Below are 70,936 nucleotides of genomic sequence, written 5' to 3'. Positions count from 1 at the left end.
CACACATAAATACATACATACATACATACATACATACATACATACATACATACATACATACATACATACATACATACATACATACATACATACATACATACATACATACATACATACATACATACATACATACATACATACATACATACATACATACATACATACATACATACATACATACATACATACATACATACATACATACATACATACATACATACATACATACATACATACATACATACATACATACATACATACATACATACATACATACATACATACATACATACATACATACATACATACATACATACATACATACATACATACATACATACATACATACATACATACATACATACATACATACATACATACATACATACATACATACATACATACATACATACATACATACATACATACATACATACATACATACATACATACATACATACATACATACATACATACATACATACATACATACATACATACATACATACATACATACATACATACATACATACATACATACATACATACATACATACATACATACATACATACATACATACATACATACATACATACATACATACATACATACATACATACATACATACATACATACATACATACATACATACATACATACATACATACATACATACATACATACATACATACATACATACATACATACATACATACATACATACATACATACATACATACATACATACATACATACATACATACATACATACATACATACATACATACATACATACATACATACATACATACATACATACATACATACATACATACATACATACATACATACATACATACATACATACATACATACATACATACATACATACATACATACATACATACATACATACATACATACATACATACATACATACATACATACATACATACATACATACATACATACATACATACATACATACATACATACATACATACATACATACATACATACATACATACATACATACATACATACATACATACATACATACATACATACATACATACATACATACATACATACATACATACATACATACATACATACATACATACATACATACATACATACATACATACATACATACATACATACATACATACATACATACATACATACATACATACATACATACATACATACATACATACATACATACATACATACATACATACATACATACATACATACATACATACATACATACATACATACATACATACATACATACATACATACATACATACATACATACATACATACATACATACATACATACATACATACATACATACATACATACATACATACATACATACATACATACATACATACATACATACATACATACATACATACATACATACATACATACATACATACATACATACATACATACATACATACATACATACATACATACATACATACATACATACATACATACATACATACATACATACATACATACATACATACATACATACATACATACATACATACATACATACATACATACATACATACATACATACATACATACATACATACATACATACATACATACATACATACATACATACATACATACATACATACATACATACATACATACATACATACATACATACATACATACATACATACATACATACATACATACATACATACATACATACATACATACATACATACATACATACATACATACATACATACATACATACATACATACATACATACATACATACATACATACATACATACATACATACATACATACATACATACATACATACATACATACATACATACATACATACATACATACATACATACATACATACATACATACATACATACATACATACATACATACATACATACATACATACATACATACATACATACATACATACATACATACATACATACATACATACATACATACATACATACATACATACATACATACATACATACATACATACATACATACATACATACATACATACATACATACATACATACATACATACATACATACATACATACATACATACATACATACATACATACATACATACATACATACATACATACATACATACATACATACATACATACATACATACATACATACATACATACATACATACATACATACATACATACATACATACATACATACATACATACATACATACATACATACATACATACATACATACATACATACATACATACATACATACATACATACATACATACATACATACATACATACATACATACATACATACATACATACATACATACATACATACATACATACATACATACATACATACATACATACATACATACATACATACATACATACATACATACATACATACATACATACATACATACATACATACATACATACATACATACATACATACATACATACATACATACATACATACATACATACATACATACATACATACATACATACATACATACATACATACATACATACATACATACATACATACATACATACATACATACATACATACATACATACATACATACATACATACATACATACATACATACATACATACATACATACATACATACATACATACATACATACATACATACATACATACATACACACATACATACATACATACATACATACATACATACATACATACATACATACATACATACATACATACATACATACATACATACATACATACATACATACATACATACATACATACATACATACATACATACATACATACATACATACATACATACATACATACATACATACATACATACATACATACATACATACATACATACATACATACATACATACATACATACATACATACATACATACATACATACATACATACATACATACATACATACATACATACATACATACATACATACATACATACATACATACATACATGCATACATATATACCTTCATACATACATACATGCATATATAGTACATACATATATAATACATACATATATACAAACGTTTTTCTTGGCCAATTAAAAAAATGGTTGGAAGCAACAAAATTGATATTAGCCAAAATGAGCAAAAAGGCAAAAAAAACTAAAAAACAAGTAATCAACTTTTGTTTAAAATGTGCAAACGATTCTCTGTACATGGAAAAACATATTGATATGGACATTTATCAATTACGATGAAATTTAACTATTTCTATTTATAAAATTGAAAGCAAATCGATTAAAATTGGTTTGCAATGGGCTTTAATGCTTTTTAAACAATGGCAAATTAATTGATTTTTTTAAATTTGATTTTAATTTTTTATCAGACATGACTTTTATAGACACTGGCAGAGAAACTCAAATTCACCAGATTTTCGGACAAGGAATTTCAGTGCGGGGATCTTCATAAACTTCAAATGGTTTTAACTTTTTTTTATTATGATGAGCTGAACGAAAACCTAGAACTTAAGCAAATTCGATAGTATTAGATATTTAGTGAATCCTTAAAATGTGAACATGAAAACTGCAAAAAATAATAAAAAATGCATTAAAAGAAACTTATTAAGCATTAAGAAACTTCAAGATTAATTTCACTGGAGTAAATTTAGATTTTCCAGGCCTAAATAAAAACTGCTCTAAGTTATCACCTGCTTGCTGGCTTTACTCGCTCAAAGTTTGACTTAACGGCAAAAGTTATTCACCTGTTTTTCTCGTAATCATATTTTTTTGGAAATTTTTTCAATGTCGTTCGAATCATAGGACACTCCATTTTTTGTTGGTGGTATCTGATTGTGTATCTGAAAAAATCATAAGACTAGAAGACAAAGTTCATCCCAACTTTTAGAGGTCGGAAGAAAAACTTTATGTGATCTAGCAATAGAAGCAACTAGCCGCAATTAAGAAACTAAAAAAGAGATTTTAATTGATTAATGGATGAGGGGATTAAACTACCTATAATTGTACCTCCCCCCAAAGTTTCTAATAAGTTAGGAAAATTGCTGAAAGGAACAAAATTCAGTTATTGAGTAACATGAAAAGCAACAAAAGTATCAAAGTTGTGCAGAAAATAAATAAATTGAATAACAAGTAACCATTTTTTTTATCTAGGATGTAGAAGAGACTTTTTATGCGTTGCAATTAAAAAAGGAAAAAAATCAATTATAATTGAGTTTCACTGTTAGTGTCCACAAAAGTGAAAAAAAAAATCGATTATAATGAATTAAAAATGGATTTCGTCGCTGCAAAAAATAGTAATGTTTTAATCCATTTTGAATTGATGGTTATCGATTTTTGTTTTCATTTTTGTGGAATCTGACAAAAAAACTCAATTAGAATCGGTTTTTACTCATGAGACTCCATTTCGGGTAGCTGTCTTCATTCGCCTGGTTTTTCTATTATGAAGGAAAACTAATTAATTACCTTAAGTGTTTCCCACCGAGCAGAGAAGCTTTTATTTAACACTTTTAAGGTTTCAGGATTTTTCTGGAAACAATTTAAAACGCTATCAGGGAAAAGCATAAAGGTATTTATTGTAAAATGGTTTAAAATGATTGAGTGAGTTTTTGCGCTAATTGTTCGAGAGATAAAAATTTGGGTAATTTATGCGGCGCTAATGAAATGCAACACAAGGGATGCTTTGAATTGATCGGTGATAATGAAGCAAAAAACGCGTGTTGATGAGAGCATACCAAATTGACTTAATGAAGAGAGTTGGCTGTCAAACCGTCACGTGAAAACAAATGAAATGACGCAATTAAAATTATTTTAATGGAAAATCGTAAAGGGAAAATCTAGTTTAGATTTACAAAAAAAGAATGAGCGCAAATGAATGAAGAAAGCTAGGCGAGGCTCCTCTTAACAAACAGAAATTGTTTAAAAAAGAGGAAAAAAACAAGAAAACCAATGGTTGAATGGCTATTCAATTAAAAGGCCTCTGCTTTTTTCTGTTTTTATGCGCAATCAGTTGAAAATTGAAAGAAATCTTGGAGCTGTTTTGCGCTAATTAAAAAATCTATCCTTTTATTGCATTTAAAAAGAAAAGGTAAAATTATTAAACGAAAACGGCGGTATCAATCACTAACCAAGTACATGATCTACTCAATCATTGTATCATACCAATTAAATGTCATATTTTTCTCCAACCATTTAAATGTCATATATATTCAGTTATTGGTGGATTTTATACATGAAGATAAGTATCAGAAGATTTAAAAAGCGCAGAATGTTCCGATCGCTGCCTTTGTTCTTTTTCAATGCTTGCTTGGGTCAAAGTATGTATTTGCCGATATGTTTTTTTTTAAATTTTGATGAAAAATGTGTCGAAATTTTTAATTTCCTAATGATCGAATTCAATCGTTTTGTTTCATCTGGATATGATAACTCAAAATCGTGTTTGTTCCACAGCCGTTGTTAAAAGCAGTGGGAAACTATTTTTCCGATTGTATCTACTCAACAATCTCGCCCCCCCCCCCCCCTATGGTATCTACTTAAAATTCTCCGCCTCAATGAATAAATACAGTATGTTAGTTCTAGAACTTTGTATTTTGACTTTGTAATTTTACTGCACTCTGATTGGGCGAAAAATTAACTAACTTACTCTACTAAACAATTCTCCCCCTCCCTTCTGAAAAGGGGGGAGATTGTTAAGGATAATCCTTCCAATTTCAGCTGCTCAAAATCAAAGTCCTGCCAAGTCAACCAAGAAGCGGTTTAGCTTCAGCGTTTTGCACAATTTAGTAGTTGGAAAAAGCAATCTGCAAAATCTTGGTTTCCTGGGTTGAGGTCACTCCGCTAAATTAAAAAATGGGAAAATCTGAAACATATTTGGGACAAATATAAACTCTGTTTTATTTGAGAGTTGCATGTGTATGAGCTTTTTAAACTCACGGTTAAAATTATGAGACGATCTTGTGGAAATAAAAATCTTCATGAATACATAAGCGAACAGTAGATAACATATACTATCAAAACAGGCAAAACAAGAAAAAAACTTCACAGCCGAAATTAGCTTACTACAAGAGCAAAAAAGAAAACAAAAAAAAGGATTCGTATTTTGTAAAATAAGTTCTTACAGTTAGATACAAAATATTCTTCTTGAAGCGTTAACTACCAATGAATCTTTGAACTCAATTTTTCATAAAATAGGAGACATATATAATTGTGACAACAAACATTTTTTAAGTATGTTATGGTAATTTTCAACCTCTTTTTCTAGTATTTTTGCTAATTTTATTTTGATTATTAGACATCACCAAAACAAACAGATTTTTCTTCTAAATTTAGTTTTTTTTGTGATATTTGAAGCAGTTTTGCGGTCCTTTTGTCTTTATGATCTTCGTTTAAAAAGTAGACGAATAGACTTTGCATGGAGATGCCACCCGACAGGCTGATGCCTTTTTGGTATTCTCTGAAGCCGAACTTTATTGTAAACGTACATTTTCATAAAATGTGTGCTTATAAATTTTGGCTTGAAAATAAAATTAATACTATAATTCTTTTTTCAGATTGTCGTAGTACCCCATCTTCAAAACTTTTAGGCAGCTCCTTTGTTTAAAAAGTAAATCATAACGATCTTCACATGATTCGTTTTCTTCTCTACTTTGGTCGGAGCACTGGCTTTCATGACTTTGTGGGAACAATTGGAGACTATCCATCTCAGGGCGCACATTGCGTTTCTAGCAATGACAACTCCATTCTTGTCATAGACCACCTCGAGCACCACCAGCAGCTGAGATTCTCTAGAGTGCATTTCCCTAGAGTTGCCCCACCAATTGAACGTGATATGATTTTTGGCTTTTGCTAAAGGTATCGCCTCCAGAGTGTGTGCGTCTGTGGATTAGTTTACGGGTTACTTCTAGAGCAATTCCTTTCACGGCTGATTAAGCATCTGGTCTCTCTCTAGTCGTTTCAACTCCAATCGCAAGCATGTGGCGTTAACTCTTCTCTTGAACACTCTTCGCGTAGCTACCCGCACTGACAAAATGGTTTCCGGTCGATTTAAATCGATTTTAAATCAATCCAAATCGATTAACCATGTAATTTTACGCACTTAGATGGATTTTAAATCAATTTAAATCGATCTTTTTGAAAATTTTAAATCGATTTAAGTGTCTAAAAAATCGATTTAAATCGATTTCGATGGATTTTCCAACTCACTAAAATCCATCCGAATCTCACTTAAATCCATCAGAATCTCACTTAAATCCATTTTAAATCGATTTAAATCGATGTTTTTGAAAATTTTAAATCAATTTAAATGTCTAAAAAATCGATTTAAATTGATTTCGATGGATTTTACGACTCACTAAAATCGATTTTTTTTGCTAACAAGGCAAACAATTATTGAAATACTTTATTCTTGATTTTTTAAATAAAAACACACGTGCCAGATGTTTCAGAATTCAAGAAATAAATAAAAAAAAGTTAATATAAATCAGATTTTGAGCTCAAAAATATGCAATAAAACTATTAAAAAACTATCAAGTAAATCAGATACTGGGCTAAAACCAATGTTTTAAATAGAGAAAAAAATTCGCTAAAAATCAACCTTTGACCTCAAAATTATGCAACGAAAATCTAGAAAATCATCATTGCAAATCAGATTTTGTGCATTAACATATGTAACAAATCAAGAAAATTGTCAAAATAAACCAAATTTTGAGCTCAAAAATATGCAATGAAAAGTTTTGGACAAAAATTTTTTTGACAAACAAAGAAAAATGTCAATATAAATCAGATTTTGAGTTCAAAAACTGTTCTATTCTCAAGATTGTATTGCTCAACACGGCGACATTATTCTGTGCTCAGCCTTTAAATAGTTGAACAAAAAGCAAGAAAATAGTCAATTTGATTACACAGAAACAAAACAAACATTTTAGTAATGGCGTCTTTGCCACTTTTTATAAGTACTTTGAGTGGGGAGCACACGCTCCTAAAAGACGTTTTGGGGAATGTGGTGTCAGTGCGTCCCAAAAATTCCCAAAAATTGTGGCTCAAAAATTTTGGCTCAAAACTTTGTCAAAATAGAAATCGATTTCATTTTAGGTCAGATTTAAGATCCATTCAAATCGATTTAAAATCGACTGGAATTTTTCAAAAAATCTAATTTTCACGAAAAAAATATTAACCCAAAAACTAGGCAGAATCTACCAGAGACAATTATATCAAAATCAAGCTATGTTAGTGACCTATGGATAGCAACTAACAATTTGAAAGAATTCATCAAAAAAGAGGCGAAATCGGCAGAGACCTGGGACGTATCACGATTATACATAAAAGCCAACTTTTCACTAAAAAATTGGTAACACAAACACTAGGAAGAATTAACCAATGGCCATTATATCACAATCAAGCTATGATTTTGGGCTACAGATAGCAACAAACATTTTTGAATAGTTCTTCGAGACACAGGAGAAATAAGAAAAGCCGTGGGATGAAACACGATTTAAAAAAAACAATTTTTCACTACAAAAATTATTTACCCAAAAACTAGGACGACATAACCAGTGGCCATTATATCAAAATCAAGCTATGATATTGGGCTACAGATATCAACAAACATTTGTGAATAGTTCTTCGAGACAGAGGAGAAATAAGAAAAGCCGTGGGACGAAACACGATTTTTCAAAAAAACCAAATTTTTCACTAAAAAATTAATTACCCAAAAACTAGGAGGAATTAATCGACGGCTGATAAATCAAAACAAAGCCACAACAAATATCAACCAATGCCAATGCCAAACCAAATATGGGGGGTAGGCATTTTACAAGCATTTTAGTCAATTTTGATATTTGTAACGACACGTAACAAAAATTTTCATTCTTTTTTCTGTCATTCGAAAATTTGAAGAAAAGAAAGAAAGGAAAAAAATCGATTTAAATCGATTTAAAACCGATTTGGATCTTCTTCATTTTAGTTCAGATTTAAGATCCATTCAAATCAATTTAAAATCGACTGGAATCGATTTTTTTAGCGTTGAAATTAAATCGATTTAAATCGATTTAAAATCGATCCAAATGATCTGAATTTTTTGTTTTGATTAACTTGCTTTTTTACAACTGAAATCGATTTCAATCTAATCTGCTTACTTTTATCATTTTAAAATCGATCGAAATCCATTTTTGTCAGTGCGGGTAGTATCTTCAATTATCTTTTCAGTTCGTTCTGAGAGTCTAAGGCATCTCGCTGGCTTCAAGAGCTGATCATCGTCAAGCTAAACTTTTATTAACCCGCCGGGTCCAATGCGGTGCTTTGAACAAACGTTTCTGATGTGAATCTTTGTCCCAGTTGCCTTACCGCTAATGTCCTATGGTAAATCCAATCTCAACACGGTTTTGTCCAGATCATAGTTATTTAGTCACGTCACTATTTGCTCGGGCACTGCCTCGAACTCCCCCTCCACCAATTCCATTGTTTAGTTTGTGGTATCAGACCCCATTTTGTGACGTTTTTTCTCATCAGAGAGAACAGCAGTTTCTGGTGTCATCGAGAGCTCCGTTGTTATATGACGCGGAGGGCTTTCGAGGTGCAACATAGACAGCAAAAAATTTACTGTGGGAAACGTTTCTTCTTTTAATATTGAGTCTGTCTCATCTTCTCGTTGTTTATATATCTTAACCTAGTTTTGTGTCTTGTTATTTCTGTTTAACTTTTAAATAGGTTTTTTCTATATTCGCTGTATCTGAATTAGATCTCATGTTGTCTTCACAGTTTTGATGCCCGGATTCGTAAAGGTCTGCGACCATTGTTTCTATCGCTCTCTTTAGCACAATTCGGGTCAAGATGGGTGTGCTCATTTTGGGGCCCGTCAAGCAAGCTCTACCCTGGAAGTCCTCCAGCTCTCCATCTTCGCAATTGTCTGATCAGAACGAGAATCGCGCCAATCCTCCATGACTTGACTGATGGTCTATGAATATAGTCTTTAAGCAAAAAGCTGGCGTTGATTAAACTTGTCAAAAGTCTGCAAGACAATAGGTGAAATGTATTATTGCCCCGTATATCCGTTCTCAAAATGTCAGGAGAAAATAACTGAATTTTACATAAGATAGTACTGTGACTCTGAAACTGAACAAGTCAAGGCTAGCAACACCAGAACCAGAAATGACGAGAGTATGGTTATGTCATTGTATAGAAAATCAAGTTCGAAATGTGAAATGTGACTTGTTATACGACCGGAAAGCAGAAAAAAATTGACTATTTCAAAGTTGATGGCAGTTGCAATCAGTGTAAAGTTTTTACTTCTGTCACAAAACCCGTCCTTTTTGGGCTTAAGATATTGAAAGGGCAAAGAGTTAATAAGAAACGAATGAGTTGAAATATTTTTAAAAAAGAAAAATGAAAAAGATAAAAAAGTAAAAATATAATAAATTTTAAATGTTACAGCTTTAAGGATGTGTGCATTGTGAGAGTTGGGAGCAATCAAAAAGAAAATCTCCCAAAAATCAAGAATCATGTCCATACAATTTTTCTTTACAGAAGACATTTATTTGATTTCTTATTAAAAAACCAAATTTAATGTGTTTTTGGTTGTGTCCAATGTGGCATGATCGTTCAGAGCAATTTGAAATCCATATTTGTCAAATTTCTACTAAATATAATGAAAATTATGCCAATTAAACTAATATATTGAAAATTTCACAGCAAAAGCTGATTACTAGTTTTCATCAATAGAATGACACATTCATCACTTTAAGGATGTGTGGATCGTGAGAGTTGGGAACAATCAAAAACAAATTTTCATATCAAGAATCATGACCTTAAATTTTTTCTTTACAGAAAACATCTATTTTCTAATACTTCACATAAAAAACCAAATTGAATGTGTTTTTGGTTAGATCAAATGTGGCATGATCGTTCAGGGCAATTTGAAATCCAGATTTGTCAAATTTCTACCAAATATAATGAAAAATTATTCCAAATAATTTAAAATATTTCACAGCAGAAGCTGATTACTAGTTTTCATTTATAGAATGCCGCAATCATCACTCCTATCTTTAAACACTATCAAGCCGTGTCAATTTTATCACAACGACTGCAATGATGACTTCATAGCGAAATTCAAGAATTTTTGTTCTCGCATAAATGCTGAATTTTTGACAAAAAAACTTGGTGATTGAGAACTCGAACAATGCAAATAAGCTTTCAGCTAATGTAAAATGTTTCACACCAGCAGCACGACGTATTGTAGTTAAATAAATTTAACCTAAAATCAAAATAAATTGGTTTCGAATCGTGCAAGGAAAAGTTTTTCGTTGCTTGTTCACAGTTGTCATCCTGTGTTTTTACCTTCAAACATCTCATATTCTTCGAAATATTATGCAAATGGTGTCGAAATTCTAATATCATAGGAGTCAGTAATGCGCGATGAAAGCCCCAGTTAACAGCGTGTGAATTTTTAGAATGCCATTCCAAGTGTGTAACCGTCCTCAACGCCGAGGGATCGCCATTTGGATCTTGTGCCTCTGATGCAAATGTTGGTTGCTCTTAGTATAGCGAATGAAATTCTACATCTCACCCAGCACATGACATGACTATATGGGCGGTCCCATTTTGATGCCAGACCATCTGCTAGTCGTTTGAGGAAAAACGTGAACTCCGGTGCCAAAACACCATCTATTGAAGTGACAAGTGGAGTGAAAGACATGTGCTTTTCTTCACAAGCTGGTCCATACTTATTTTTCTTCTCAATCTCTGCAGTTTTCAGTACATTCATGGGATTGCGGTTTTGGTAAGACGGAGCGTCAGTGTCTGTAACACGAATGTCGAACGACGCAGCCGACTGTCTATCCCAAACCTCACGAGCTGAAAGATCTGCAATTAGTGCCGGGGTTCCATTTTCTATATCTGGTTCTTTTACGACAGGTTCTCTTTTCACATCTTTCCACAAAATTGAAGCAAGATCGCCCACTGCGTCTCTTATTTCGTTGTGTCGTAGTGTTACCAGTCCGCCCTTCTTGCAAGAAAGTGCATGCTGTAAGTCAAAATCTTGTTGACATCCATCGCATCTCGAGAAAGAACGTTTGAGTGGTTTTCTGTACCTGACACATAGAGCGTCTCTGAACTCTGTGGCTGACAAATCAAAATTATCTTTCAACAAGGGCAGCGAAGTTAGCCACAAGGAACAGTTGTTGTCGATTATTCTCCGGATCGCTCGTTTCTGATCTGCTGGTAAAATTACAAGCAATTCATCAAGTTTATCTTTGTCCACAGCATTTTGTTTCTCCTCGTGATTTTTTCTTGCTTCTCTCATCTTTGTTTTGTGTAGAGTTTGGTCGAAATTATCTTGGTTAAGGATCGAACTCACGAGACAGTCGGTTGCTTCACGTGAAGTGGAAAATGCTAGTTTGGAACCTTCTATTGGATTTCGTACACCTAGTCCCCCTCTTTTGACAGGAAGTGAATACAAAACACGATCTGAGTATGTGACACTTGAAGTTCCTAGTAAGCTTGGCAAAAAGTTTTCCTCCAACATCTTCTCGAGAGGAGCAAACAACTGCGACGTATCTTTGACTACTCTCTGGACAAAATTCCATTCGCATTGCAGTGATCTTGTTAATCCAACTAAAGCAGCTTGAGGTTCTTTTTCTGCCACTTTGGACAACTCCCTAAGACAATCCAACCATTCTTGGACCTTTTTTGTAGTGAAACGAATTTTGCCTTCATCAGAGCCAATAAATCCGCCCAAATATCTTCTACCTTCAACTATTCTGATGCCGAACCTGTCAAACAATTGATGAGCTTTTTCAACAAAGTTCGGGTGAACAACCAAATAACTTTTGCTTGGCTCGGGGTAATAGCCATACTTCGGACCTTTTTCAGTCAAAGATGACAACCATTCAACCAGGTTTTCTAGTGCGCCAAGAGCTCCAGAATCATCTGCATACCATGTTTGTAAATACTTATCTCGGTCTTTGAGTGATTCAATCAATGGCATCAATGAAACCCCATAGAATAACATCGCTAGTGGATCACCCTGTGTAGTGCCTTCACTACTGAAAAGAAGTTCTGTCGTTCCTGCAACAAGTAGCGGCACATACCCTCTATATGTGTTGAATAGAAATCGTGAGCACCTTGGCCAAAGTATTCTAGCATTCCATAGAGCCGTTTCCCTGTTCAATGCATTGAATGCATTTGAGGCATCCATCAATAGAAGACCATGTCCGTCCTCTTTGGTGCTATTAAACAACTCCTCCACTGCGTGTACAGCTCCTTCTATTCCTGCTTTCACACCACAAGCTAGTTGTTGAGATCCACAGGTTTCTTCGAGATCTTTTTTGGTCGCTTCGGCCATACATTTACACATTACTCTTCGCAAACACTCACCTATGCCAATTGGTCTAACTCCGGGGCACTTGTCCAAAGCGATCAGACGACCTGACATCAATGCTCGTATTTGGTTCCATGGAATAATTTCGTTAGCTATCTTTGTGATCAGCGCTGCCACTTCGTCTCTCAAAGCCGAACTGTGTCCTCCAAATCGAAGAAATGCGTCTTTCCAGTGTTTCGAATCTGTTCCTGAAGGTCCGGCTCCACCGTGCATTGACCTCGCAAATTTTTCTATATAAGAAGAAGTGATGGTTACTGTTTCTAACTCAGGCAAGCTATCTACTTGTATTCTTGCTCCTTCTTTTGACTGTTTTGCTACGGGATGCTTCTCTTTCAGAATGTCAATGACTAATTTTCTTGTTTTTGTTGTGGGATCATTAACTTCGTCATTTGGATGGAGCAGACCTCCGCCAGATCTGCTTGTCAGCCAACGCATGGCAGACCGAACTTTCCCTTCCATCATCATTCGTGCAAAAACCACTGCGGTGTGCTCGTCTTCAGATCTGTTTTTTATCATAGGTTTCCTCGGTTGTTTTTGTGAACATCGTTTGGATTCTTGTAGTAGAATATTGAACTTACTATTTTCCCAGTCTTCAAGTCGTCTTCCTACCAAAGCTCTCACATCACGTGTGGTTTTTATCATTGGGTCCCGCTGTAAGATTAATCGGCTGAATACAAGAAGTCGTTCTGAACATTCGTTTTGGTTCAATCGGCAGATTTCTTTCGTTAAAAGATCAACGTATTTACGGCCAATGTTTCCCCCCGGGACTAAATACAGTTTGCCTTGGAGGTTCACACTCTCATTCCATCTGTTCCCCCATTCAGTTTCTTGAACTTCCTTAGATATGTCGAGAGACCCTCCAAAGGCGTCAAACAAACAGTTTGTGACGTTTTCTGTAATGGGTACGACAGGATAATGGTCTTGCTCACTGAGGGTCATAACACGAAGCTGTTGAGTCGCCCCAGTATGTTGTTCTTCATTTTCTATTTTGTCTACGGTTTCGTTGTATGAATCCTCTTGTTCATCGTCACTAACTCTCTGCGACGCTGAAACGGTGTCCTCTTTTGGATTTTCTTCCGAGTGATCACGAAAACCAAAATAAGACGGTGGTCTTATCGTTCTGTCGCTTCTCCTCATCATTTCGTGTCGGGGTTGGCAAACTCCTCAATAGTTGCAATAGTTGCAATAGTTGCAATAGTTGCGATAGTTGCTATTGTTGCAATAGTTGCAATAGTTGCAATAGTTGCAATTGTTGCAATAGTTGCAATTGTTGCAATAGTTGCAATTGTTGCAATAGTTGCAATAGTTGCAATAGATGTCAATGTTGTTGCGGTTCTTGTTGTTTTTTTTCTTTTCTTTTCTTGCTTAACAAGACACGTGCTAAATTTTCGCTTTTTATAACTTTTTTTCTTATTGTAGTTAAATAAGTTAAACCGACAGTTACCTTATTTGTAAAAAAAGGAAACAAAAACAAAAGAACACCAAAACAAGTTCTTGAAAATGCTGTACTTTCGAAGTCGACAATTTTGGATTCAAAGCTATCAACCCTTAATCGAGACATACTTTAAATGGAAAAAAATATCAATTAAGAGAAAAATATTTGTGATGGAATCCATACTAAAGTACCGATTACAGGTTTAGGTTGTAAATTATAGTGAAACTCTATACGATGCTGTGACTTTTATAACTTTTGATTGTAAATTAACATCTTTTTCAAGTCTTCATTTATTTTTAGTAATTTTTAGTAAATCTAATCAAAGTTACATTTTGTAGCAACATCCTTTCGGGTATTTAAAACTTCAAAAACAAACTCAAAATCTGCCCAATTGCAGTATAATTCCATTTTTTCAAAAACAGAAAGTTCTAAACAAGCAGTTTCCAACCAAAAGTGGTCCTGTGCAAGCATAATGGCGTATCGAGGTTTCAAGATTGATTCTCGAACGTTGTCAACTTTTTTTAAAGAATGCTTTGAAAATTTTACAACTCCATCCAAAAATCGGCTCGCTGAAAAAGCGAACTTTGTCTAAAAAAAACAAAAGAATGCTCGTATATCAGGGCAAAGCCCTGAATGCTCCGTCTGTCCCTCAATTGCTTTAAATTAACTTTCAAAGGAAATTTTTATACTTTTGATTTTTTAATCGCCAATTTTAGTGCTAATTTAGTGCTATTGTTCTTAGCATGTTTAAACTTTCATCTTTACTTCTGCCGTCAACATGAGGTGATTTCTAGCTGTTATTCTCAATTTTAGTTCACTGATAGTTAATTTGTGTATTTAAACAAAACGAGTCCAAACTTTATAGTTACAAGCTCTTTTTGTTGTGCGTAGAACACTGGTTTCCCGAACACTGGACGAGTTCTTGAAGAAGCTATGCTTTTGAAGTCCACGATTGTGGGTTCAAAACCACCAACCTATACTCTGGACATACATTAAACTAAAAAGAGTATTTATTAAGAGAAAATGTTTTTGTGATGGAATTCATGCTAAAGTATTGAAGTTACAAGTTTAGGCTGTAAGTTCTAGTAAAATTCTATACGATGCTGTGATGTTTTAAATTTTTTTTTGTAAGTTGAGATCTTTTCTCAAATCTAATTTATTCGGAGTCTCAATTTACTTGTTCTCCAATTGGGTTTCAAATTATATTCTACGTAACTTTTTTCATTGACATTTACCAGTCAGATAACGGGCGTCCGAAAATTTGTTTATAAAAATTTGAAGTTTTCAAAAAAAAGCTGCAAAAACATTTTTTTACCTTTTCCTTGCCATGAAAGACCGTTGATCCTCAACTACTCTTTTTAATAACTTAACACACTGCAAATTCTACGCCCTATCCAAATAGATAACAAAGAGGCCGGAATGTCTGTTCCTGTCCTGATACATGGTTGCAACGTATTAAGATAGGGAGTAGAGAATCCGTTTTCCTAGTGAATCCCTCTGCAATTACCAATGCAACATATACAAATAAAAAAAACGTATTGAAGTAATTAAGAATTAAACAAGCAGTTTCCAATCAGACAATGTGCTTTAAGTGCAAGCATAGCTGCGCATCAAGATTTCCGGGTCGCTTTTCGCACGTTGTTTTTTTTTTTTCATTTTGAAACTGGTTTGAAAGCCTTACAACTCCATCCGAAAATCGGTTTGCTGAAAAATCAAACATCGTCTGTATAAAAAACAAGACAACTTGTGCATCAGGGCAAAGCCTCGAATGCTCCGACTACCCTCATTTGTTATCAATCTTTACATTTTTCAACTTGAGATAATTTCTAGATCCGCTGTCATTTCCATTTCTAATTCACTGAAAACAAATTTATGTAAGTTAGACATTACAAGTCCAGACTGTTTCTAGATAGGCACACTTTTTTGATGTGTCCAGAACACTGTTGACGCCACGATCAAAGGAAACACAAGATCAAAAAATTTTCATAGAGAGCGTCCTTGTTATGAAATTCACTTACAATTCACAATATACAACTTTCAGTCTCGTAAGGAAGTGTTTGAAAAGATTGGACTACAATTAGCTATATTTTGTTTGTTAAATCAGGGGTGCTCGTCGGGTGGTGTATTGGACCGTCTTTTTTTCACAAAAAGATCTTCAATTGGAAAAAATTTCCGACATCTGTTTTTCTTTACAATTGTTTCGGTGGAAGGTTGCGACCGTCCCTCATTTGGGTGCAAAAAAAATTCTGAAAAGAAATTCTGATAATTATATTTTCTATTGCTTAGTGCTATTTAGGGCTAATTTAGTGCTATTGTTCTTAGCATATTTAAACTATCATTTTTACTTTTTAACTTCAATATGAGGTAATTACTAGCCCTGCTGTCATTATTGTTCCGACTTTCGATACGAAAGTAACGGAATATTTGTGCTCGGGGTGCGTTTTTTTCTTCAGACAAATTTCGACTTTTTAACTAGCCATTTTTGACGGAATTTATTTATATCATTCGAAAAGTATTGTTGTCCTGAGCTCAAATTTGAAAAGATATTTCACCTGTGATCATTTTTCGTAAAGTTACGGGGGTTTAAAGATTGCAATTTTGGCCAATTTGGGACAATTATCGCGCGATATTTCGCGCTATTAACGCGTAAGCGGAGAGTTAATCCGTCTTAGAAATCGTTCCTTATTGGTTAAAAGAAGCTTATTTGCCATAATTGGTTTGTTACAAGGAGCGAAATATATCCTTTTGTACTTTATATGGCGTGTGGGGGATGATTTTCATAAAAAATTTCAAATTTTAGAAAAAAAAATCCATTTTTTTATTTCATTGATTTTTTAATGTTATTACTGCTCCATAAACCTTAAAAGGCAGTCGGATCATTCAGGGCTTCGCCCTGTTACGAGCAGTCTTGTCAGTTTTAATTCACTGACATCTAATTTTATTTAATTTAAACAATACGAGTCCAAACTATTTATAGATAGAAGCCTTTTTTGCACAAAATTTCATAGAGAGCGTACTTGTAGTGAAATTCACTTAAACGTCACAATATACATAGTTTGGTCTCGTAAAGAAGTGTTTGAAACAATTGGAATACAATTAGCTATATCCAATTTGTTAAATTTTGTTGGTATGAGCTATTCACAAGGTCCTCATTTGGTAGTTTTTCTACATCCGTTTTTGTTTAGAATTGTTTCAAGGGAGCCGCTGATGCCTATGCGAATTAATACTTTTGAGCGGAAAGCGTGAAATGAAAAAAAAAACAGGCAAAGGATATCGCGCTTTAATTATCCTAAATTGGCAAATTTAGCAAATTCCAAACCCCTATAATTTAATTTAAAATTATCACAGGTGAGTTGTTTTCAATAATTGAGCTCCAGATATCAATATAACTCACGTGATAAAATAAAGCTCATCAAAACTGCTGAGTTAGAAAGACAAAAATTGACTTAATACAAAAACAGCCCAAGCATAAATACTTCGTTTTGTTTTCGAAAGTCGGAACAACCGCTCTTTTTACATAAAACTCTTTTGACACGGTATAAAGGAACACTTTTACACTTGGCTCAGATACCTTCATTTTGATTGAAACTCCAGGCCAAACTGATTTATTCGTTACTATTTTCTACAGTAGGAACAATAATTTGAGCCAATAAATAATCATAATAAATTGTTTCCAAACAATATCTAGTTACAGAGTTAATTATAAAAATTTAGAAATACAAGTTACAAATAAAAAAGTTTCAAAAATATTTACAGAAATTACAAATATATTATACAAACTTTACAGAAAATTTACTTAATCATAAAATATTATTTACTTGTCTTCTTTAGCAGCGTAAATAGTAGCAATTGTATCGGGGTTAAAAGGTGTCAATCAGAAATCAGATTGCCAAATTTTTACGCCAGTTCGAAAGGTAAGGTAATCCTCCTCGCATAAATTTAACCCAACTTGTTATTTAGAGAGCTCTTTTACACTCCTGCTGATAACCTAGATCCACCAAGAGTTAGTGGGACGGGGGTGGGAGATTGTAAAGCTTTTCTTCCGGAATTCGACCTTCTGACAACTCAAAGGGTCTCTTTTGGCATCAATTATCAGGTGACCGGCCAAAGCACTGTGAATAGACAAACAATTATTTTACAAGTTATAGTATGGAAATAGTGAAGGATTTGGCATTTCTATTAGTTAAATTCCGGGAGTTCTGTCCTGGCTCATTTGGTACTAAGCCCATGTTACCTCATCGGGGTTCTGATAGAGGTCATCTCCACCGGCGTCTTCGAGTAAGGTTCGCAAACCATCAGACATCTGCTCCCTTTCCAACCCATAGTTCTGGGCAGTTCGATAGGCCTTCTGCATTTTCTGTTTGACTTCGCTCGACCCAATGTTTATTAGATGTTTGGCCAACACATCTACACTTTCGTCTTCTAAACCATATCTAACTCCAGCAGTATTTTCGAGTTCGAGCTTAGAAAGAACTTTCTGTTTGATGTTTTGAGGTTCCAAATCGTTCTCCAACTTGTTTGCTTCGTGTTTAAAAGTAATATCGATGTCTTTAATAATTTGAGACAAATGTTTTTCTTTGCAGTTGGCTGATTTTCCGTCAAATTTGTGCTTCAGTTCTTCGTAATTCCGCTGCAATCTAATTTTGTGATAGTTAATCATGTCCAAAGGTAAGGAGCGTGTTAATTTCAAAGCAGCAGCCTGAATATCGAGACATATGAAATCTTCCAAATACATATTGCAAACTTCTTTATGGAGAAATTTGATCCAATTTGTATTAAGGAGTCTCAAAAACTCTTTTATTTGTTCCACCCTGAGGCTGCTTTCGGTTGACACGTTTCGTAAAACAGATTTTGGGAGAATGTCGAAAAATATTCTCTCGTCCTCAAAACTCAATGCAATTTTTGAGGTCGAGGTGTCGTCGCACGTTTCCAAAAACTGATATTGAATGTCTCTTTCGTTTTGGAATTTGAAACAACCAATATCTTCCTTATCAGTGGGCACTTTAAACTTGTAAGTTATTGGCGGCTTCAAGGTTATTTCATCTTTGACTAACCGTATGGGTGTTTGTGCTTGTGCTTCTGGAACTAAAATATTGCATATCATGCCTGAGAGCACATTTTGAGTTTATACAAGAAATACTGGTTCGAAAAACTGTTTGTTAATACTAAATATTTGTGGTTTATGGTTTCTTTTGTTAAGCTATTTTGTCAGTTAAGGGAACTTTTGGGGACTTCTGTTTATTTTTTCTTCCAAATCCGCTTACGCAAAGTTTTTTCTTTTCCGACTCATGCAACTTTACGAAAAATAATCACAGTTGAAATATCTTTTATAAATTTGGTATCAGTACAACAATACTTTTCTGATGATATAAAAAATTTTTGTCGAAAATGTCTAATTAAAAAGTCGACACTTGTCTGGAGAAAAAACCGCTCCGAGCACAAATGTTCCTTCATTTTCTGCGAAAGTCCGTAATTACAATTACAAAATCAATCATTGAGAAAAAAACTGACTGACTATGTGAAGATCTCGAACGTACGTTCCAATTGAAGCGTCAGTCGGCCCTTTGTGGGATATGTACACTTGCTGCTGATTGATTCAAAGTGCCAGTTCTCTTTCCATCTGAAACTGTCTTGTTCCGCCCAGCTTCTGAAATTCCTGACATCTAGCCTTAGTAAGTATGTACTGCCAATGACTGGATCTTTTTCCTGCTTCATAAGGAGGAAAATTTTCTGACTATTGAAGAGATGTCTCTGGTCGAAAGAGTTCAGGGGTCTCAAAAACTGCACTATCTATACAAACAAGACTTGTCACTTCAAGAACCCCCTCAGCAAACATGAACTAGAGAGTGAATAGCACGTCTACAGCTCTGGTTATTTTTTGCTTAATTTCTTTCATGGTTTTTTCAGGCTCACTTTTATTACTTGTTGCGCTCATTTGTATTACTTAAAGACATTCACAGCTTAAGTCATGTATAGTAAGAGTGTTCTCGATGTTTTAAGAGACTAAAGAATGGAAAAAACTTCATCGTGGGTATTCATAAGTTTAGTCACATTAAGAGACAGTTGTATCTCAAATAAATCGGAAACAACATACACTTCAAAAAAGTTTCGCATAAAACCGAAAATTCCTTAACATCCGATGTTTCTGTCAATTCATATAATATTTTCTGACCTCAACGAAATCTTTAAAAAAAAACAACTACTAGGCCTAGTTTTATATTTTCTACATATGCAGATTTGATGATCTTAGACCTGAAAAGTTCCTAATGAGACCTGAAAAGTTTCTTACACCTGAAAAACTCCTGAAAAGTCACCTAATCTATAGCCCTTTGATCATATTTTTGGCTGCGGTTTCCATGACCAAGGGCTAAAGCAAGCGCTGCGGAATCCGTGAACAAAACTGCGATCAAAATAGCGGATACCGGGATCAAATTTTCTACCTTGCGGAAAAAACTAAAGAATCCGCAACCGGCCGGATACGGATTTCGTGGTTTTCGCTTATGACCTCACCTCAATTATTTGGTATTTCATCGATCTCTGGTGTTTAATAGTTTAGTTTTAACCTTCAAGTTCTAACCTTAAATTAAACGTTTCTTGGAACCCGCACCGAGCTCCCATGGATCCTAATCGATTATATTGTCATTATATAGACAGTTTTATATATTTACAAAATAATCGAATATAATCCTTTAAAAATTGATTATAATGATATTATTTTTCACAGCAATAAAATCCATTATAGTCGATTAAAATCGATGCAATAGATTTTTTGTGATTTTTTTTCCAAAAATTTAAGTTGAATTATGATCCATTATAATCGAATAAAATTCTTAAGCGTTCGATGCGGGCATCACTTAGATTTTAGCTGATTTTACAATGTTATTTGGTTGTTGTTAGTTCAAATTAGTTTTTTTTTCAGTTTTTTTTTCTCGATTTTTTTTCAAGTTTTCGAAAAAACTTTAACACTTTCCGACATTAAAAATCTCTATTATGTAGACTGAGTAAAACTTATAACGCAATTAATTAACGCTTAGCATGCCTGAATGATAGCTTAAAATGATTAGCTTGCCTCAATTCATTTTGAATCAATTTTATTGTGCGGGATAACTGGCTGCGCATAAATACCTGCACCGGAGTCCAGTGGATAATAATCGACCATAATGCAAAATGGTTTTCTAAAGTGACCTTGCAACTCATTATGACCGCAAATTTAAACCATGAAATTGATTATTTTGTCTTATATTGTCATTAGAACCGATGGTTTCCCTAAAATACAATTCATTAGAAACCATTCGAAATCCATTATAGTTGATTAAATGGGTTATAACTTTAATTTTTTTTGCCAAATCACTTGCAAAATTGCAAAGTTTATTCGTAACTCACTCTCTACTCGCACCCTAAACCTACTTTATTTGCTATATTAGTCACATATATCGCCTCCATGTTTACCCCAGTTACACCCGCTCCAGTTTAGCATCCAGATATGCACCACTCCTAATGACCCACCAATCCCCCTAACCAAATTGACCCCCTCACCTTTAGTTCTCCACCGCACTTACTCATTTCTACCCCCTCCCCTCGCTTTCACTTTTGCCTTTTTGCTTTTACAATTTTTCAGTTTGGTTTCAGACCTTTTTGCTTTTACAATTTTTCATTATGGTAATAATCAGAATCTTTAAGATTCCTTAAAAGGCTGATTTCTAAGTCCTAAATTGTCCTTTGTTTTGATGATGTCAAATTCTAAGTAATCAATTTCGAACAAATCAAGTGATTATTTAACGATCAATATCAGCCGCTGTCTAACTGAGCACTCTGCCACTGTTTGCCGCTGACCGAGTCTGATTAAAAGAGTCATAAGTCCAACAGCTGTTCTTAATTTCCTTCGTCTGTATCGTTCTCTTTACTTTTCATTTTTATTGTCATTCGAATCGCCTTCAGTTTTCTCATTATAGACCTTTTTTTGACCATTATGGGGCTCGTTGAATTCTCATCGAACACGTCTCAAATTCTATTCGCTTTGAACTGATTATCAATGCAGCATGCCACAGGCCGCTGGCCGGGAAGTTCATGATTCTGTATTTGAAGCCGGCAAAAGTTTATTCTTAGTTATGTTTAAAAATCCACGGATTTTGTGAAAATAGGCCGACTGCATAGTTTCATGTTCTTCTACTCCTGTGCTTGCATTTTAGCTCTCTGATTCCGTGTCCTTTCCTCTTGTAACTTATACCTGCATCTAGCTAGAGAGAAATGAGAGTCTGCGAAACCGTCGCTTTGAGTTTGAACTAACTCTTTCGCTTTTTTTGAGGTTGCGTTTTTAGATTGCGCTTTTAAACAGCCTTTGGAATGAGAATTGAACTAAGTTTCAGCAGAGAAAAAGATTCCATTTTTTTAGTGATTATTACCATTGCTTACCCGAGTTATTTGATCACTAATGGATGCTGTGAGGGGCCCTAGAGTAGCAACGGACCGGAGGGCAGTTGTGGAAGAAAAGTTGGCGCAAATGCTTCTGAGTGGGGATGATGCCAACACAAGAAAAAATATTGGCTACACGGGTAAACAAAAATCAGTTGGACCACACAGACAAGTTTGATAAACTAATGGCATATTGTGAGGACCTCATTGAGTGGTTGAGGGAACAGGAAAAGTATTCGAGAAAGAATTCTGGACATCTATATAAACGAGTGCTTACCACCTATAGAGGCTGCTCGCATAACTTTGCTGACTCACTAACTTATGTGACTTCTACGGAAAACTGCAGTATATCTGTTCTTTGCTCCGACGAAAAAGATGCAAGCAACAAAATATGGACTCAGGTGAAATCACCAAAAGATGTACTCGCTCTTTAAAAACCAGAATTTGTACTTAAATGGGAGAACTTATTCCACTGCTATACCTTTCAAGCGAAACCTTGCTACCGCGATGAGAGATGAAAAATCGGCTAAGTTATTTCCCAATTTGTCTCCCGAGCAGAAAAAACACATAACAGAGTCCCTATATCAAATTACTAGTTCATATTAAAAAGTAAATGACGCTGTGGTGTTGCTGCTACTATGATACCCCTATCGACTGTTAAAATTTATTTGTGTTTAAACTGCAATAATCTGTGTTGTCGTATAATCAGTGTAATCAACTTATCTAATAGACAAAAATTTTTGCTAATTGAGCTTTCAACATGCTCAGGGATTTTGTGCTATGTATTTTTTGTAATATCCTATGACTAAAACAACTCAATTGTTATTGTTTATTTTCCTTAGTGACGTAAGTTTATTTAAAAAAATATGTTTTGTTGAATTATATTGATATGTCAAAGAATTTTCCATTGATTTTGGATAAAAACCAACATTGTTCCTATTTTCTTTTTATACTGAGCTTTCTATTAAGAACAGTATGATAAAAGATTGCTTGACACAAAAAAAATCTTCTTCTTTATGATTTATCAGCCCAAAATGATACAGAAGTTAACAGTAAAAACAAAACATCACGACAACAGCCATCAAACAATTAGGACAAAATTGATACAAACAGAATAAGATATTGATTTCAAAGCAAATTTCCGCTAAAATTCAAAAAAAACATAACTTGCGCAAATAAGGTTTAAAATGAAAAAAAATCATAAAAGCGAGTAAAGTAATTTTCAAAACAAAAAAGCAAAAGCCACACAAAAGGCTAAAATTTTTACAAGTCTAGGATTACATAAGATAATGGATCGAAGCTTAACTCGATATCAAATGTGACAACCGGTGTCGTTCTTTCTTTTTTTTGTATAGTTTCAACTGCCTCGTTTTGTTGTTCAGTGAAGCAATTTTTCGCTGATCTTGAAAAAAACGCAAATAGTATCAAAGTTAAAAATTTTTTTGCTTACGTTATAAGTAAATGTTATAGATGGTGAAGCGATTTTCGTTGATCTATCAATTTAATCAAAGTAACAATTTCACTTCTAACCAAAAAAAAATACCTGTTTGAAAGTTTTAACAAACACTATATTTCTTACCTTAGTGAAGTATCTAGCTATTCTTTTTTAGTTAGTGAATTTTTAAAGATTAAGGTAGGGGAGAGCAAAGCTATTTCCGTTGAATTCTCAATGTCATCTCTGATTTGTAAAATTGATCTTTTTTTCTCAGATTAAGTTTTAAAATCAAATATAGCCAAGCATGCACTGCTCATATAACTGGTTTTTTTTCTCCTTGTTTTTAAAACTAAAACAAAAACTATTTTTTTTTAAAACCATCTCATGCAGTTCTGAGCACAGATAAAAAGACAAAACGTTTGTTGAACAATATTTACAAGTTCTTGCGACAATCTGTACAACTTAAATATTTACAACTTCTTGCGACAAATAATTTCTTGCGACAAACTTACCAACAAATGGCAGTTCTGGAAAATTGGCCAAAAATTTAAACCAAATTAAACCGAAATGCTTTTCCTACATTATACCCTCTTGGAGCCAATTATGATGAATTGGATGTACTGCCTCGGCAACAAAAGTTGAAGCCGTTTTTGTTGTTCTAACAAAAACTTGGCTTATGGACATATCTACTCTTAAAAGTTTTTGCCAAAATGATTTTAAGCACATAGCTACATGAAACAAACCCAAAAGTAGAGGTGGAAGAGTAGCAATTCTTTCCAGGGAAGTAAACATTTGAAAGATCTTGAAACGTACAGCCTCAGAAGAAATCCAAATTCTTATGGTCTCGACGATCTGTAACAAACAGAAATGGTTCCTAATTGCAGTTTACAAGTCGCTCAGTTCACAAAATAAAAAAATGTTCGAAATTTTTTTGACCCATATGTTTGAATGAAATTTTGACACGAAAGATGAACATATAATAAGTCAGGACTATAAGATAGATTTACCTGTTGTGACACATGATAGCATGCAATTCCTTGAGAAAAGAGAATTGCTTGATTTTAATCTGATATCTGGGCCAAATGACAGCACGCGTGTTACACAGAATTCTCGAACAACCATAGATTTTGCCTTTGCAAATTTTCTATGCACCTTAGAACTATTGAACACGCAATCACTGATCATTATGGTGTTGAGGTTGACTTCATCATTGAACTCATAAGAAACTATGAAATGGAGGATTTTAACGGGAGAAACTATTGAAAATTGCAAAAGCAGGAATTCAAATTTGAGTTCAAATGGATTTTACATTAAGAAATCCGAAAACGAGTTTGAAGAAAATGCAATTGGTACTGATGAAAAATTTGAGTTCCTGCAGCAGCACTTTCACAATACTCTGGATACAATTTTTGCCGTCGTCAAAAAAAAAAACTAATAAACAAAGCTGGATAACGAACAATATCAAAAATCCGAGTGCCAAAAAACACAAATTACGTATCAAAGTCAGCGGTTTTTAGAGGCGAGGTAAAAATTGAGACAGCAAACCGTCAAAGTCAAAAAAATTGTAGCAGAAAAAAAAATTACAACGGCTTGTTCTTTGAAAACACTGGACAACCCCCAAAATTTTTTTTTGATTATGTGAAAGAAGTTAACGGCAATAATGAGAAAAAAAGTTGAAATACCGAAGAAAATTTTTTAACTGCACAAGAATTGAACGACCATTTTGTCACAATTGGTCCACAGTTGTCATCTGGATTTCAAAAACAGAGTGATTTTGCCAAAATTATTGCAAATACAAACTCTTTCTTCCTGTTACAAATTGATGATCAGGAATTCTTTGACGCAATTAAGCAACTGCCCAACAAAAAGTCTAGAGGTGACATGGGTCTGTCAAATTTCCTAATAAAAAAAACTGTTATTATTATAACAGCTCATTTGACCATTAAGTTCAACCGAATAATTAGCAAAACAGTTTTTCTCAGTTTTCCTAAATCAGCAAAAACAGTTCCTATTTTCAAAGAAGTCATTTCCATGCAATTATAAACTTATTTCTTTAGTTCTAGGAAAACCCTTAATTTTAAGTGTCATCTTTACGGGCTGAGAGGCATTCCTCTTAATTTTGTGAAATTTTATTTCTGTAGGAGAAACCAGCATGCCTTTCATTCGAACAACTGTTCAACAACAGAGAAGCTTCATTGTGGGTTACCTCAAGGTTTTTCTTGGGTCCCCTGTTTTTTCTTATATATATTAATGATCTTCAGAAAATACCACAATACAGTAAATGTATTCTTTATGCGGATAAACACTAATGTTTTGGAACATTCAACGAACCTAAAGAACTTGAAACAGACTTGGAAAAAATATCCGAATGAAACAACAAACTTACAACAAACAAGGGAAAAACACAAATAAGGATTACTAATGGATTAAAAACCTTGGAAAGTGTTACTTGGAACCAAAACACGAGAGAACAAAAAAGTGCAGTTAAATACCTGGGTTTAGTTTGGGATCAAAGTGTTAGCTTCAACCAACAGATTGAATCAGTAAGAAAAAATGCAATCAATTCTTATCCATTTTTTAAAATCAAACAAGACAGTTTCTCAGCTCATCTGTTCTCATTGGAATTTACAAGCAGTCTAAACAAGCAATTTTTTCAACATGGTGTCCTATTATACCGAGTTGCCAAAAAAATCGTTTGAAAAATTTGCAAGTACAAGAAATTTTAATTTGAATTGCGTTCCGTCTCAAAAAAAACACGCAAAGTAAGGACTATAAAAAAAAACGGGAATTTGTTTAATCAAAGAGTTACACATATACGAACTGCTGAAATTACTTTCTATACTAATAAGACGAGAACATGAAAATGACAACGTGAATAATTTCATTTTAAAACAAGAATTAAGAAAAAATCAATCAATACGACTAGAAGAATAAAATCACTCACAACAAAACAAAAACAAAAAAATTAACACGAAATAACAAAAATTTAATATCTGTGCGCATACGGACACTACATGATGTTCTTATTAATTTCAATATGAATATCATCAAAGATATTTTAATCGTTTCCAAACAATCTATAAGCAACCTTTAGCATAAAATCAGAGATGCTTATTTAATTGATTGCGACTACTTTAACAAATTGTTATGGTAAAACGTTCTGAGAAGTTTTCCTAAATAAATGAAATTTTAAGATAACACCCAAAAAACATCGTTTTAATTGAAATAAAGAAAATAATATATAGTATAATTTTCCAGTCTGAAAATTGTTTTTTTTTGCTTCTTCTCTTTGCTTGTAAATTTCACTGTAGAAATATATCATTTAGTTGCAATATAAAGAAACCAGAAGATTTTGTTTTTTTTTTCTTTAAATCTATTATAATTTTTTTCTGTATAAATGTTACTTGGATTAAACAATCAGGTCCATATAAGACGGTACTTAATAGAAATTTCTCAGCGGCGCTTCAACAGGTTGAATTACGTTTTGCGCTCGCTCAAGTTCGTGCTCCATCAAGGATAAGTTCTCTATAATGTTGGATTATTGCACTGCTTGAAACAAGTTAATGGTTTATTATTGTTTGGTTATGACCAATAATTCGGGGAAGTATAGAATTATGCACTCGAAAGAAATGAGGAATCGATATCAGAATTAGGACTCTTTTTATTCGGGTTCGGTCAGCGGCGAGACAGTGGCAGAGTATTAAAATTAGACAGCGGATGATATCAAGCCAAACCAAAAAAATGTAATAGCGAAAATGTTGTCGCACTAGCAAAGCCTCCTGTTAAACAGGGACACAACAGCGGTTCGCCGTGATGAGCTGTACAGCTCTTGTGTTGGTCCTTTCCACCGTGGATAAATGGTCCTAATTCATCAAATGATGACAGCCAAACTTATTAGCGACAATAGCCAAGCTGCAAATTAAACCAGTTTGAGAGAGGCAGTCATGAGAAGCCATGAGGAAATCATGTCGATGAGAAATCAAATCGCCCACCAAAAAAAAAAGAATCTATAGAATCCCAGGTCGGGTTTTTAAAATTTTCAATCGAATCAGTATCTACAATAATTTACATCACTCACCTCTTCTACGGGGTTTTCTCTTGATGCCCTTAAAAGGTCTTTGACAACTCCAACAGGGGAGAAAGTGAATGACGAAATAGCGATATAATCTTCACCAATCTCTACATCTTTTCTGGCATCTGATTGGCTCAGCCTAATTTCGACCTTCTTTTCATTTTCAAAGAAATGGTTGAAAGGCAATGTCACCTTTACTTTACGTAAGAATGGAGTGTGATCTTTTTGCGAGATGAACAACACAGGCGTGATCAACCGTTCTCCTTCTATCTTTTCTGGTTGTAGTTGTATCTCGAAGAATACTTTTTTCGAGCCAATAATAGAGAAACGAGGAAACTGCACACAAATTTGCCTAGACCTAAAAAAATGAGCGTTAGCAACTAAGACAGATAAAATATTTCTAAACTTTGATAAAGAAAACTTATTTTTTCAGCAACCATTTACAAAAGCTACACTTCTGCTAGAAAACTTATAAACAAAATTTTAATTTGTCAAATTGATTCATTTGACTTTCTCACCTCCCATTTTCCATATACGCGAACGAAAGTTTCTTTTCATCTTGGCTTAGGACGACCGATTGGTAATGCCAGTAAGAGTCCTCCATCACAAATTTTTCTTCTTTCGGGGCTGAAAACGACTATTTTTCTATTTGTCTCGTTTTATGAGTAGAAGGTGAACAAAACAATCATTTTTGTTAAAACTTCAAAAAATTATTATTTTCAAAAAAGACATGCGAAAGTGTTCTATACACTTTTTGCAACATTGGGAGCTAATTGTTTGGACCTTTGACGAAAACGAAATATTTTTTCTTGGGGCGGTTTTTTTATTTAGACAGTTTTCGACTAGTTAATTTCAACTTAATTTTTAAGGAAGTTTTTTATAGCATCTGATAAATATTGTTATCTTGAGCACAAATTTGAAAAGAGATTTCACCTACAAAATTTTTTGTAAGGTTTTCGAAAACTGAAATTTGCTAATTTGGCCAATTTGGGATAATTATTGCGCAATCTATTGCGTTACTATAACACGCTTGAGCGGCAAATTGATGCATTTCAATTTGAATTTAGGCAGGTCATTTGGTCGTATTATCAGAATACAACACGCTAAATACATCCCTTTGTATTTCATATTGGCGTGATTGGGGGATGAATTGAAGAAAAATCGAAAAATAGAACGCTTTCCTCTCAAAATTTTTAATTCACAAAGGCATCAATGGCGCCTTTGAAACAATTCTGTTGGATAACAGATGTCAAAAACTTTAGCTCAATGAGACTCTTCTCGTGAAAAAAGAACAGTCCAATACACTATCCCGACAAGCGCCCCTGATTTAACAAATTAGAAACAACTTATGGTTGTCCAATCCTTTCAAACACTTCACGAGACCAAACTGAGTATATTGTGAGTTTCAAGTAAAATTTACAACAAGGATGCTCCCTATGATAATTTTTGATCTTGTATTTCCTTTGATCGTGACGAAAAAATTTTAACATCTTTTTGAAGACTTGGCTCGGGAATCCAGTGCTCTACACACACCAAAAAGTACGCCTACCTAGAAACAGTTTGGACGGGTAATGTCTAAATAACATTATTTTTTTTTCGGTAAATTAAAAATGATAATGCCAGCTGAGCTAGAAATTACCTCATGTTGTAAAAATAAAGATGAAAGCTTACGTATGCTAAGAACATTATGAGTTAGGACCGAAGTGTATAACTCATAGAGTAATTTCGGATAGGGTACACCGTCTGCTCGTCACGCTATCTTATTTTCGGCCGGATAGATTCGTGCAACTTCTTAGTCTAATACCGATCCTAATCTTACTCTTATACTATCTAGTCTCAGGTTGTTTAACTAGTCTCTGCTAGGCTCAATAGATCTAGGGTATACTGGTTTATTGCGGCTGCTGAAGTCTTCTTGGAGAGTCAACTAATTTCTAAGTTAAATTCAAATCTCTCTGGTGCTGAAATTACAAGTAATTTCAGCACTTACAAATAAGTGGGTTGTTAGTTAGATGGATCATGATTGGTTAATATTAAATACTTTACAGTGGTAAAATATCTAATTTATCCAATCATAAAATGTAGTTTAGATCAGGTTCCACCCATCCGGGTCTTACAGAGTTTTTTAGAATAGTCTTTCTGCAATTCAAAGGATGGATGATGGACGTTGGTATTTGGCGAACATCTTATTTCTTCTGGGTTTTCTTATTAGAGATGTCCCAGATTCAATCGTTGTGTCTTCTCAAGACAACGACTGGGTTTTTGCAACAAACTCAAATCTGATTTCAGAATGGTTGGCTATGACAGGTTTTTCCGTTTCATGTAGAGAACTTCTTTTGTGTTTGACCTTGTCTGGGAATGGCGTGGAGATTGTGCGTGGAGGGGATGCCTGGTTACTCGGATCTGTACGTATACTTGAACATCGACGTGGTCATTGTTCTAGTTCAATGAAGTCCTTTTCTGCGAAGTCAAGTCGTACTCTAAATCCTTTGAGTTGTGATTGTGGGCGGCATATTGATTGTGGTTGGCCATTCTTTTTCGAGTGTAGTGGGGTCATCTTGTCTTTGGATGTTCGTCTTTGGTGTTGTATGCTGATCTATATACTGCAAGGTATAATTTACATTTTATAAAATTTTTATTAGTTTGGTGTTTTAATTATGATTTTGGTTAGTTGTTTTCACAAAAGCTTTTTGTTTTAGTTCAGTTATTTTGAAGAGTTACTCACCCTTGAGTACCTCTTATTAAAATTAGAAGTGTGGTCACAAAGCGTGGATGTAGCACGGTGGGTTAGGCCGGCTATAGAGCATGCTCAGGACGTCCTCTTCTGGTGGGTTAGGCCAGGAGTGGGAGTATGATTGCATGCGGTTTTTGTGAGAGGTCCTGTTATGTGACAACGTTTTATGTTGGGTTTGTTGTGGTTTTTCTTATGTTTTGTTGGTTATGTCCTTTTTTCAAAAATCAAATTGTTTGTGGTATGGGTTTGTCTTTCGACTTTTTTGTGTTTTATTATTTCTTTCTTAGACTTTATAATAGTCTTCAAAAGAATAAATTATCCAGTTTTAAACTGGGTTAATCCGGTTTGGGTACCGTTGGTTTCCTTTTCTTAGTCATGCTGTTATTCTATGATTTGTGAAGTTTAGTAAGCTGCGTTGGTTAGTGTTGTTTAGTATATAATTCCTTTCCAACCGGGTTAAAGGAAAGTTTGAAACTTGTTATCGTGTGTTAGAGTTGTTGAGTGTGAAAGCTTGAAACTGAAATTCATTATTTAAACAATTCTTCGTGGGCGAGCTGTGCGAGTGTGGATAGAATTTTTGTGCGAATGAATGGAAATATCAAAAGGTTAGTACTGCATTTTCGTTTTATCAATTTATTACATAGAAATGTAAATTTACTGCTAGTTGTTGGGGAAAATTAAGTTACAAATTTTCATCATTATTAGATTTACTGCATTTGGGAAAAAATTTATAAATTAAATTACTGCATTGGTATTATTTTTATTTAATTGTTTGGTGCAAAAAATTAATAGAGTTTTTAACAGTTTGAAGAAGTTTTCAATTTTCATTTTCTTTTGTGAAGTTTTCAGATGATCGTTGGATGAAGGCTAAAATTCTAAAGAAGACATGAATAAAGAATGGTTAGTTTCTAATTTTAATTTAATTAGTTAATAATATGTATAATTCATATTTACCTGTTAGTCGTCGGGGAAGAAACCGTGGGGGAAGATGTCGTGGATGAGATCTGAAGTTGTTAGTAATTTAGCTAAGATGCGGATGATATTTTTAGTTTGAAGCAGTGGCCAAAGCAATTGAAGTGCTTTAATGGTGGATAGTTCTTCAGTGCCAACTGCAAACTCGTAAGGTGTGTTTTGCATTAGATTATATAATTTGTGATTGAATTTAGTGTTGTGGATGAATTCTAAAATGGGGATTTCTATAGGTTGAACAAATTAGTGTGGGAGAAGGAAGGGTCGGGATTCTTCTGCGTTGAAGGTCTTGGTGATGGGACAAAAAATATACATTTGGGTTATGGGATCATAATTTCGAAGAATACCATGAATGTTAGTATCTTTAATGCAATATGTGAAGTTGAGAAAGAATGGTGAGGTGTATTTGGAATTGATGAATTGAAAACGGTGGTGTGGTTGTCTGGAGGGAGTGTGTAGGTCGAAGTGATTTTGGATAAAACGATAATATGTATATGTGTGAGTTTGTTTAGTGCGCAACATAATATCGTGTGAGCAGTGCAAATCTCTTTCATGTGGTGCAAGGAAATGAAAGGTTAGTGAAAATATTTGGAAGCGTTCTTTAAAACTTTCGTAGGCTTGCGTGTCTGTTAGTGCTTCTGAGATGATGTGGTCAAATTTGCGATCAAATATATTGAGTGTAAAAACATATGGTGTTTTAATGAAAAATTTTTCTGTGATTTGTGGGTTAGCGAAGCGGTCGTCGTCTAAGAATTGATCTTGGTTAGTTCTGATGATGTTATGATCGTAATATTCTAGCGTATATTCGTTAGCTCGGGGTGCAGTGTATGTTTTTAGTGATTTTTTATATCCGATGTAAGTAAATTGTCTAGGTGTTAGTGGTGTAGTGAGTCGATATAGCATGTCCTTATTTCGTTCTATATCGATGTGAGTGTTAGATAAAGGTAAGCAAAGGGGATTAGTAAAATGATAATACGAGGTCCAAGGAAGGGTAGGCATTAAAACGTGTTCGTCTACAAAGTTACGTGTTTCGTTAGTGTCGTGAGGGGTGTTTAAGGTGTATTGTGGAAATGAGGGCAAGGTGATAGCTAAAAATTCTTTTGTATTAGTGTGATTTGGGTGATTTATATATTCACGGGCTGTTCCTGGTTTTGCTGGGAAAGGATGGTTGGGGAACTTTCTTTTAAAAGTGCGGTAAGCTCTATTAGTGCTGAGTGAAGATTCAGTAGATGTGGATGATGGTGCTAATGATTCGGTATAAATTGAAGAGGGTGTAGGGGTAGGAGGGTTGGATGAATCTATTGTGGATGAAATTTGGTTTATGGTGGGGGTGTCAAGGTGGTAGGGTTGTTGTTGTAATGTAATAAAATTATCTAGTTCTGGGGATATTTGGGGGGTATCTGGAGAATTGGATGATCGGTCTGAATGATATGAAGAATAGGTTGGAGTGACTTGGGAAGCATAAGAGGGTGTAGAATTGGTGGGGACAGGGTTATTTGGTAGCATTGGTTGAAAAGGGGGTTGGGAAAAAATTGAAGGGTTGGTGTGAAAATTATTGGATGGAGATGGCTCAGAGTCGGCAAATTCATCGGGGGTTTCAATATTCGAGTTATTGAGTTGTGATGTGGAGTATAAAACTGAGATGTGTGAATTAGTATCGGAATTCATGCCTGATGTTACATTACTGGTTGGGAAATCGGGTGGCGGGAAAGCAAAAAGTGGAATTATTGTAATTGGAGTAGTGAGGTTGGTTGGATGGGAATTTGAACGGTGTAGGGATCCAAGTTGTCGGCTCATCGTGGGCTAAAAAATTTATTATTTTGAGACTGAAAAGTGGTGGTATGGGGTTGTTCTATAATTTGTTCATATGTATTTTCATCTTGTGAGTGGTGTGTCATTATATGTTGGATGGGACTTTGTGATATGGTTTGTCTAAAATTTGGATTATGTGTTATTGCTAAGTTTCGAAAATTACGTGGGACTAGGGATAATGGATGGTTATGTGGTAGGGGTGGTAACTGTGGTGCTGTTGGCGTTGTGTCTACATTGTTATGTTCTTCGTCGTATGTGTTCTGTCTTGTTGCTATTTTTGTGTTGTATTCTTTTATTTGTGCATCTAAAAGAATTTTGTTTATTGATGTAGAAAAAATTCCAAAAAATCCTGCAAATAGTATGCGTGCTACACTTGCTTGTCTATTGACTTGTGTGTGTATAGCACATGTGTTATAGATTCCTTTTAAGAGTGAAAAAAGAAATCCAATAAAGTTAAACATTGCGTATAAAATAGTCAATTTTTCTAAGATGTAGTAGGGCCATCCTAGAAAATCGAGAATTTCATTTTTTAGTGTAACAAAGCTAAAAATATTGATAGGTGATATATCTTGGGGACGGTATTTTTCACCGTTTAGATATATATAATCTTTAATGTCTTTAAAATATCCGCTATAGTCTTGCGTATAGATGTCTGCAAATCCTGCGGTTTCGGCAAGTTTGCGTAAGTTTTGGTCAATTGATTGTCTTTGTATTGTGTCCATTTGTGTTAATAATTCTTGGAATTGTTGTGTTCTAATGTGATGTTGAATATCTGATTTTGAGTATATTCCTATTGATTGTAAGTCTATATTTGGGTTTCGAGCGATAGCGCGAATGCTTTCTGGTGAAAATTTTTTGAGTGATTGCATTAATGTGGGATATGGGATAAGAAGGTAATATTTATCTTCATCAGGGTTTAGTTGTACTACATTGTGGCTATTTTCTGATCCACATGGGACTGCGGTATCCCAGAAATAGGTTCTTCTTGAAAGTGTGTCAACGAAATGTACTTTATTCTTATAAAAGATAGGGATTCTTTTATAGCATCGTTTGTCTTCAAAAACGTATAGTGGTGATACTTTTTTGGTACAAGTATAAAACCATAAAATGTTTCCTTCGTAGTCTAAAAAATTTGATCTATTTCCTGATAGTAAATATCCTGCGTAGGGTATTTTTAATACTGCTAGTGCAAGTGATTGTAATATTTGTGTTCTTTCTAATTCGCATAGTTGGTGTAGTGTTTCTAATTCGGAGAGTGACATTTCTTGAAAAATTCGGCTAATCGTGTAGTCTAGTTTCATATCTAAGTGAATATCATAGTGGATATTACCGAAATATGTACTATTCATTAGTGATAGTTCTTGTAAACGTGTACTTTGATCGTCTTGGGGCTTTAAATGTCCACCAGGTTGACCTGTATTTTTTTGAAAATGAACTGGTATGTATGATGTTCCTTCGTTTAGAGGATGACCTGTTGCATATGGGTCGATTTTTACTTTTCCAGTGGTCATGTCGAATCCTTTTTCGTATTCAACTAATATCTCGGAGTATTGTGTTTTGTGAAGTGGATTTCTGTATTTACATGCAAGTTCTGTTTCTTGATATATTTGAAAACGTGTCAATTTATTTTCTATATTGTCTATGTTTCTAAAATTAGAACTTAGTTTTCGTGATGGATGGACTTGTTCATATGGAATTGATTGTATAAAATATTTTTCGTGAAATTTTATCATACGAGCGTGTATTTTTGCTACTTGAAATGTTGTACATGTGTCTTCGGGGAACCAAACAATTGTTGCTTGTGTTCGTGTTGTAGGGTCACAATAGCCTTGATCGTTTTTACAAGGTAATCGAATTCCTTGATAGATCATTGTGTTGTCTGATAAATCGCGTGTGAGTTGTATTTTTTCGAGTTGTATTTTCCAATCAAAAAACATGATTTCTTGATATTCTTTATTTTTTGTGTCTGCTTTGCAGTTTGATGGGTCATTTATACCAATGTGTGGTATCCAGTGTTTATCGTGTATATCATAAGTTAATCTTCCGTGTGCGCCGTTGTATGGGTATTTTTCATCTAATTTTACATGTCCTTGATATCTTTCAAGTTCTGCTTGATGTACAGAATCTGCAAAAACTTGGAAATATACTAGTTTTCTATCTGTGTTTTTATTTCTTGTGATATTTAGTCTGAGTAACTCGTTTTTACAATCTTCGGGATTGAGGTGTAAAAGTCGTTCTATATTACTCTGGTAGAATGATTCATGGTCAAGTCGGTTTTTATTTCCATTTGAAACTTGTGAACAATGTACTTTCTTTTCAGAAAATGTTGCTGTGAATTTATATCCTATTACTGTTGTTGCTCGGGCTTTTGAGTAAAGTGTTGCGATTACATTTGTAGTTTCTATGGCTTGTGGTTCTGTTTCGCATTGTGATACTTGATTTATTGCATATTTGTGTAGTGTTTTTTGTTCGTTTTCTTCACAATCGTAATGTGTTAGTAATAAATCTTGGGGTCCTGTGCGGGGGGAAGGGTTTATGTTTTCATTTGAGGTTATTAGAAAAAGGAGTTGGGAAAAAATTAAAATTTTTAGAATATACATGTGTATGACAATCCTGAGTATGGGTTATAAAATGTGATGTAACCAATTGTCTTTTTGGTATATCTGTCGTATTTGTATATTACTTCAGTTGTTATAAATGGTGGTGGTAGGGATTGAGCTGTTATATTTGGTGGATTTAATGGATAGGGATGTTGAGTAATGTTGTTTAATTTAACCGTGATTTCAAATTTTAATTGTAGACTATTTTGTTGGAGTATTTGGATGTTATGAGCACGAATGTCTTCGTGAATGTCTTGTCTATACTGTAGTCTGTTTAGTGCCCAATTGTGGAGTCGGTTACTTTCTAGGTGTTGTCCAAATAATGGTGGAGGTGCTGTGAATGTATTCCAGTCTAGTCTTAAAGGAATATTTGTTGATGATTGTTCTCGATATCTAGCGTCGAGGTTATTTGGGAAATTTAAGTTAAAAGGTGGTGGTGAAATCTGGCTTATTGATGGTGTTGATGGTAGTGATAATGTTTCTGGTAGTGATGAGGATGTTGTTGTATCCGTAGAAATATCTATTGGATCATTGACTAAATTTAGTTCACCTTGTGTGAATGAATGTGTTGTCCAATATGGTAGTCGTGATGCTTGGTTTGGGGGATTGTAGGGATTTTCACGTATTTGTTCAGATGTTGGTGTTGAACCTAAGTAATCTGAGGGTAGGCTTGAGGTGCTACGTTGTGAAAGAAGCGTAGGGGTTTCTGGTAATATACCAATGGGGTTTTCTGGAGTGTTTTGTGATGGGGATTGAGGTATATCAAAATGAACTCGGGGAGTTTGAAAATTTCTGTTTCGTCGAGGATGTATAATTTGTCTATTTATTTCGACGGTATTTTGGTTTTGACTAGGATTTCTTATTCTACTTGATTCTTGTGGTAGTGTTGGGTATAAGTTATATGTTGGTTCGCTTAGAGGTGCTTGTCGTTGAACTGGTTCTAGTGGTTCTGATAAGCGAGCGTGTCGTTCTTCAAAGGTATATGGGTTATCTTGAAAAGAAATTCGTGTAGATGTTTGAGGATTTTGGGTAGTTGAAGGTGTTGTTGGGTTATCTTGGGATGATGTCGGTGAAGACTGACTTTGTGACTGTTGGGTAGCAATTTTTGATAGCTTTTTTTGTCTATTCTTTTAGTGAAAAAGTTTATGTTTATTATAGTAATCGTCTAAAAAAAGAATTAGGAGAATTGTTGCTAGGGCGAATGTGATGATTGCTTTTTTTATACATTTGCATATTGTCAAGATGAGGGATGATAGAAATGTTATAAAAATTACAAATAGTAAAAAAATATCGGTTCTACTAAAAATGGTTCGGATCATTTAGATAAGTTTTGTGAATCGTACCTGTGGATATAGTCAATAGCTTTTGAAAGTTGGAGATATAGTTCAAATAGGGAATAGAAAATTAAAAAAATATTGCAAAAAATGATTAAGATTATTACAAAAGATTCAAAGATATCAAAAAGAAATATTATAAAAGTTTTAAGTATCGTAAAAAATTGTTTGAGGTTTGTGATAATTATAGTGACTGATTGAGAGAAGAGCATTTATGAAATGACTTCTTGATCGAATATTTTTTGTTGTTTGGGGCAATTTTCAAGTGTGGTCGGATTATTTATTGGTTTTTTGACAAGTGGGTTGAGTTTTGTGAAAAATTGTTGGGGGCAATTTTTATGGTGATCGGGAGGTCTTCTTTGTCTTTATTTTCATTTGTCAAATGATCTGGGGTATTTCGAGATTTTTATACTTTAGGCTAATTAAAATGGTCGTTTTTTTACTTTAGGCTAATTTAACATATTTGTTTGGGGGGTATTTGAGGGCTGAGTTGGGGAAATATTGTTGATCTTTGGTTTATTAGATAAGGGAGGGTTATGATATTATGGTGATATTTATTTTAGTTGTCAAGTTGGAGTGGTTTGCTTATTTTTGACCTGGAGGTCGCAAAGTTATAGTTATAGATATGCCTGGAATTTAATATCGTTCGTCTAGTTGATCTGTGTTAGAGTTAGAGAAGGTGACGGATTGGATGAATCCTATTGGCTAATTATGAACTAGAATCGCTGCGAGTTTGTCAGCATGTTATTTTGAAAAATGAAAATTCAAAATGTTTCAAAGGTCTAAGATTGTGAAATACAAAATTAAAGTTGTTTTTGAAATTCGACTTTCTTTAATATTTTAGATTGTGGGATGAATAATTTATAATTTTTACGTGGTTGATTTCCAATTCGTGAAGACTCTCTATGTTCTGATTTGTCGATTTGTTCTTGGGGTATTATTTGTTCTGTCATTTTTCTATTTTTTCTTTCTTTTTGAGATGTATTTTGATCTAGATTTTTTGTATTGTTTTTTTTGTGGTGGTTGATTTTGTTATTTGGTTTTTGAGGTGAAAATCTTTTTGTTCCTTTGTTGTATTTTCCGTATGTGGGTTATTTTGAATAACTTTTAAACCTGTAAAAGAATATAATTGAGTTAGTTCGCGGAGTGCGTATTCTTTTGGATAATAAGGTAATAGGTTATTTCGGTGTTGAACGATTTCTTTTTTGTCTGAGTCGGTGATTTTATATGTGACATCAGTGGGTTTTGCAATTATTTGGTATGGTCCTTTACGAAGGGGTTGTAATTTTTTAGAAATTCCTTTTTGAGTATTAAAATTGGGTATTAAAACAAATGTTCCAATTTTTAAATCGGAGGCTGGTGTAAAGCGTGAATTTATTTGTTCATTAATGTTTTGCCTTTGTAACAACTTTTTTGTTACTTTTTGGTAAATTTCATTGTGTTTTTTATCTCTGTTTAAAATCCATTCGGTGTGTGTACCGGAGGCTAATTTAAGAATTTGTGGGTGATGAAAATGATCTTCATCGTGTGTATGTAAAGGTAGGTTATAACAAATTGAGTCTTTATTTGGTTGACAATAACCTTGTGCGTTTTTATGAGAGTTTGCTGTAAACATTATTGGTTTGCGTGGCTTTTGGTTAAAAACCATTTCATATGGTGACATTCCTAGAGTTGTCGTGATTTGTGAATTATATACTAGGGGAAATAATTTTACATCTGCTGACCATTCAGTATATCTTGTATCATTTCCATTGATGATACATCTATCATATTCTTGTAGTGAACGGTTCATACCTTCGACTAAGCCGTTTGTCCAAGGTGCGTGAGATGTACGTGGTTTGTGTTTGATGTTATATAGATGACATAGTGTGATGATTTCATTATTGATGAATTCTGTACCGTTGTCTGTAACTAAAATTTCTGGTAGTCCGAATTTAGCTATCCAGTGTTCATAAAGCGTTGTGTAAGCGTAATAAGCGTTACAATGTGGTACTGGGTTAAGTGCTACATAATGTGTAAATGCGTCAACAATTACCATAATGTAGGAGTTTCCTTCTGATGAGGGTGAAATTGGTCCTTTTGTATCAAAGGAGATACGGTGGTTAAAGTACAAACTTTGTCCTTTAAAGTCTTGTTTTTGTGCTATTTGTTTTTGATTTGGATAAGGTTTATTTAGTTGACATACTATACAATCATTGCATAGTACTTTTATCCAAATTGGTGCATTTGGGAAATAAAAGTTTTGTATGAAATTTGAATATGTTTTCTCTGATCCAGAGTGTCCTTTAATATTTTTATGTATGTGAAATATTAAAAGCTATAAGAATCATACTTAAAAGGAGACAGGGAACTGTTGATTCATTTAATTGGTATTCTAGGAGGTCTGTGTTTTCATTAATTGTCGTATTATTAAATTTTCGAAAATATCGGAGGAGTGTTTTATTTCCTAAAATTGTGGTATCTGCTTTTACGGGTTTAGTTTTATATTTGTGCCATGATTTTAGTTGTCTAATTACTGGGTCAAGATTTTGATATTGTTTCAAAGTATTAATTGTAATTTTATCTGTTGGGGGGAGAAAAATGTTTTTGTATTTCTAATTTAGATAAGGGTATTGTATCAAGTGGGTCATGGAGGTCAAAAACTTGATTTATTGTGTATTTTGAATCGTTTGTTTGTGGTCCTGATAAATTTATTTTATCAGTTAGGTTTTCTTTTTCAATTAATGGAAAAAGGTCTTTTTTATGCGAGTGTTGTTTTACTCTTTTTTGTTGGGTATTATTTTTTATCCATTGTGAGTATGGAATTGGTTTAAAAGTTGATGTTCCAAGTAGATCAACTTCGTAGTGATTATTTTGACAATCTAAATAAAGTGGAAAGTGTTGTAGATTATTTATCTGTGATTGTTCAACGTCAGTTTTTACTGCATATTTGCATTCTAGTCGGGGTGATGTTTCGTTTTCTGCAAGGTAGAATTTTATATTTTTGGGTATTTCTACTGTAGTTTTACGTGTAAGTAATTCAGGTGGTGTATTTCGACTTAATGTGTCTGGTAATGCAAGATTTTTTCCTGCTGTCCAAACTATATGTAAGTTTGGAAATTTCATTAGAATTAATTGAAATCTATAAACTCGGTGATTTGGATTAGATTTTTGTGTAAAGAGAAATATGATTGGTTTGTGATCTGTGAATAGGACTGTTGGATGTTTTGATCCAAGTATCAGAAATTCATATTCTGTAAGTGTATAGATTATGGCTGTACATTCTCTCATTAGGGTTGAGAGTCTTAGCTCTGCTTGAGTGAATAATCGAGAATTTGCTGATATAAGGTTCATTTTGTTTGTACCATTATGTGATTTAATAACGCTGCGCCCATGCCAAAGTTCGAAGCATCGCACATTGCGTAGAATGGTTGATTTGGATCTGGAATTGTATTCGAAATTTGTTCAGTTAGAAGTTTTTTAATTTCTTCAAATCGTGCTTGATGTTTGGTATTCCATTCAAAATTATTTTGTTGTCTAAGTATATTATAGAATGGTCTTAGATATAATTGCATTTTATAGACATATTTACTTAAAAAATTTAACATTCCAAGGAATTCTTGGATTTTCTTTTTGTTTGTTGGTGGTTGGAGTTTTTGAATTGCATCAATGCGTGATTTTAATGGGGTGATTGTTTTTCTTTCTATATTATGTCCTAAGAATTTTACTCGTGTTAAAAAGAAGTGTGATTTATCGGGGGCGGCCTTCAGATTTTCGTTCTGAAGTATTTGGTGATATTGTTCTAAAACATTGAACATTTCTTCTTTAGTCTGTGATTGCATAAAAACATCGTCTAAATAGGTGATTGCTTTTTTCTTGAGTATTAGTGGTCGAAAAATTTTGCTCATAAAAGCTGAAAATGCTGCTGGTCCTATGGATATTCCATAGAATAAGCGGTTGAATTCATACTGTTGGTTTCCAATAACAAATTGTGTTAAACGTCGCGATTGTTCATCTAATGGCATTTGATTGTATGCACTATTCATATCTGCGGTTGTAAAGTATTTTCCGTTTATTTTTGTTAAAATAACTTGTATTGGTTCAATAGGCCAATTACACTTTGATTCATCTATGAGTGAGTTGAGGTATCTAGCGTCGAGAACGATTTTTAATGATTCTCCTTTGGCTAGAATGATAACAGGGTTGATAAATGTGTTACCTTTTGGTTGTTCTTCTTTATTTTTTGGTGATATAATGTTGTATTGTTCTAAAATGTCGAGTAATCTGTTCACTTTATCGTATAAGTGAATTGGTACTTTAGTGCTCTTTGTTTTTTGAAAACTGCGTCTGGTTTTAATGGGAGATGTAGTGATGAGCTGATTTTGCCAGCATCAAATTTGGATGTTGCATAGACTGATGAATATTTAATTAGCTGTTTGGCTAATTTTTCAAATTCGTCTTGTGTTATTTGTGAATGTTGGAAATTAAACATTGTTAAAAATTTCTGTTGAATCTCTGTGTAGTTATTTATGTTGAATGTCGGTTTGAAATATGGGGTTTTTGTGAAATAATCCGTATTTCTTTTTTCGTTACTTATTATATTATTTATGGATAATTCTTCATTAAGAATTGTGGATTGACAAATATCTAATAATTGGAGTATATTATTTACGCGATATTCTTTTTCGTGTATTGGTGATATCGTAGCGTTGGTTTTGCAATAGCCTAAAAGTCCTAAAAATAATGTTACTTGATAGGATGTATTGTTGTATACATGTAGAGATATAATATCTGAATTCGAGTTTTTCAAATATTTTATGGATGAGATTATGATTTTGAAAATTTTATGGATAGGTTTGAATTCAAAATCTGACATATAGAGTTGTTGTTTGTTTTGTTTTTTATCATATTGGTGAACTTGTTTTATTGAAAAATTATATATGTTTCCTGATAGTGGTTTCAGGTGTTTTCTTTGTTGGTTATATATTGGATAAAATTTTGAAAAGAATGGTGGTTGTTTGTTTAATCTTTGAAAAAATGTTAGGGATGTGTCTTTTGTTTTTGTGTATTTATCTTTGATTAGTATTTTACTGTTTAATATGTTGATTGTTGGTATATATTTAGAGATAAATGGTATTCCTATGATATTGTGTTTAATATCAGTGATATGGAATATTTGTTTAAATGGTTTAGTTAAAATTTTATTTTGCTCCATTGTTCTTGTGGGGAGAAGAAATAATTGAATTTTTCCATAGTTTACCAATGTTGATCCTTGTGCTGTTGCTAGTTTACTGGAGGTTTCAAGAGGTGTTAGCTTTGGGTGTAAGGTTTTTATTTCATTCCATGTGGGAATGTTTATTATATTTGATTCTGCTCCTGAATCAATTAAAAAATCAATTTCAAGATCTGGTGGTTGAAATTCTTTGCTTCTTGGACTTTCTAAAAGAAATGGTATTGTCCAAATTTTTTCTTTGGGTTGTTCTTTTTGTATGTTTTGATAGATGTGATTTGTATTTAAGCATTTTGTTTTGTCATTTTCATTGGATTTATTTGTAGTGTTAATTTCGTTTGTTTCTTGTGTTGTTTGTGTAGAATGGATGGGTTCAATATAATAATTGTGAAGGAGTTCTAATTGATTTTCATATATATGTGATGAACAAGGTTGTTCATATATAATAGGTTCGTAATCATTTTCAACTGCTATCATATTTATGGAGATAGTGTTTTCTGTATCACTTTCTGATTCTGATGATTCACAGTTTATTTGATTCAGTTGTAGTTCGTTATTTCCTGTGTCATCAATAACTGGAGGGTATGATGTTGTTTCTGGGTTTGATTGTACTTGATTAATATTTCTTTGATGTTTAGGTGTACTACTTCTATGGCGATTATTAGAATTATTATAATGGTTATTATTCCTGTGTGGTGATTGGGAATAATTTCTATAACGATTATTATAACTTGAATGTCGATTTTGTGAATTATTTCGTGATCTGTTTTGATAATTATTGTTTGGTCTGTTGTAGTTTGATCTATTATATGAGTTATTCCTTGATCGATTGTTCGGGTAATTCTGGTTTCGGTTGTTTGAATAACTTCTATTCCGATTATTGGAATAGTTTCTATTTCTATTGTATGATGAATTTCGTGATTGATTGTTTGGATAGTAATTATTTCTTGATTGGGAATTAGATCTAGAAACAAATCGTGTTGTATTTGAATTTGATCTGGAGTAATTATTTCTACTATTTTGTCTATTGTAATGATTTTGTGAATTTCTTCGTTCTGGTGATCTTCCTCTATAACTTGAGTTATGTGGTGATTGATTTCTCGTGTAGTTGGTATTGCTCGGTAGTGGTTTTCCTGAACTGTTGTTGCTGTATACATTTTTGTTCGGTAGATTTTGATCTTTTTTCATGTATTGATAGAATGATTTATTTGGTTCTTTATATTTTTGAGGTTTATTTTGATTGTCTTGCTGTTTTTGTCTACATTCAGAAATACTATGTCCGTATCGTCGGCAATAATTACACCATTTTTTGAAAGATGGTTTGCCTTTAAAGTTTGGGTGTTTTTCGTAAATATTGAGTATTTCAGTGATTTTTTCAACGAGGTCTGTATCTGATTCCTGTACATTATTGATATTTGTGGTATTTGTTTCAATTCGATTAACATATTGTAATTTCAGATTTTCTGTTTCTTCAAGTTTCATGGTGATTTCCGCTTGTTCTAGCTTGTCTACTAGTTTTCGAAAATCTAAATCGGGTTCTCGAATTGAGGAGGGATGGGATGCTCTCTTTTTTATTGCTATTTTCCTTAATTGAGGTGTTAAGGTCATCATTAAGATTTCTGTCATCTTTGTGTTTTTATAGTCATGTGTATTTAATGAATATGCTTTTCGAACTAGTGTTTCGATGCGTACTGCTAATTGCTTGATGGTTTCATTTGGTAATCTGCGAATTTCATTACATAAAACTCTTTGTTGTTGTTTGTTTCTTTCGGAGTCAAACATTTTTGAAAATTCTTGTGTAAACCTTTTCCAATTTGATTTTATTTCTAGAGGCAATACTGAAAACCATTTTTGGGCTGCGCCGTCTAAAGTTGTTTGTATCAACGCTGTGCGTCGATGTATCCAGTTTTGATGTAGTGGCGTATTAATTGGTTCAATTTTAAAATCAAATTTGCTGTTACTGCATTTAAATAGTCTTCTACAGAATATTCAGGGTCTGTTCCTGTGAATACCATTAAAGTTTTATTTGATGTTATTGATGATCCACCCATAAGGTATGGATTCATTGTCATTTGTAATGATTCTGCTGCATTTGGCATTTGAGAAAAATTTGAAAGTTGATTTCTTGTTATTTCGTGTTGTTGAAGATAATATGGGAGTGGTATTTCATTTTGCATTTGCGTCGGTTGATTTGAGTGTGTGATCATTGGGTTATGTTGCTGAATTGGTTGAAAATATTGTGTATTAATTGGGTTTTGTTGCTGAATTGGTTGTTGATTTTGTGTATCTATCGGTTGTGGAGAAAAAATTCTATGATTTGTATTTGGTTTCTGTACTCCTTGTCCACGATATTCTTGATTATATGGTGCAAATATATCTGGTTGTAAAAAATCATCATCTGAGGATAAGTAATCCACTTGATAAGATGTTTGTTTTTTATTTTTATTTTGTTGAAAAAATGGATAGTTTTCACTACGATCCTGTGAAGGATGTAAATTTGTTTGAAAATTTACTGAATTAGTTTGTGCCATTGGGTTATCCCAGTTTCGAGATCTTGTGTAATTATTAAAATTTTTTCGTGGGGGATAATTTGTTTTTGATGGATGTGTGTAATTATAATTATGTTCTGCAAAATTGTTTCTAGTGAACGTTTTACGTGTTTTTGACGGTATTGTCATGGGTCTGTATGTTTGATAATCCATGTGTGAATATTTTGGGGCAACCGAAGGTTTAACGGTTGATTGTAAGGTTACCTGTGTTTGTGAAGGGTTTGTATTTCTTGGTGTTGTTAAATTTGGACGTATCGGTGAAATGCTTTGTTGTGTAGTTGTTGTGTGTACGATTTCTTCATTTATGAAGTGTGATGGTGTCTGGATATCTTGTTGAGTGAGATTTCTAGTTCCATTGAGGTTTTCATTGTGTATGACTGTGGAGTTTAAACTATTATTTTGCATATCAGGTAAAAATGTATTATAGTTTAATGGTGTTGCATCAATGGTTAATGGTATTACTCTTACATAATCTCTTACATAAGATATTGTACTTATTGCTTGACTTGCAATTGATTGTGGGATATTTATAAATGCGGGATGAGACAATTCGGGGTCCCAAACATAGTCTGACTGTTCTGTGATGGCAGTATCATCGTTTGAGTTTTGAGGTCTAAAATTTTTTCTTGCTTGTGAAATTAAATCTAGATTATGTGTGAAATAATCTATTATAAACCATGCCAAGATTTTTTGTAAGTCATATTTTGTATGTTGTGAAACATCATCTTTAGTGAAGTTTTCTTTAATTATATTTAGAAAACTAGAGAGTAGTGTGATTTCATGTCGTACTCTTATATGTTTAGATGTTTCTGTCGGTGAGACATTTGGGATTGGGATTTCGTTTTCTAATATCGAGATATAACTATATATTATTACAAAAACTTCATTGGTGAATATGGAGTTTGCTCTTTGTGAGTTATGATATTGTATGCTTTTTATATATTCTGAGAATACTTTTGAGAATTCTAAATCAAGGTCGTCTGTTTGATTTACATATTTGCTGTGATTCTGGTTTGGTGAGCTGAATTCTATGGAGTAGATTCCGTATTGTTGTGTTAAGTTGCATATATCTTTCAAATAGTGATCGATAATTTGTCTTTTGATTTTTACATCTGGGAACTCTGTTTTACATGGACTGATTCTGGGTTCAAACAAATTTAAGAGTAAATTTTTGCAAAATATATGCTGTCCTCTATCAGTGGTTGCATCTACGATAAAGGGGAAGATATCATCATCATCTGGACTTTCTTCACCTGGGGTGTGTGTTGAGCTCATTTTTTCGTTTGATGACTGTTAATATGTAACTATCGATGTGATTAATTGGTTGATTCCAATTGTATAAGTGTACTGGTTTGTGTTTATATTGTTCTTTATTCTTCTTTTTCCTCTTTTTGATGAATTTGAAGTTGTTTCTGAGTCGGAAAAATATAATTGATCGTGAATGGGGCAATTTTTATCTATAGATTTTTTTAATTTATAGAGTTCGTCTAAACTGCTGGTTTCTGATTCTGAAAATGCGTTTCGGTTTTTTGAAAATCTTTTTCGTGTTATTTGTCTTTGTTTGGTTATTATTTTTCTTTTTAATGTTTGTCGTTTTGTTCTGATATATCCAACTGTTTGTGTATGAGGTGTGATTACAAGATCGTATTTTTTGTTATCTATTTCACAATTGTGTAAAACGATTGTTTGTTTATTTCCTAGGTTTTTAAATGACATAAGGTTTAGGATGACGGATGCAAAAGGTTGTTAAATGATTTCTATTTTCTTAGACTGTTAGTCCTTACGATTTTTTGGTTAGCCTAATCTGGGTCTATTTGTTCAGGGTTGGGGAGAAAAGTATATCGATTCCGAAGAATGATTTTATACTTTCTCGTGGCTAGTATAAGCTAAGGTGTTAACTTACTTAATCTTACTTAAGGGTAGTGATTGTGTTCAGGGTTGGAGAATAGTAAATCGATCCACAAGGTTCAGGTATAATTAGAACGCGAGTAGTTCGTTAGATACTATTTTAAATTTACTAAGTCTAAGATTTATCCTGGGTCTGGTAAGGGGGGGATCAAGTGAAGGATGAATAACCGAAGTTCTTCACTGTTTATCCTAATTTGAATGATTAGTTTTATTCAAAAATTTCTGTTAGTCCTGGGTTTTTAGAAAGGGTTCGATAGTGAATCGACGTTTGAGGTCGTTAGACACTAGCTAAGTGGGTGGGGGAGAACAAAATTGTTCTTTTTGATCCAAGGATAGACCTTGATGATCAAGTTTTAAATTTAATTAAATAGAAAATGATTTAAGATCCAAGGATGAGCCTTGATGATCTGATTTTAAATTTAAGTGAATTTAAGTTTAAAATGATTTAAATTTGTGTAGAGAAAAGATTTAGTGTTTTTATGATATTAGTGAGCTGATGAATGCTGTTATGTTTAGGTGATGAAGCTGGAACAACAGGATGATTTATGATTACTAACCATTTATTGTCATGCTACTAATTTTGATTTTGATTTTTCAATAAATATTTTTCAAACATGTTTTGTATATTACTGCAGAATTTAGGAAAACGATCTGAGATCTTTTTATCAATCGTTATTGTATATTAATAATTTTGTTTAGCGCCTGAAATGATTTTGAAGATTGACTTCAAGATTTTATGTTTGCAAATGAAAATCTAAATTCATTGCTAGTAGTATTCTAAATACAAAAGTTTGTGTTGGCTTTTGCCGAACTATCATATAACTATATGATAAGTTTCTACTTTGTGGTATGTCGTCTCTGGTTCGAGGTCTTCTTGCAATTCCGGGTAGTTCTCTTATCGTTCGGAATATTGGCTTTGATCTATTGAGTCGTAGAGACATTTCGATTAAATTATCGTCGTATAACATTTTAAAAATGTTTTGTCTAAATTCTAATCTATTTTTGGTTAATTCTAAGCTATTAAGGTCTTGTTCGAGACTTATGGTCGCACCAGATGAGTTAGGACCGAAGTGTATAACTCATAGAGTAATTTCGGATAGGGTACACCGTCTGCTCGTCACGCTATCTTATTTTCGGCCGGATAGATTCGTGCAACTTCTTAGTCTAATACCGATCCTAATCTTACTCTTATACTATCTAGTCTCAGGTTGTTTAACTAGTCTCTGCTAGGCTCAATAGATCTAGGGTATACTGGTTTATTGCGGCTGCTGAAGTCTTCTTGGAGAGTCAACTAATTTCTAAGTTAAATTCAAATCTCTCTGGTGCTGAAATTACAAGTAATTTCAGCACTTACAAATAAGTGGGTTGTTAGTTAGATGGATCATGATTGGTTAATATTAAATACTTTACAGTGGTAAAATATCTAATTTATCCAATCATAAAATGTAGTTTAGATCAGGTTCCAATTAGCACAAAATTGCAATTAAAATTGTAATTTCAAATTTAATTGAGACCAAATGAGGTACGGTCGGAGCATTCGGCGCTTTGCCCTGATGTAAGAGTAGTCTTAATTTTTTTCAGACGATGTTTGATTATTTAGAGAACCGATTTTTGGATGGAGTTGTAAAGCTTTCGAACCATTTTTTTTCAAAGAAAAATTACGACGTGCCACGATCGATCCCGAAATCACGATGCGCGAATAGGCTTGAAATAGACCACTTTTAGTTGGAAACTGCTTGTTAAATACTTAAAACTTTCAATGCGCTTTTTTCATGTGTGGTGCATTATATCGCGCTCATAAGTTTTTAAATTCGCATTGAGCCAACTAAAAAAAAAAAAAAATTATTTCGACGCGAACACTGGCAATAAAAAGGCGAATAAAAATTGTAACTATTAAAGTTCATTTATTTTTCCTTTTTTATGTTACGTATGAGTAACTCAGCTACTACGAGAAACTCTGAACAATTTTTTTTCCACGTAAGATAAAACATGGAGAAAAAGCTCTTTTGCGTGCGAAGTGAGAGGCATTTGTACTTACGTAACAATCTCATCCCGTTTTCTCTGTTTCACCACCAGTTTTCTCTGTTGCTAGAAATTTCTAGTTGGAACAACAACAGGTTTTTTTGAAAAATTTGTAGGCTAGCCTAAATTTTGATTTGGTTTATTTTTTTAAAGTGATATTTTCACTGTCCAACTTTATAGCTGCAAAACGTGAACTAATGGAAACAGAACTCCATACCAGGTTTGTCAAACTATCTTCAGAAATATTAAGTCGACTACCGTTTTATTGCAGTACAAGTTGAAGATCTCGTCTGAAAACTAGTCTGTTTTTTTTACCTACATTTTGCTCAGCTTTTTGTCGGACTGAGTTGACAAGTCTTGGGAAAAATTGGGAGCGGCTACCGCGTTGACCATGGATGAATTTTGTTCCAATTAGGATATAAACAACATCTGATTGGAAAATCGTTTCATGTGTTCCTTTTATAGGGTTCAGTTGTGGAGAGTGGAACAATTGGGTTTTGTACCAAACAGAATAAAAAAAAAGAAATAACCTTCCAATTGAGAATTGGCAACTGTTGCTTCGTCAATCTTCTGATTCACCGGCTCGCAAAAATGAATGGCTTCAAATATGTCAGCATCTAAAACGAAACAAATGACACAGGAAATTAGTGGGCAGAAAAAAACCGTTGAGGGCAAAACTCAAAAAGTGTTAAACTCCTTTATCTCATCTAAATGATGTTTTTGAAATTCAAATACGACAAAAAGAAGTTCAACTTCAATCAGAGGTATCTCAAATTCAACAACTAGTTAAAAAGAAAACTGGAAGGTAGGTCTGACCGCAGAAAAGAAATCATTGACACGAAAACAAAATTTTTTGACATTATTAGTGTAAGGAGATTATCTACATAGGAGATTTTTTTTCGTGTGGTTGTAAGAGAACTTCAATGAAGCCTGGGGTTATTGAAAATGCTGCTAAAATAGGAGGTTACCAAGAGAGAAAGATCACATCTTCCAAATTTAGTAAACTTTCTTACAATGCTTAGCAGGATAGACTTCAAAGTTTCCCTAAGGCTCTGTTTTTTGTTCCGATAGGTCTCGAAAGAGTGGGAAGAAACTATGACTTTCCTCTTTCAGTTGAGGTACAATCACTAATTAGAGAAGTTTGAATCGACATTCAAAAAATACAATAGATAAAAAAAATCAGTTGAAAAAAAATGGATTTGGAATTTTCTGAATTTTCAACTTTGATAAAATGGCAATTTATTATAAGCAATTCGCTCCCAATCTGATTCCACCGAAGTTAACTTTGTAATTTTCCCCCGCTTCGGTACTATTTTGTGACAACTTTTTTGGCCTAAAAAAAGATCGACCAAAAATTTATGGTAGTTGTTCAAAAATTGATGTCGTAATTAAGCACCAAAAGTCAGACTTTTTAAATTCTTGGCAACAGAAATGGACGCTCAGTTGCACCTTCTATCGACATGCTACTGAATCATCCTATTCGAATCCACTCTAATGCACCTACCTGACAATTTTTGTTTTCCGACTTTGTTTTCCTCGTCACGCACACGCAGATGTCTCTCTAATTTCTGAAAAAAATTGGTGATATCATCGGGAGAAAGTTCTCCCGAGTCGTAGCATTGCAGCCTCGAAAAGATATCGAGAGTTTTGATTTTGAAGAGTCCAAGCTGCAACTTGTTTTGTGCTCCTGCGAAGTGATCGTCATTGAGTGCGATCCAACAAAATTGAGCTTTGTTAAGGAATTCATTTCCAATAAGGTAGTCGAATTCTTCCATCGAACTACTGGTGATGAAGACTGCCGTATCGAGTGGGTCGAGTATGGGTATCCTTCAAATCTCGGCTTTGATCGTAAGTTTTAATAGAAAAAGCGGAATTTTTCGTTTTTATAAAGTGTTTATTTTTGTTCGAGATATAATCGGTTGTCAATTTTTACCAATCTTGACTACCATTTTTCCTTTTTTGAGTTAAAAAATTAAATGTTGAAAAAGGCATGAAGGCCAAAAAAATGCAAATACGCTATATAATTCACTCAAAACAGCACTCGTTAAAAATTACAAGTCGGTCAAAGAGTCATTAAACAATTGAAGGGACATGGAGCGTTTTGAAAAAAGAAACATTGATTGTAAAGGCACAAACAAAAAAATTCAGTGATGAAGAATTTCAGCCGGTAGTCTCAAAGAAAAAGAAAGAATAGAAGATGAAATTGGTTCTTGTCTTACAGTAAGTTGAGAGATCCTTCCATTAAAACATAGGCCAATTTGACAAACCGTTAATTTTTTAGCGGTAAATCAATTTGGAGAAACTAATGAGCTTCATTCGTCAATTATAATTGCACACCAATACTAGTGGATGCGATCACAAAGTGTCAAAGTATCAATTAATTTTCAATTTAAAAAGAGCACTTTTTATATTTAAAAACTAAAAATTATCAAGATAATACTACAAAGCTGCACCACCATCGATATAATGACCAGAGAAATGAAATGGATTTTAATTGATTAAACATGAATACTTTTTGTGACAGAAACAAAAGTTAACAAAAGTGAAAAAAAAATCGAGACAAAAAAAAACAAAAGTTAAAATGCATTTTGCTGCCTTGAAAAACAGTAACATTATAATTCAATTTTAATTGATTATAATTGATTTTTTTTTTCACTTTTGTAGGCAATGACAATGAAACTCAATTATAATCCTTTTGTATTCATGGAACTCCAATGCGGGAGCAAAGACACCGGAAAGTATCTTTTTTTGAATGCAATGCTATATACAAAATGACATGCCAACCGAGCTCTAGAAGGCTGTTGACCTCACATTAAGCAATTGCAGAAGTACATTCTCATTTCAAGAAGGAATCCGAATTTCAAGAAGGTAAAACGAACATCAAAAACTACTGTCTAAAATTCTCATGAAGTTCGCAGTTGAAAATTGAGCCTTCTTTCTCTCTACGGATCTGCAAATTTGCCAGAAGAATGTTTGAAAGTCGCAATAACAAAAACCATTCTAGGCGGCTGAACAAGAAATAATTTTAAAAATAGGTAAAGCGCTAAAACAATTTTAACGACAAAATTTGTATGGAAACGATTCACTAACTAGCTAAGAACACTCCGGCTTATTAAATGAAATAGCATATATGTGTCAATTATTCTCGCTGTCAAAACCACGAGAAAAAAGTCATTTATTATTGAAAATAAAAAAAACTGTCTCGCTCTTGTAAATTTTAAAACCAGTCGCAGATTCAACAATAAACCGAATTTTGGACAAAAGTTTTGCACTAAACTTTGGTACCAAAAGACTCCTGGCCTGGTTTTTTAGTGGTGAGCACATCCGGCTGGGCCCATTTACGTCAAATGGTCGTTCCCCCGAGGGAGCAAAGAGTTTTGTGAAATTGGTTTGAATGAAAAAACAGCCTGAGAATAGTTACTCCTCACTTTCTTGTTCTTCATTTTCATATATAAGGGCGAAGCACTAAATTTTCCGCTTCTCCCTTAACTAGTCTTTGAATAGAACAGTTTTTGTTCAAAAAAATTGCGTAATATTATGATCAGTTAGAGGTGGTCTCTTTTCAATTTGGACAATTATGAGTGCGGATATTTTGCCATGCAAAAATAATTTGCGTCTTGAAATTATCATATTATTAATCGAGCTGCCTTGCCATCCGCACTTTAGTCTAGTGCAAGCATATTCATTTGAATCTAGAGATTTCCGAATCGATACCCATACGCTGTCAATTTTTTATACATCGAATTGAATTACAAAAAAACACCCAGGGCAAATATATTCCTTAAAGTCAGATTAAAAGTTATAAAAGCAGCTCCATAGACAGATAGAAAAATGATGCTACTGATGAAGTGCATTCAGAGCAGAGAAAAAACTACCATCAAGTAAGATTATTGCCCTGCTTGTAAAACATAAATTAAAAGGCTCTGGTGAAAAATACGGTTCATTGCTGAAAAATTTATTTTTCATTTTTCTTCATATTGGTGTGGTGTGATTTTTAGTGGGCAGTGTGATTCGAGAAATATACGATCCCGGAAAAAAATTTATAAATAAACACGAAGGGCATCATTTGTCTGCAAAAATGAATTAAAATAATGAAAAAAATTTTTAAAGAAATATTATTTTTTTTTCAAATTTTTAAAAAAATATTTTGAAACTTAAGAAAAAAAAATTTGGCAATACCAGCGCTAAATGAAATAACATAAAAGTGGTATTCCATAGTATAATCAAATTTGAATCCTAAAAAACTCAAAACAATCAGTAAATTTTCATAAAACGAGCCTACTCGATCGCGTTACTTGCTCGAAATTAGACTGAGTCTCTAAAACCTCTGACCAATTTTTCTCGACAATGGACAACTTTTTGAAATTTTTGAAAAATTTGTTCAATTTTTGACTAAAAAGCCTTAATTATCATGCATCACTCGGCTCATTCCAATAACTATTTGTGGTACCTGATTTTGTGTTCTGACGGGTATGAGCTTAAACACACCCGAAGACAAAGTTCCTCCTAATTTTCAATAGTCGAAACAAATCGAAAAAAGAGTGCGTCTTTTCAGTCAAACGGCCCAAATGAACAAACTGTTTATTAAGCTTATGTTTTTATTGAAAAAGCTGAGACTTTTTTCCGCTGATATCAATTTCAAGCAATCAGATTCGAGCATCATGGTCCAAAAGAATAACTTTTGGGCCGTATAAAATAAACTAACCAAATTGGACTAGCACGACACTAGATTGTCGAACCACAGGCAAAGCATCGGTGTTAAGCTCAGGCAAAAGCAATCATGCACCTGAAACAATGCTAAGACCAAAACAAACAAGAAAACGGCCAGGAGACACATATCTGAAAGGAAGAGGCTCAAAAAAACGCTTAAACCACAACCATCACAACAATAAAAAGAATGGGACACAAAACAATCCCCGCCATTGACACAATCAAACTGAATGTCTGTCAAGGAAAACGACGAAAAAAATAGCAAAAGGAATACTTCACCGACAAGAAACATAAAACCAACAAAAGGACAGAAAATAAGAGCTTCCACCTGGAAAAACTCTAAAACGTCTGTTTAACTTAGTTTATTTCTATTTAATTTTTCAAAATATTTCAGTTGTTGCAGCCAATCTATAGCTGCCATTTCAGTTGTTTTCTGTTCACGCATGTGTTCATAGTTTGTTGAATTTGCATTGCATGTTGAACTGAACAAGCTTCTACAGTGCTGATTTAAATTATCCGGACAAAACGAGCAAAACTTGAATTTTCAAACGCGTTTTTCTCAAATTGAGTTAAGATTAGACAAAAAGTGAACAGAACAAAAGTAGCTTAGAATGTCATCAGAATTAATATGGTGCAGTTTTTTCTCCGAAATTCTCAACCAAAATTTTACCCCTAAAATGGGTCACGTTGGTTTTTTTTAATTACTCAAGAATTACGTTCAAACTACTTTGTTAATTGATGAAAATATTATACCATTAGAAGCTTCTCACGCAGCCCAACAAAGTTTAAGGAGGGTTAATTCTCCAAAAATTTGCGCAAACTGTGTACAATTTGTTTTTAAGCAAAGATTCTGGGCTTTATATAGTAAAAATCACATTTATTGATTATCAAGTGAAAATTTTTTCTCTTATTCTAGTTTCTAGAGATTTATCCCTTCTTAAATTTTGCTGCGTAAGAGGCTTTTAATGATATAAAATTCTGATCAATTAACAAAGTAGTTTCAACGTAATTCTTGATTAATTGAAAAAAGGCAAAATGACCCATTTTTGGGGTAAAATGTTGGTTGAGAACTTCGGAGAAAAAACTGCACCATATTAATTCTGATGAAATTCTAAGCTAATTTTGTTCTGTTCACTTTTTGTCTAATCTTAACTCAATTTGAGAAAAACGCGTCTGAAAATTCAAGTTTTGATCGTTTTGCCCGGATAATTTGAATCAGCACTGAGCCAAATCAAAATTTTCAAACTCGTTTTTCTCAATTTGGTTAACTTTGGACTTGGAAAGAAGCGGAAAAATTTGATGAAAAAAAAACTTATAATTGTGCCTGTTTTGCTCCCTCACTTTTGAACTAATTGAGATTACCCGTTTTAAGGATGTAATTTTGGTTTGAAATTCCGCAAAATAAATACACCATGAAAAATTTGGAAAACTGAATTACTTACTATTAAAATACAATTGTTTCTCTAACTTTGAGTTCAGTGTTCAGTGTGAGTTCAGTGTGATACCCAGGGGCGGATCTAAGATTTTCACGAGGGAGGGAGCGGATTTTCAAAAAACTTTCGAAAATTTTGTCGAACTTTTCCTAGGTTGATGAAATTGATTTTCCGAGCGCTCCCAGAGCACTTAGAAGACCCTGTTTTGGCCAAAAGCTCTGCGCCGCAGGCAAAATTTCGAGCCCCAGGCCATAAAAGGCGTTTTTAGGCACTTTTTAGAAAATTTTTGATCATTCTTTTTAGCGTGCGCTTTTTTGGCGAACGCTTTCCTCTCAAAATTAGTAAATATTGGCGCCTTTGAGAAAAACTCTAGGGTCCTTCAGCCGAAAACGGATACCTCAAATTAATACAAAGGGGGACCCTTTGGGTCGGCAGGGGGCGAATCCCTTCAATGCGTGTTTTTTTTCAGAGGCTAGGATAGAGATTTGATTTTCAGCTGAGATTTCAAATGATACCGGGCTTTGAAATCTATTTGGAGATTGGTGACAGTGGGTTCTTTGTTGGCGTCAAACCTCAGAAGGAAACAATCAAAGACTGCGTTTCGATTTGAGTAGCAGAAAATAACCTGCTCCACAGAGTTCTCTTTGCTGACTGCGACTGATTTCGCCAAGAGCATTCGTGTCATATCACATGACTGATCTCCTTGCAAAATCAAATGAGAGCCGTTATCACGCAAAATCCGGAATTGAGCAGATAACAAAAGAGACCGTATATGTGGAATCCGAGCAGTCTGACTTTGGATTTGATAAAATTTTTCTAAGCATTTGGGCATTTTACTGGTTTCGTTCCAGCTCTCCAACGCCTTGATATGAGTTTTCAGCATATGAGAAGTCAAAAGATCCAAATTACTGTTTTTTGGCGCGTGCGGTGGATCAAATATGGCTGCCAAATCGTGATACGCTTTTTCAACCGCCAACTTGGATGAAATTTGATATAGCTTAGGTTTTTGATCTGAAAAGGCCAATGAAATTTTGTCAATATTGTTTTCACTGCTTTCAAGCAGTTCACGCATGGCATGCTCTTGGGGTAAATTTTTTTCCCACGATTCTTTGAACTGTTTTGCTGTTAACCATGGAAAGTACAGGATGACGTTGAAGTGTCTCATGATTTCACGGAAACTGCTTTCAACTTCTGAACGAAGAAAGTACTTACAGAAAGTGTAACACAACAATTCCATGCGAGGTATTGTCTTGCTTAGTATGTGCGTTAGTTTCATCTCAATGGAGTCAAAACATTCAAAATTCTGGAATGCAAAATCCACTTCTAGAAGCGTCAAAAAGTTGTTGTTGTAATAAACAAAATCAAACTCTGATATGTCGTTAAGGCAGCTTGTGTCGGCTATAGGCGCAAATTTTTGGCATGAAAAGCCAGTCAATAAGACACCAACTGGATTTTCAACTCTCGATAGCAGTGATTTCCCGAAGCCTGTTAATTTGTGGGCGATTTCTCCCTCTAATTTCTCGATGTCTGGTACAAATACGAGCTTTCTTGAGCTTTCGTCCTCAAGAGTATCTGAATCCTCGATTTCGAATGTTTTCAGAGGATGCTTCCGACAAAATTCCAATTCTTCAAAGTATTCGTCCTGTTTTCCCTCGAAAAGTTCGATTAAATTCAGCAATGGTTTGGGCTGGGTAGAACAGTCGTCGCGAGTCGTAGACTTAATTTCGGACAAAATTTCTTGCAATGAAGTGCAAACAGTTACACGAATTTGTTCGCCAAGACTGGCTGCAATTATTGCTTCAATGTTACATAAGCTCGACATCATTTGGGCTGGATGGAAGGATGCAAAGAGTATAACACAAATATTCGATCTTTCATGCGCACTTTTGTTCACTAGCTGTTCTATTTCGTCGTCAAGGTCAGTTACCGCTGTCTCAATGTCAGTCCGTTCTCCCAACAGTAAAATTTCTTTGATCAAAAACATTCGGCTGAAGTCAGGGGCTGGGATAAGCAGACCCGACTTAATGGGGGGATCTTCGATGACTGGGTTATTGGGTCGAAGGAAAAGTCCGTTAACGCCAGAACTCCGGAGCAATTCGACAATATCGGAGCAAGCCAGCTGTGATTCGACGGCCGAGTCATAACGAACCATAAATGGGGCGATTGTTGGAATAATAACCAGGGAAGAGTCTAATTCAGGCCACTCATCCATTATTTCTGCTTTTTATGTGGCCCGAAGGCCAGAATTTTTGGGTGGAATTCGCCGGGTTATGCAGTCGGTTCAAGAATCAGAGTTTTTTTTCAATCTTAGAAAAAATTATTAAGTAATTGTTAAAAACAGATTCGACCCCAAATCTGTATATAATTTTTAAAAATAGAATCTACCAGCAATCATTAAAAATTATGTACTAAAAAGGAATCTAATCAAAAATCATTTAAGCAAGTTAAAAAGAATCGACCAAAAATCATGAAGTAATTGATAAAAAAAGAAACACGCTATTGTTTATTATTAACTTGTGACAAGTTCCAAATCTCTTAATGCATATTTACGATGTTTTGAACGCAAAATTGCCATCATTGTGCTATGAAACGCTTTAAAATGCATTAAATGCTCACTTCCCGGGTTGACCAAAACTTCTTATCATACAATTTCCATATATGAGAATCTTCTTGTCATACAATTTCATACAATTCCATACGTACAGAAAATTGTATGAAAACTCTATGATAAGCATTTTTCCATATATGAAAATTGTATGATAGGTGTTTTCCCATAAACCATAAATTTTTGATTTTTTCTTTCTAAATTTAGTTTCTGAAAAAAATTTGGTTGTAGTTGCAACCGAACACAAGTGACAAAGACCTTGGTTACGCAAAACACCAAAGGTTGGACGGTCTAGCATTTACAATGCATCGAAAACTGCCTGATAATGGCTGTCTTTCACAATTGATATAACAAAAGTAACAAACTTTTATTTTTTGGCAAAATTTTTTAATGATGATTATATTAAATTTTTGAATTTTCAAATTATCAGACATTGATCAAGGCGTACATTAACACCCCATACAAAAGAAAGAGGAATTTTCAGCGTTTTTGAAAAAAAAAATTAAGTGAAAAGAAAATAAAAGCCAATTTTATCGTATCCAGGACTACGTTATGCACACAAAATATTAAATTTTGCATGCAAAAATTTTTTTTTTCGAAAAATGTTTGTTTGCGTACGAAAATCGATTTGCGGTTGAAAAAAAAACAAAAAAAATTTTGGGCTAAATTTTCAAAAACCAAAAAAATGCCAGTCATACTATTTCCATATATGGGAATTGTATGATAAGCATTTTTTTCAAAAAACGAAAACCTCAGTTTTTTATCACTAGATTGTTTTATTAGAATCAAACAGCCACAGAAATGAATTTATACCAGTTTTCAACCATTTTTAGAAATTGTATGAAAATTGTATGACAAGCATTTTCCCACACACTTGATGTATGGAATTGTATGATAAGCATTTTCGGTGTATGGAGGTCAACCCGGGTTGTTTAAAAAAAACTACGTTTAAGCTCTATATTTGTAATGATTGACTCAAGCATTTTCAGCAATTTAAAACGCTTTTAAAGTATAAAACGGTTTAAAAAGCATAGTATTAAATGCTCGCTTGTTTAAAAAACAACGTGTTTAAGCTCTATATTTGTAATAATTCACTCGTGCAATTTCTGCAATTTCGGTGGACGTTATAAAACTCGCAAAAACTTGGTAGCCGCTAGTTCATTTGTATTTGGTGTTTATAGAAATTTCAACATGCTTAGAAAGAATGCGAAGTCATTATCACCCACCTCAAGGGAGAAAGGTGTGCTAGCTTAGAATACCGGATAAAGCGAATCACTATAAAAAGATTGCAGAATTTATGATAAGGACAATTCAGGATACGAGGTTTTTTCATTTTTTAATTTTTTGTCTTATTCTGTCATTTTTTCAAGATTATGATAAAAGCTGATTTGGATAAAAGCAAAAAAAATTCATTGAGTAAGCATAGAAAATACTAAAAAAAGAAAGATGCACAAAACTCTTATTTGGTTTTCAAATTGATCCAACTCCTTGTAGATAAACGTTTTTAGCAGCCCGGGTTAAAAAAAAGATAAAGTAAAAAATGCATCATGCAATTACCATTCTCTTAACAGAATTTCAAAGCATTTGAAAAAGTGTAAGAAAATTCTAAGGCCAACTTTTGAAACCAGTTCTAAACAAGATTTTATAATTGGATGTAAATTAGATCCTCTAAATCTATAAAATAATCCAAACTAACCAATCATATTTCACCTCTAACAATTACACTTATTTGTAAAAGCTGAAACTACTTGTACTCTAAGCACCAGAGCAATTTCAGCACCAGAATAAAACTTAGAACACAGTTGCTTTCTTCCTAGAAACGAACTCGCATAAACCAGTATACACTAGATCTATTGAGACTAGGAGATATAAGAATAAGATTAAGATCGGTATTAGACTAAGAAATTGTACGTTTCTATCCGGCCGAAAATAAAATAGCGCGAAGAACAGACGGCGTACCCCATCTGAAATTACTCTATGAGTATAACCAAAGGCACATAACTCATCTGGTGCTACCAAAAGTCTCGAACAAGACCTTAACTAACTTAGACTTAGACAAAATAGATTTTAGAATTAGACAATTGCAAATTGCAAAAAAATGTTACATGACATAGACAATTTATAAGAAATGTCTCTACGACTCAATAGATCTCCGCCAATTTTCCTAACAATACGAGAAACACCAGGTATTGCGAGAAGACCACGGACAAGGCATGATCTACTATTAGGAAGGAAGCTACCGATTGACTTCATGATAGTACGACGGAAACCAGAACAAACTTACGTATTTAGAATTTTTTCAGCAGTAAATCTAAATCTTAATTTACTGACAAAAAATTTGGAAAAATCCTTCAGTAATCTCAATGGTGCTAAACATACTATTTATACAAAAGCGACTGATAAAAACAATACAAGTCGCTCGCCCCCAAAATCTGCAGTAAAAAAAAACATTTTAGTAAAAACATTTATAGATTAAAAATTACAAAAACTAGTTAGTATAAAACATAATTGATAGTTTTATTAATCTATATACATTATTTCTTCATCCCAGCTTCATCGCCTAAAAAATAACAGCAAACTTCAAACAACTAATATGATCAAAACTCTAACCTCAAACTTTTTCAACTTGAACTCTTATCTTTAAACTATCAAGGCCTATCCTTGTTTTCACTTAAATTATCTTCATTTAAAGAACAGATCATCGAGACTTCGCTTGGATCCTTAAAGTAAATTAATATAAATTTCTATAAATTCTGATCATCAAGGCTTTCCATGGATCAAATAGAACATTTTGTTTTCCCTCTCCCATATTTCTTAAGGGTCTAACGACCTCACACGTCGATTCACTACGCAACCCTTATCAAAGACCCAGTATTAACAGAAATTTAAAAAAATTAACCATTTTAATTAAGATACCTTCATTTGAGCCCCTCCTCCTAGATGACCCATGCTAAAACACTTAAATTTAGTAAGTCATAAAATAGTATCTAAAAATCTACTTGCGTTCTAAAAATACATGAACCTTGTGGATTGATTTACTCTTCTCCAAACCTTGATCACAAATCACAACTCCTAAGTAAGATTAGCTAAGTCTGTCTTAAATTAGAATTTAGTCACGAGAAAGTAAGAAGTCATTCTCACGAATTGATATATTTTCTCTCCTAACCCGTCAACTCTTGACAATCTATGCCCCAAGTTCAGATAACCACACAAAACTACACTAATAGTTTAAGAAAATAGAAAACTCTAACCCAAAATAAGGCATCCATCATATTAAACCTTATGTCAAGAGATAATCTAGGTAACAAACAAACAATCGTATTACATAATTGTTTAATTAAAAACTAAAGATACGATGTTGTGATCACACCACACAGACAAACAATAGGATACACTAGATCAAAGAGTCAAACACGAATAAAGACAATCATAACAAAACAGAAACAAATGATCAAAAAACGATTTTCAAAACGAAGAAACGCAGTCTCTGAATCAGAAGTGGACACAATACAAGAGCTAAAAGATTTAAAAGACTCGATAATCAAACATCATCCAATTAGTGATCGAATATTTTTTTCTGACTCAGAAGCCACATCACCATCATCAATCAAAGAAAACGAAAAATAGAAAAGTCATATATTAACAAACCAATACGTCTATACAATTGGAATCAACCAATAAGACATATTGAATGTTAGACACTAGCAGTCTTACATTATAAATCATGATCGAATATTATGAAAAATTCGATGAAAAATCGATACTACCATTTTTCACACATCCACAATTTAATTCCGGCCCAAGGACAAGTACAATTTTGTCACAACTTAATCGTAAACTTATTTGAAAAAGGAAATAGCCCATGTACATAAGAATTCCCTGAAGAAAAGATAAAAAGACTAATCTTTGACCACTATCTCAAAGATATCTGTAAAATTACATCATACTATGGTATATTTACAATCGAAATAACCTCACCCAAGCCAAACCACAAAAAATACCAAAAACAAACAGACAATACAGATATAGAATTCTCAAAAATTTTTACAGAATATATAAAAAATATAAAACACCAAAACACACAAAGAGCAATTTCAATATTCACAAACGATATATTTTCATTTATCTGTAGCTATCTATCCATATTAGAGTTAAACGAATTACAAGGTGATTCATCAACTCAAACATCCCGACAAGCAACTGTAAGATAAGAAATAAATTTTCTTTCAAAATTATTAAATACAATCCCTGAAACGCTCACTAGTCATGAAATATCAAAAAACGTTAAACAAAAAATCTTAGCATGACTGTTTCATCATCGACATTTTTGCCCATATCACAAGCAAGAAAAAGTTATCGATCACAAAACACAGATGATGAAACTATTCTAGCAAACCAAACAGATAATGTTTGGGACCCTGAATGGTTTCATCAATCATTTATTAACATACCGACTGATATATCAAACCAAGCAATTACCACAATTTCCATCCATACAGAATATGTTAAAATAATCCCACTTACTATTGATGCAACACCTCTAAATTTCTAAATTAAAATTCATTAATCACCAGCAGAAGAGGAAATAATAGTTTAAATTTGACGTTCAATAACCAAGAAAAGTTGAACGGAATAAGAAATCTTACACAAAAAGATAATGAAACTCCCTCACATTTCGTAAGCAAAGATATAGTTGAAACAATATCAGCAACAACAAACAAAGTTTTTCACCTATTCATCCTACACTTACGACTCCAGGAAATAAAAATACAGCCTTGCCACGAACAACTATATCATCCACAGTAAAACCTTCAGTTGTTCCAAAAAACTCACAAATGGACTACCAAACATTTAGACCAATAACGAGACCAACACATAAACAAAAAACGTCACGCAGAAAAACTTCTCGGATTATAATTACAATTGTTTTGCAAAATCAAAATCAACAAAACCTCCCAAAATAAAAAATTAAAATTATGCACAAGCAGTATTTTATAATGATCAACCACGAACTACACAAGATTATGGCAAAAAATACCCATTTTTTCAACAAATCAAAAACATTACAAACAAATACCAATCTAGAAACTAACCACATTTTTCAGAAGATGAAGAATACTATGATCAAAATCAACAACGATCTATAACAAATCAACAAAACACAAGTTGGAACATTGATCAGCCAGATCCTTTTTATCAACCAGATTTTTTCGAGCCATATACACGAAACGAAAAAACACGACAAAAAAGACACAACCCAACGACATACAATAATAGTGTTCAATCACAAAATCCAATACATACACAAAACTATCAACCATTTCAAATGCAAAATGAAATCCCATTACCATATTACCAACAACAATACGAAATAACAAAAACTCAACTTACAAATTTTTCTCAAATACCAAACGCCACAGAATCACTACAAATGCAAATAAATCCATACCTAATGGTGGATCCTCTATATCCTCAAATCGGCCACTAAAGGTATTCACAGGAACAGATCCCGAAAACTCAATAGAAGATTAATTAAACGCAGTCGCAGCAAATTTGATTTTGAATATAGGACCTGAACCAGTATATACACCACTTCGTCAAAAGTGGATTCGTAGACGCACAGCTCTAATCCAAACTACACTTGATGGCTCAGCCCAAAAATTGTTTTCATTTTTAACTCTAGATATTAAATCAGATTGGAAAACCAAAGATTTCTATGTAATGAACTTCGTAGACTCCCAAATGAAACAAATAAACAATTTGCAGTAAGAATTGAAACACTAGTAAGAAAAGCATATTCCCTCAATACACATGACTATAAGAACACAAAAATGACTGAAATCTTAGTGATGACTCCAACACCTCAACTACGAAAAAAGCAATAAAAAAGAGAGCTTCACATCCATCTTCAATTTGGGAACCCGAACCCGATGTAGACTTCAGAAAGCTAGTAGATAAACTAGAACCAGCCGAAACCACAATGAAATTGGAAGAAACAGAAAATCTAAAGCTGCAATATCTAAACAACATTCAAACCAATACTTCACAAATAAACAATATTCATGATTCTGACACTCAATTAGCTGAAAAAATTACTCAAATATTAAACATCTACGAGAAAAACCCAAATTTTAGAGGCAAACCATCATTCAAAAAATGGTGTAACTATTGCCGTCAATACGGACACATCATTGCTGAATGTAAATCAAAACAACAAGACAAGCAGAACAAACCACAAAAACATAATGAACCAAATAAATCATTTTACCAATAAATGAGAAAAGACCAAAATTTACCAAACAAAAACATTCATAGTAACAACAGTTCAGGGAAACCACTTCTTAATAACTATATTACTTCTAGACAGCAATCACTTTACAGATATAACTATTGAGGAAGATCTCCAAATCAAAGAAAACCACGAAACTTCTCAAAAAACAGATACAACAGTCAAAACAATTGGTATCAAAAAAACTATTCAAAATCAAATTCAAACAGAAGTAACTATTTGAAATACATTAGAACTAGTTCCCATTCAAATTGTCGAATTAGATACTATTCAAACGATCGATCCAGAAATTTCTCATATAATAGAAACTGAAATTATTCAAATGATAGAAACAAGCAAAATAAAAAAAAACAGACCACGAGATTATTTAAAGAATAGATCAAACTATCATAGATCAAATTAAACAATTAACAAAGTAGGAATTCAAACTATCCAAACCGGCAAAAAAATTATTCCCAATCACCACACAGTAATAATACACAATACCAAAATTCACAAGAAAACTATAGGAGTAGCACACATAAACATCAGAGATAGATCAACCAAGTACAAACAAATGAAGAAACTCAATCAGATCCTCCCGGTATTAATAACACAGAAAACACAGAATTACAGCTGAATCATATAAATTGCGAATCCACGGACAATGAAAGTGAAACAGAAAATACATTTTCAATAAACATGATTCAAATTGATAATGAATACGAAATACCATTAGAATCGAATTATTACCAGAACAATGATTATTACCTCCAAAATTACTTCGAGAAGCGTAATCATTCTAAAGAAATAATAGACTATTCTGAACAAAAACTTACAGGAAGTTCAAGCTTAAATAACATTTATCATCACTCATCAAATGAAATACAACTACCCAAAGAAAAAATCTGGACAATCCCATTACTCTTAGAAAGTCCAAAGAGCAAAAATTTTCGTTAACCAGACCTTAAAATTGATTTTTTAAACGACTCAGGAGCAGAATAAAATATAGTAAACTTTCGCACATGGAATAAAATACAAACCCTACATCCAAAATCAAAACCCTCTAAAACGTCAAACAGATTAGCTACAGCACAAGGACAAAGTTTAACAAATTTTGGAAAAATCCAACTATTCCTTGATCCCACGCGAACAATGGCACAGAATAAACTTTTAGCTAAACCAATCAAACAAACATTCCATATCACAGATATAAAACACAATATCGTTGGAATACCGTTTATTACTAAATATATCCCCTTTTTTAATAATTTAAGCAGCAAAATACACATAAAAGACAAACATACAAGAATGAAAAACACATCACTTACATTCTTTAAAAGATTAGATAAACAACCACCATTTTTCTCCAAATTCTAACCTATATTTAATCAAGAAAGAAACCATTTGAAACCACTAGCAGGATATGTATACAACTTTTCGATAAGTCAAGTACACCAATATATTAAGAAACAAAACAAACAACGACTATATATGTCAGACCTTGAATTCAAACCAATCCATAATTTTTTCCGAGTAACAATCTCATCCATCAATTACATGAAAAATACAAATTCGGACTTAATTTTATTACATATAAGTAATAATTCTCCATATAAAATAACACTACCTCTAGGACTACTAGGTTATTGTGAAATTAATGCAACAATTTCTCCCACAATAGAAATTGTATAAAGAGTAAACAAAATTTAAAACTATTAGATATATGTCAATCAACATTTCTCAATGAAGAATTATCAATAAATAAATTAATAAGTAATGAAAAGCGAAACAGAAATTATTTCACAAAAACACCCTAATTTAAACCAATATTTCAGATATCAAAATACACCACAGAACAACAAAAACTTCTTACAATGTTCAAACTTCAACACTTCAAACTATACAAAAAGAATTTGAACAACTAGCCGAACTACTACTGAAAAACCCAATGGCTTACGCCACATCTAAATTTGGTGTTGGAAAAGTGAATTCACCACTACACTTACCTCTGAAACTTGACGCAATTTTCAAAAAACAACGAGCAAGCAAAGTACCAATTCACTTGCAAGATAAAGTCAATAGACTACTAGACATACTAGAACAATATGACAATATGAAATTATTTCCCCAGTAATTAAAGAAGAACAACTAAAAGGAAACACATTCATGAATCCGGTTTTTATTTTAGCAAAAAAAAATCCTGAAAAATCGTTCTTGACGCAAGACATCTCAATTCTAATCATTCTTACAGTGTTAAATCTAAATGTAATTGGCCTATAGAACCAATTCAAGTAATTCTCACAAAATTAAACGGCAAATATTTTACAACAGCTGACATATAAGAAAATGCCACGAGATGAACTATCACGACGGTTAACGCAATTCGTTATTGGAAACCAACAACACGAATTTAACAACAGACCATTCTATGGAATTTCAATAGGACAAGCAGCTTTCTCAGCCTTTATGAGTAAAACTTTTCAAACACTCAAAATTAATAAACAAGCCATAACATATTTAGACGATGTTTTCAAGCAATCACAAACAAAAAACGAAATGTCTGCTGTCTTAAAAAAATATCACCAAATACTACTTAAAGAAATTATAAAAGCATCCCCGGATAAATCACATTTTTTTCTCACTCGTGTGAAATTTCTTGGACATATTATAGGAAACACAATAACTCCATCAAAATCCCGCAATTCAAAAACCTTAACCTCCGTCAAATAAAAAGAAAATGCAAGAATTCCTTGGAATGCTCAACTCTCAAGTAAATACGTTTATAAAATGCAACTCAAGCACATTTTATAACATTCTCAGGCAATGAAACAACTTTGAATGGACAAGGGAACACCAAAAATGATTTGAAGAAATAAAAACACTCCTCACAGAACAAATATCAAACACAATTTCAGACCAACCATTTCATTCTATCTATTATTTTATTTTACTATTTTACGCCTCTAAGTTTTGCATTGGCGCAGCATTATTACAATTACACAATGGAACGAATAAAGTGAACTTCATTTCAGCAAATTCAAAACTATTTACACAAGCTGAATTTAGACCCTCTACGCTTATGAGAGAAAGCACAGCTACAATATATACCCTCAAAGAGTATGAATTTTCAATAATTGGATCAAAACATCCAACAGTTATATTTATAGACCATAAACCTATAATTTTTGTTTTTACACAAAAAGCAAACCCAAACCAAAAAAAATTATATATTTCAATCAATTTTAAAGAAATTACCAAACTTACATATAGTTTGGGCAGCAGGAAAAAACTTTGCACTACCAGACACCCTCAGTAGAAATACACCACCTGAACTTTTAACAAGAAAAACAAAAGTAGAATCAACACAGAATATCAAGTTCTTTTTTGCAAAAGACGAGACCTCGCCACGATTAGAATGCAAATATGCAGTAAAAATTGATGTTGACCAGGCTCAAATAAATAACTTGCAACACTTTCCACTATATTTAGAATGCCAAAAGAATCAATACGAAGTAGATCTCATAGCAAACTTTTAAACTGATACCATATTTATTATGGATCAAAAACACAACAGAAACCACTCAGATAAATTTGTATAAAACAGACCTATTCCCTTTAATAGAAAAAGAAAACATAGCTGATAATATAAATTTATCAGGACCTCCAGACATCGATTCAACATACACGACAAATCAAGTCTTCAACCTTCATGACCCTCTAGATAACATACCTCTCTCGAAAATAGAAATTGAAAATATCTTTCTACCAATTACAGAGAAATTAACAACATAATTATTAGAAAAGTATCAAAACCTTGACCCAGTCATTAGACAATTAAAATAATGGCACAAACATAAAACCAATTCCATAAAAGCTGATATCACAATTCTAAGAAACAAAACACTTCTTAGCTACTTTAGAAAATTCAATAAAATATCCATAAATGAAAACACAGATATTTTAGAATACCAAACAGCTGATCTGAAATTACTCGTTTTACTTTAAGTATGATACTTCTAGCATTTCACATTTCACATTCTTTAAACCCAAAAGGACATGCAGGGTCAGAAATATCATATTCACAATTTATTCAAAAATTTTACTTTCCAAATGCACCAATTTGGATCAAAGTACTACGCAATGATTGCATAACATGCCAACTAAATAAACCATACCCAAATCAAAAATAATTTGCAGAAAAACAAGATTTTAAAGGACAAAGTCTATATTTTAATCACAGAATCTCATTCGATACAAAAAGACCAATATCACCCTCCTCAGAAGGAAATTCATATTTAATGGTCATCGTCGACGCATTCATACACTATGTAGCACTTAACCCAGTACCTCATTGTAATGCCTATTATGCATATACAACACTTTATGAACACTGGATAGCAAAATTTGGATTACCCGAAATCCTTGTCCTAGATAATGGCACTGAATTCATAAATAATGAAATAATCACATTATGCCATCTGTACAACATAAAACACAAACCACGGTTACCTCAGGCACCTTGGACTTATGGACTAGTCGAAGGTATGAACTGTTCATTACAAGATTATCTCAGACGTATCATAAATGGAAATGATACAAAATATACTAAATGGTCAAGAGATGTAAGATTATACTTATAACAGATGTAAATACCCTTATCTGATAATTCACAAATAACAACAAACTTAGGACTCTCACCTTATGAAATGGTTTTCAACCAAAAACCACGAAAACCAATAATGTTCACAGCAAACTCTTCAAAGAATACACAAGGTTTTTGCCAACCTACAAAAGAAGCAATATGTTATAATCTAACATTACATACACATGATGAAGATCATTTTCTTCACACACAAGTTTTAAAACTAGCCTTGGGTACCACAACGAATGGATTTTAAACAGAGATAAAAAGCACAAGGAAATTTATCAAAAAGTAGCCAAAAAGTTTTTACAAAGGCAAAATTTTGATTCCCAAATAATTTCAAGACTCACACCAGCTACAAATTTAAAGATCGGAACAAATGTTATAACCTCAATTTTCGTAACACAAAAAGGAATATCTAAAAAACTACAACCAATCCGAAAAGGACCATTTCAAATAATTGACAAACCCACTGATATAACATATAAACTTATTGACTCAAATAAAAAATTATTCGACATGGAAACAAAATTTTATCATGCTGCCCAAAAGGAAACGCTCTCCGTGAGCTCACACAATTATACTCTTTTACAAGACTTAAAGTTGTCCACGACAACTCAGACAACAATCGTAATCAAACAAATGACACTAATTGTACCCCACAATTTTTAGAACAAAAGCAAAAAGAAAATACCCAACAAAAACCCCAAGGTTTAAACGTTAAACCGATACCTCAAAAACGAAAAAAAAAAAAATTAGAGGAAAAATTTTTACCACAAGATATAAAAGAAAAACCCCAACAGCGACAACCATCACGACTTCGAAAACAACCACAAAAAGAGTAAAAAAACCTTCATTCCACAATCTAAAACATTAAGGAAAGTTGAACACCAAAAGCCCCCTTCAAATTAGTTATCACTTTAAACTTTCAAAATATCACACATTTTTCTTTGCTTCTCTCAAAATTCATGCTGAAACTCTTGAACGATCTAGTTCAATTTCAGCCAATCACAAATTATCTAAACATCACCTTATTCTGACACCACTTTTTTAGCCAACAAACTACAACCTTCAAACGTATATCTAACTATAATTCAAATACTTCCGGGTCAAAAATAAGCAACAAGCTCATTTTTGACAACCAAAATAAACAAAATCTAAATTTTTGCAACTTCTCCCCTATCAACTAGAACAAAGATCAAGAATATTGCCCCAACTTACACCTCAAAGTTCCCTCAAGAAAAAATATCAAATTAGCCTAGAGAAAAAATAAGACATGATCAACTAGCCTAAAGTACGAATAACTCTTGAATACCCCCAATCATCCCATAATTAAAAACAAAACTGGAAAG

At 33.2% G+C, this 70,936-nt stretch overlaps 2 protein-coding genes across 3 annotated transcripts in view; both read right to left on the bottom strand.

Moving 5' to 3' along the window:
- LOC134845240 (zinc finger homeobox protein 3-like) overlaps positions 1-4,611 on the bottom strand; it is an 89,475-nt gene extending 84,864 nt beyond the window's left edge. The window contains exon 1 of the mRNA XM_063862166.1: positions 4,531-4,611. The gene's annotated coding sequence lies outside the window, so the exon portion shown is untranslated. The remainder of the gene's footprint in view (positions 1-4,530) is intronic.
- Positions 4,612-18,560: 13,949 nt separating this feature from the next.
- On the bottom strand, positions 18,561-58,560 carry LOC134844475 (uncharacterized). Of its 2 annotated transcripts, none has more exons than XM_063861177.1 (7): positions 56,582-58,560; positions 51,428-51,750; positions 50,454-50,540; positions 29,308-29,416; positions 28,796-29,147; positions 20,408-20,660; positions 18,561-19,955 (listed from the first exon to the last, which is right to left on the bottom strand). In XM_063861177.1, the coding sequence occupies exons 1-7, from the start codon at positions 58,276-58,278 to the stop codon at positions 19,090-19,092; spliced, it is 3,687 nt and encodes a 1,228-aa protein (XP_063717247.1). In that variant the 5' UTR covers positions 58,279-58,560; the 3' UTR covers positions 18,561-19,089. The 2 variants fall into 2 exon arrangements, with proteins under 2 accessions (XP_063717247.1, XP_063717248.1); XM_063861178.1 differs by having other exon boundaries at positions 19,807-19,955; positions 20,386-20,660.
- Positions 58,561-70,936: the final 12,376 nt, after the last annotated feature.

The sequence above is a fragment of the Symsagittifera roscoffensis genome, chromosome 4 (genome assembly GCF_963678635.1).
Source record: "Symsagittifera roscoffensis chromosome 4, txSymRosc1.1, whole genome shotgun sequence".
Taxonomy (NCBI): domain Eukaryota; kingdom Metazoa; phylum Xenacoelomorpha; order Acoela; family Convolutidae; genus Symsagittifera; species Symsagittifera roscoffensis.
The sequence above is the reverse complement of the archived record's forward strand: the minus strand, read 5'-3'. Positions and strand labels throughout refer to the sequence as shown.

Excerpts from the sequence above, each read along its gene's own strand:
- LOC134844475 (XM_063861177.1), bottom strand. The coding sequence starts at position 58,278 with ATGGATGAGTGGCCTGAATTAGACTCTTCCCTGGTTATTATTCCAACA. Across the intron at positions 29,417-50,453 it reads TGCCAATTCTCAATTGGAAG|CCCCGAAAGAAGAAAAATTT; the intron begins GTTATTTCTTTT and ends AGTCGTTTTCAG. Across the intron at positions 19,956-20,407 it reads ACTGACGCTTCAATTGGAAC|TTCCAGAAGCACAAGCACAA; the intron begins GTACGTTCGAGA and ends GCAATATTTTAG.